The 72,089-nt window shown below is 35.3% G+C and overlaps 1 protein-coding gene across 2 annotated transcripts; it reads right to left on the reverse strand.

Annotated features, from left to right (window-relative positions):
• Window positions 1–23,473: 23,473 nt before the first annotated feature.
• LOC136208639 (ATP-dependent DNA helicase homolog RECG, chloroplastic) lies at window positions 23,474–53,662 on the reverse strand. Of its 2 annotated transcripts, none has more exons than XM_065999721.1 (18): window positions 53,501–53,662; window positions 53,279–53,368; window positions 52,750–52,827; window positions 52,524–52,650; window positions 51,923–52,366; window positions 51,712–51,824; window positions 48,929–49,124; window positions 40,509–40,672; window positions 34,300–34,381; window positions 31,737–31,826; window positions 30,827–31,060; window positions 30,042–30,113; window positions 29,613–29,765; window positions 29,393–29,536; window positions 27,371–27,526; window positions 26,935–27,018; window positions 24,946–25,518; window positions 23,474–23,847 (listed from the first exon to the last, which is right to left on the reverse strand). In XM_065999721.1, exons 3-18 carry the CDS (start codon window positions 52,752–52,754, stop codon window positions 23,755–23,757), a joined length of 2,730 nt encoding a protein of 909 aa, XP_065855793.1. In that variant the 5' UTR covers window positions 52,755–52,827; window positions 53,279–53,368; window positions 53,501–53,662; the 3' UTR covers window positions 23,474–23,754. The 2 variants fall into 2 exon arrangements, with proteins under 2 accessions (XP_065855793.1, XP_065855792.1); XM_065999720.1 differs by having other exon boundaries at window positions 52,750–52,832.
• Between the last annotated feature and the right edge of the window lie 18,427 nt (window positions 53,663–72,089).

The raw sequence follows: 72,089 nt of genomic DNA on the forward strand, positions 1-72,089 counted from the left end.
CTATTTCTAGAAGCATGTCTTTTTTTTTTTTTTTGAAGTAGGATAACAGTATTATTCAAAGTTGGACAAAGTCATTACAAACAGAGCTCCACACGATTTTCGGGCAATCTCCCAAAAAAGAAACCGGTGAGTGTAAATCCTTAGCCCATCTCGCTAAATTATGTGCTACCTTGTTTCCTTCCCGAAACACAAAAAACGGAAGGAACATAACTCAAATGATTGTGATAGGTTAATCACATCTTTAAATAAGAAAAATAACTCTGAAAGAGGGGGGTCGTCGTTTTGTAATATATCAATCACGCTTTTCGCTTCCGATTCAATCCAGATCCGTCTTTCATTAAATTGTTGTGCGAGGCATAAGCTTTCCCAGATGGCCATCAGTTCTGCTGCTGCAACTGAGGAGCATGGTTTCAGTGGGAGTCCGGCAGAGAATCGTACGTTGCCTATAGAATTTCGAGCCACCACTCCGGCCCTAGCAGGTAGGTCATGGCCTTCCCATGCGGCATCACAATTTATTTTTGTAATGTCATCGGGAGGGGGACACCATCCCTTTTTAGGGTCTAGGAGCGGCTTATCGAAATGTGAGATAGGCGTGAGAAGATTCGCACTCTGCCATTCGGATTGAAAGCTTTTAACCTTAAATTACGGGCTCATTGCCAAATATCCAACAAAATAATATTGGTATCAAATGCAAAATATAAATTGTTCTTACTATCAAGTAATAATAAACCTTTATTTATATAAAAAAAAAAGGTCAATATAATATATTCTTTTTGGAGATTCTGACCTAAAATAAAGTTTAGCATTAAAATAGTTCAATTTATATCATCGTCTATTTCCCTGCCTAACACGATTAATTTTTCCTGAAGGTGGTTGATTACATAACATCCCTTTCTGGAAGGCGGCGTATTGGGCTGCAGGGGAGATGACTTTCCTTCCTGTATAGGGAGAAATTTCCCTCAAGATTGGCACATTCACTTTGAAATGATTGGTTAGGAGAGATTGTGCCAATCTTGGTGTGCACCATGGGACACATCTATCCCAAATGGTCTGGACTTCCATTTATCATCCCAAAAAGTCTGGATTTCCTGTAGCTAGGGGGAGAAATTTCCGTCCAGATTAGTCAGGTTCACTTTGAAGTGATTTGTTAGGAGTTTATTATGGCAATCTTGTTGTAAATTTTGATAATATTATGATTTTAATGTTAGAATCCATTGTTGTTTGGCATTTTTTTGTTATTTACCACTTCACGAATTAGCTTAAAAACACATCCAGACTTCGCATATGCTAATTAAATTCATCAAATAAACCAAACATTAGGTTCGCAGGCTTCGCATATGATCGAATCTACGAAGTCAGACGGGAGGGAGACAGACGCGCGTAAATATTGAGGGTATTTTGGGAAAGTCACACAAAAACAGTCTAGATATGTAATAGGTTGAGTAAATGGGTTAAATATGTAAATGGACCTCCCATTTGACCCATTTTTATAATTTACTCTTAATAGAAATAGATAGTAGTTGCAAGGTTAAAGTAATTTTTTATACTTCTTCCCTGTATAAGGTTTTCTTCATTTTCTTCTAATACAGATTCATTCTCCTTCTTGAATCAACTCTTTATAATCTTATTAAATAAAACTATTTTCCTATATATTTTTCCCCAGGTTTTCTTAATTATAATAATCAGGGATTCTATAGAAATGAAATTATAAAAAAAAAAGTCTTTTTTTATAGAAAATTGCATTTGCATTAATACGGGGCTAAATTACATTTATCCTTATAGCAAAAAGTAGCAATTTCATCCGGGACTTCCTCAATGAGGACTACCGATGAACCACTACATCTACCCCATTGAGCTAGCTCGTGTGCCACCACATTTCCAGATCGTCTAGTATGTGAAAACACTACTTTCCAGAATTCTCTCGTCATGTTTTTGGCATCTTCGATCAGCATCGTTCCGGGTCCTGGGCCTGGCTCATTCCCTTTAAGTGCAGCTGCTAAGGAGGCATTATCTGTTTCAACAATTATCCTTTGCCACCCTCCATCTCTTGCTAGTTCCAGGCCCCAAATTACTGCCTCCAGTTCAGCCATTTCTGCGTTTAGCATTGCCGGATCCCGCCTGGCCGCTGCGAGGAGCACTTCACCGTGTTCGTCTCTGATTAGACTCTGGTTCCCCCGCTCAGCCCCTCCAACCATGACGCATCAACGTTTACCTTCACTGATGTACCTTCTGGTGCCTTCTAGTTACCTGTGTTCTCTGTTGTTGTGACCGTACCTTGCATCTGTGCTTCCTCGCTGGGTTCCGATCTCGTTCCCTGCTGCCACTCCTTCCTTAATTCCTCGGCTTTACCTGCGATATTCCACAGCTCCTGGTCTTCACCGTCGTGGACCAATTTGTTGCGGTCAAACCATATCAGCCAAGCAATTACTGTAATTTCCTCCATTTTGTCTCTGGGTACGTCACATCTAGTTCTCCAAATCATTCTCTCATGTCTTGGGCCTGCACTTCCACCTTCTGTCGTCTCCGAAGACCCCTTTCCAGATTTGCCTCACTGCTTGGCATTTTACAAGTGCATGACTCTGTGTTTCCTCTTCGCCTTTGCATCGCGGGCATACCCCTGATGAGTCGATGCCTCTTCCTTTTAGCTTGCTGAAGGTTGGGAGAATATTGTGGCAGCAACGCCATATGAAGTGCCGGATTTTAAGCAGAAACGACATCTTCCAGATCCACTGCCACTCCTCACGTTGTGGGTTCGAGCTTGATGCTTTCCCCTCAGCATCCAGACACATTTATTCAGCAATGTAGTAGGCTGATTTTACTGTGAAGTTTCCATTCCTTGTGGCGGGCCAATAGACTTCATCATTCGGCATTCGTCTGCTCAGCGGTAGCTTCATTATTTCAAGGGCCTCCTCTTGACAAAAAGTCGCCCTTATTACAGGTCTGTTCCATGCTTTTGTCTCTTCATCAATTAAAATGTTTACTTTCGTAAAGTTAGTTGGTTCCATCTTTGTCAATGGCCTTTTCGCGTTAAGTGTTGGAACCTAGTTTGATTGCCATATTTCCGCTTTCTTCCCATCCCCAATCTTCCAGCACATACCTTTCCTAATTAATTCACGTGCTGCAGTTAGGTCTCTCCAAGCATAGCTATCAGTGCGCCCTAACCGAGCTTCCATGAACTCACATTGAGGGAAGTATTTCCCTTTAAAGATTCTGACATAAAGGTTTCGGGGTTGGGTAATCAGTTTCATGCTTGTTTTGCAACCATTGCCGAATTAGATGATTCGAACCACCGGAAGCCCACTCCTTCATCTCTCTTCGATTTACATAGAGCGTCCCAGGTCAGCCAGTGTACCACACGCTTCTCAGGGGTTCCACCCCACCAGAACCTACCAACTAGGCTTTGCACATCCCTGCAAAAAGAATGTGGTACCATGAAGTATGATAGTAGGTATTGGGGGATTGATTGAGCCACAGCCTTAATGAGTACTTCTTTCCCTCCATTGGACAAGAGTCGTGTACCCCATCCCTTTATTTTCTTGTTGAGCCTTTCGAGAAGGAATTGGAACACTGCCTTTTTTTACCTGCCAATAACAGTCGGCATACCCAAATATTTTGGGAAATTACCTACTTCCTGCACTTCTAAGACTTGAATGATTAACTCTTTTCTTTCAGGGGCCACTCCTAGACTAAAAGATATATCTGACTTGTTGAGGTTTACCATTTGTCCGAAAGCTTGTTCATAGTCCTTCAGAATTTTCTGCACAATTCTACTCTCTTCAACTGTTGCTCTTCCAAAAATAATGCAATCATCAGCAAATAGTAGGTGACTGATCTCAGGGCAAGCTCTGTCCGCCTTAATTCCATGTAGATTACCCCTCTGAATTTCCTTGTGTATTCTAGCCGTCGGGCCTTCAGCGCAGACTACAAACAGATAAGGTGATAGGGGGTCCCCCTGCCAGAGCCCCCTACCAGGTTTCACATATCCCTTCGGTTGTCCATTTACTAAGAATGATAGCGTTGTTGAGGTCACACAACTCATAATTAGTCCTACAAATCTCACAGGGTATCCCATTTTGATCAAGCATTTTTGTAAAAAAACCCACTCAATCCTGTCGTAGGCTTTACTCATGTCTAGTTTGAACGCGAATTCCCCTCTCTTGCCCTTTATGTGTTTTCTCATTGAGTGGAACAGCTCGAAGGGTGTTATCTGTAATTGCTCTCCTAGGAACAAAAGCACTTTGATTTTTGCTTATTATACTATTCAAGGTACCTTTAAGCCTGTTGGCGATAGCCTTCGATAAGACCTTGTACAGTACATTACATAAGCTAATTGGTCTTAAGTCTTTCACTGATGTCGGATTATTGACTTTTGGTATCAGGGTAACGTAAGTATGATTCAGTTTATCAGGCATAATTCCATTGTATAGAAACTGCAGAGCCATTTTAGACACATCTAGGCCCACTAAATCCCAATAGGAGTGGTAAAAGAGGGAAGGCATACCATCGGGGCCTGGTGCTTTGTCCGGGTGGATTTGGAACATTGCTGCCTTTACCTCCTCTTCAGTAAAATCCTGATTGAGCATCTCCTGATCATCTTCACATATTGTGCCTTGGATGTCATCCACGAATTCGTCCACTCCATTTACTTGTCCCGTGCTAAATAATTGTCTGAAATGCTCCTCAATTAGGTTGCCGATTCCTTCCTCATCCTCTACCCAATTACCCGCACTGTTTTGTAGCCTTTGTATTTTGTTAGACCTTCTTCTTCCCGATGCTTGGGCATGGAAGAAGCTTGTATTTTTATCTCCACTTCTCAGTCAGCTTGTTCTCGCCCTTTGCCTCCACATTTGTTCCTCGCGTGTTTGTACTTCAGCGAGCTGCTGCTGTAATCATGTCTGTTCCGCTCTATTCTCCTCTGTCTATTCGCCCTGTTGAAGTTAATGTAGTTTGTCTGTCATATTCCGCTGATGGTTCTGAACATTACCAAACTTGGTTCTGTTCCAGCTCTTCAGCGCTTGGGAGCACTTGGTCAACTTCGTATTTACATCGTTATTTGCTGCCTCCCGTGTCTATGCCTCATGTACTATCTCTCTACAACTCCCATCCCGTAGCCACATTCTCTCGAACTGAAACACCCGTGTTTTGCGTTGTCGTCCTCCTCTCCTTTCATCCGTGTTCAGCAAAATCAGACAGTGATCCGAGCCGTACCTTGCTAAGTGATCCACACGGTAGTGCGGGAACAGATTAATCCATTGCTCGTCTCCCGTGAAACGGTCCAGCCTTTCAAGAATTAACTCTTCATTTTGGTGTCCGTTTGTCCATGTGAATTTCGGTCCTTCACAAGTTAAATCTTGGAGATGACAGTCATTCAGGCACTCAGCAAATGCTTCCATCTTCTGTCATTCCTTTTCCCTCCCTCCACTCTTTTCTGAAGGATGCAGAATTTCATTTAGGTCCCCAAACATTAAAAGCGAAAAAACATGGAATTCTGAAAAATGCCTGAGTAACTCCCATGTTCGACATTTATTTCCTTCCTCGGGCCACCCGTAACACCCAATACCTCTCCAGACCACCGTATCTTCAGCATTTCATACAAAGAAATAGATGCAGTGATCTCCATAATTTTTAATCTCGATATTTATCTCCTTCTTCCATGCTAACACCAACCCACCTCTCCTTCCGCACGGGGGCACACTATAGAACTCAAACTATTGATATTGCCTCCTAAACCCTGTCAGTTCATGGTTAAATAATTTCGTCTCCATTAGAAAGAAGACATCCGGGCATGTTTCCCTCAGTTGTTGCTTGAGGGCATTGAATGTACGAGGATTGCCCATGCCTCGTACATTCCAGCTAAAGATTTTCATAATGCAGGGTGGGGCCCTCTTGTGGCCTCCACCCTTTTTTTTTTGGTTCTTCACTGTTTATCCTTTGCTTTTTTCCTTCATCAACTGGGGTCATTTCTATCTCATCATCCAGTGGGCGCTTCTGTCTTTGTTGTTGTTCTTTCTCGTGTGTGACCGCTTGTATTAGCCCTGAGTTTATTCCCCTTGCCAGGTTCTTCATTCGGAATTTCCTTTGTTTCCTTTTCCTGTCCTTATGTACTTCGGTAGATCTGCCCATTGTAAATTTTAGGTTTGATTCATGTTGCTCCTTCCTCCCAGTGTTTTCCATGGTTGGTTCTCGGATTTCTAGCTGTCCTTTGACCTTAGCCCCTCCTTCCCCATAGCTTTCCTGTACCTTGCTTACTGAATCTGCCTTTGTTTGTTCGACTTCTACGTTCGGCTGTTTTTTAAATAGTTGTCGTCTAGTTGTTGAGCTGCTTTCCTCGCCTGTTTCTGTCTGGTTGTACTGTTCCTCGCTTCATTTTTTTTCCTTATAACCGCAGTTAAAGGATTTTAGTTTCACAGGTGTAGCTCGTAGGGTCGGTCCATACGGCCAATCCTCCCCTTCAGCATTCTCATTCTCCTACTCACAATCATCTTTGACATGGCCTATGATTCCGCATAGATAGCAATAGTTTGGAAGCTTCTCGTATTGGCACTTTATTTTCATCGGTTCCCCCTCCCCACTTCGGATTTTGATGAACCTCTTTATTGGTTTTGTAATATCCAAGCAGATTCGCACTCTTATATAGCTTGCCCACTTTTGTAGGCTTTCCTCATCGACCATCAGCACCTTACCCGCTACTGTCGCTATCTTTTCTACTGCTTTTGTTCCCCGGCAGTGGAAAGGCAGTCCACTTAGTCGCATTCAGAATTCACAGCAGTTTAGGTCAATGTGGGATATCTGTGTCGCTCCATCACATGAGGCTAGTATAACTAGATGTCGGTCGTAGTTCCACGGTGATTCCGTAAGGACTCTTGTTTTATCTCTTTCTGATTCGAATTCAACCATAAACATTCCGCTCCCCCATTCATTCACCTTGAAACCCTTGTTTGTCCTCCATATTGATGAGAACGCGTTTTCCATTGATCTTAGGTTCAAAGGTTTTGTTGATACCAGTCTACCTATTAGTTTTAGTTTTGTAGTCGGGTCGTAAACCAGTTCCTCTTCCTCTATTACTACTTCTGTCTCATCCTCTTCGTCTAGCCGCAACCTACGGTATGCTGCTTCTAGCTCTTCACTCATCCTTCTCACTAACGCACCAGATGGTATAAGGTTAGCACGATTGAATACGTACGGGCAGTGGCCAAGGCGATCGGAATACACCTGAGAAGACCTAGGATAACTAGGGCGACCAGGCGGAAAACCTCACAAGGGGCTTGAATCCTTTCTACTAAATATTTTTGAAGAATTAAAAAAAAAAAAGTCTTGATAATGAAAAGAACAGCACTATTTAGCTGCGGTAGCATGCTATCCATAGATGTTAAGTCAATTCATTTTCTGTCACCATATTGCAAAAAAATGTCATAATCAGGGAGGAGTTGACATTTTAAGATTAGGCTATATATATGGAATATCTATTAGGACAAATCATGAGATTAATGTAGTGGAGAAAGTTGATTAATAATGTGGCAACTTGAAATAAAAAGTCACATTCAGATATTCAAGATTTTTTTATTTATTTATAGGGACTCAAAGTTCTCTATTATATATCTCATTATTCATATGAATCGCAAATATACATATATTTTATATATATTGGCTTGCAAGTGTTTATTGCTTTGTAATTCATAACACAAGAAAAACATAAAACGGGAACATGTACCATCAATTTGTTTCCAAAATCCGAACAGTATATCCATCTCCAGATTATCATTCCAATCCAATATGGGACAATAAATATGACTTATTTAAATTAATTGTATAAGTACAGTAGCTTAAAGGAATATCTTATAATTTCAAATAAAATCTTTATGATTTTACATTTTCATAGATCGGTATATGTGAAATTTTTTTTTTTTTTTGAAAAAAAACAAACGATGTGGTTGGTAGAGCCATTTTGAGTTGACTTTATTAAATTTGGTTGATAACGACTTCAAAATGAATATTTTCAAGAATTAAATGATATTATAAACAATTTTAATTTTTCAACTTTTTAGGTTTGAGGTTATTTAGGTGTTGTTTTGTTAGGAGATGGAAAGTTAATGTTTAGACGAATAAAATTCCAAAAAGGGTTAGTTACACTCATAGCCAATAAACTTTACCCATTTTCACATTGTGGCCCCTGAACTTCAATTCTTCATGTTATGGTCATTGAAATTTACATTTTATTATACCGGTGGCCACTGTGAACGTTGACCAATATTTTTTACCTTTGACTCTCACTTTTCACTGGTTCTCCCTCTCATTCTCCCGTTTTAAAACCTAAAATATCAATTTTATCATTTTCCTCTTTCTTCTCTTCCATCTCCATGACTAGTTATCTCTCTAAACCCATTTTATCTCTCTAACTCCACCATGGCTGAAGAATAAACTTCTGCTGAATAAGCAAATGTTTCATATTAAAATGAATTAAACGTATGTACCTTTTCTGAAGAACCGTCTACTGTTGCAAACGAAGTGTCTATCATGTCGTCTTTCACCAACACGAACAACACAAAGAAAACGTTAATTATCAACCAATAATAAGCAACCAAAATAGATTGCCTCTAATGGAATCAACGTTTTCATGCCGTTGATATCTTTGAGACATTATAAATAACCCCTCCCCCTTATACCTGCTGTTGAGCGATTTCTGCAAGTGCACGGTTTCGCTTGTAGTAATAAAAAAATATCGAACCCACAGGGAACGCTTTTTAACGAAAACTTATTTAAATGTAATTTAAATACGACTTAAGGTTTATAAAATAGATAATCGTTATTTGGAATTGGTTTTGAGATTGATTTAATAAGAATTGGATTAGAATATATGAAGAGTGTTAGAAATCAATTCTGTTTTGAGGTTAAATTACAAAACAGTTTAGTGTTTAAAATAAGAGAATAAATGTATTCGTTTGCATTAAGCAAAGAAAACAACTTTAAACTTTGTATAAATTATAAAAGTGTCATAATGTAAACTCCTTCAATTAAAAGGCTTTGAACCGCAGACAATCCTCCTACGGTCGGGTTAGATTGCTACCTTAACCAAATTAATACTTATTTCCGATAAGCCGACTTAACGATCATATCGTCCTTAAGAATGAATTTGCCTAAGTGTTCAACAAAGTTTCCTTGTAAAGATATTGAATAAACTACGTTTTAATGAAAACACCAGAACTCACTTCGGATCCTTTACCAAAGTGCTACATAAAATTATATTGAATTGCATAAACTTTATTAGATGAAATGTGAATTTGATACAAGTTTACAGAGATAAAAATCATGGAAGCATTCAAAACGGCATTGGAGTTCCGGGTCGTCAATCCTTTCCTCAAACATTGTTAGAGTTTGTCAGGCTCCGGGGTCGAATCCGCTACTTAATCTTCTAGCTGAATCTTCGGAATAAAGATGGTTCTTCTACTACCAAAATGTAAACTAGTTTGAACAGATCTTAATCTAAATCTAACTGCTACTGTGTTTGTAATTAATGAATAAACAATGTGTGTACATCAAATTGCTTTTACAGAAATGAAATCTAATCTCTGACTCATTTCTGAGTCAGAGTTTATTCATAAATTCTGCACTCTTCTTAAAAATCTAACTCTCTCCTGAACTCTGAAATCAACTCTTTATTTATAGATGTTGAAGAGTCGTGTCTAAGGGTCGTGTCCGCTGCGAAGAGACGTTTCTATCCACCCGAACAGACGTGTTTCTTTGAATTTAAACATGTGAACATGGTGCTGAAAGACCTGCTGATCCTACCGAGATTAGGGAGCTGTTGATTTGTCTTCGAAATGAAGGAGAGAGGCGCCGGAATTTAGCGTGTCGCGACCGGGATTAGGGAATCTCGGTCGCGACATGGGATTTATTTCCCGGATCCGCCTTCGTTCCCGTCCTTCGTATTGGTGCACTGAATTCCTCGTCTTTTTGGCTCGTAACTTAGGGTTTTTCCTTCGTTTTTGACTTGTTTTCCTTCCTATTTGGATTTTACCAAATATTTAGGTACCTTGCATGAAAGAAACATATTCGGACGTAAAAGTACTCTAAATAGATATAAACAGCACAAATTCGTAGCAAAACTGATGTAAATATTGATGATATTTTAGGTATATTTTGGGCTTAACGCCTACTAATACCTTTGAGACAAAACATGTGACACTAGATAAATTCATCCATCCACTATGCCAAAAACCCCTTCAGATGACGGTTAAAAACCGTCATCCCGCAAGATATAAATCTGTCACGGGGCTCGTTGATATCTGATGGTACTTCAGATGACGGTCACGTTCTGTCATCCGTAATAGCCTCACATGACAGCGATCAAATAGCGATCTCATAACACCATTTTTAAATAATATGTCAAAATATCAAGTTAAAATGAAGCTATTATGTTAATGTTATGACAATTTTTATTTTCCTGACTGTCGTTGTAACGTAATTCACATGACGTAATTTGTATTAAATCATGTTGTTAGAACGTAATTAGTATGACATTTTCTTATAAGAATTTTGTCATTGTTCTTTTTGTTTTACCTCTTTCATGAACGTGTATAAATAACCAAAGTTTCTTGTAAAAAATGTGCAAATAACCTTTATATATAACAATAAACTTATACATATTTGAAGATCACAATCCTAACCAAAGGTTTGTCATTACAAAGCTAACATTTAACTATACAAGAAGCCTAAAAACCTAAACCTTGAATCTTATAGCTTGTTATGCCCATTCTTTGCAGGTTTTCTTCCATCCCTTTGCTCCCAGCAACATAAAATACATAAGTTAATTGAATGTTGTTCTTCAAAGTATAAATATAGAAAATGAAAAGAGAAAATGAGTACATGCATAGATGTTTTCCATTAATCATATTTACCTTGCCTCTCTGATTAGTTTGTCTATGAACTAATCCCCATCCAATCTGGGATGGGGATGAGATTGATTGTATGAATATGTATGATTAGGGACCTAGGGCTTATGTGATTACCTTTGATTGATCAGATTATGCATGCTTAATGCCTTGATATTGTCAGGAATAGGATTATTGCTAGAATGAGACTCGATGACGATAAACTAGCATGTTTTGTATATATGATTGTGCCTTGCCTATAACCTGACAAAGATAGGATTATAGATAGATAAGGAACCTGACCATGGAAATTATCTATGCTGAACTTGTATAATCCCACCTCGCTAGAGACCACTAGGAGTGCGGCTTCGTGACTAGGCTACAACTTTAGTCTTAATTACCAAGGAACCTACTGCTTTGCATGCCCTAAGTTATATGCCTAATCAAGCCGTTAGCTGAATGCATGTGAATAGGTTAGATGAATCTTGATCACATTTGTCTTTCTCATTAGGGTAATTACCATCAATCACTGGTAAAACATAAATCTGAACTCCCTAAGCCCAAACATAGGATTTAAGCAAAGGATTCCTCATCTTAGATTGTGTCTTTCATTAATTCATCTTCTACCCTGTTAATTGTTTACTTTATTTTGTTACGTTATAGTTTTAAGGTCTAATGCTTCCCCAGCCCCCTTAACTTGTCCAAATTGGTCATTTTACCCCCTCAACTCATTGAATGTCCTATTTACCCCCCCCCCCCCCCATTAACTCTATAAAAGTGGTATTTCTCACTCCCTCAACTTGTCCATTTATCCCCCCAACTCATAGAATGTTCTATGTACCCCCTTAACTCCATAAAAGTTGTATTGTTCACCCTTTACAATCCGTTATCGAAGCCTAAATTGATAAAAAAAATTTAAACGTTAAACTTATATTTATGCTATTTTCTAAATGGAACCTAAATTGATACTTCCCCAAAAATCATAGGCCTATTTTGGTACATTATCCCTACATATAATGTATTTAACTTGTTTATATTAATGTTCTTGTTATTTGTATTTTTTATTCGTTCTTTCTCTTTTCAACTTTTTTTACTACTATAAAGGGATAAGAAATACAATTTTTATGGAGTTAAGATGGTAAATAGGATCATAAGTTGTGAGAAATACCATTTTTTTGAAATTAAGGGGTAAATAGGATATTCGATGAGTTGAGAAAGGGTAAAATGATAAATTTGGACAAGTTAAGGGGGTGAGAAATACCATTTTTATGGAGTTAAAGGGGTAATAGGATATTCGATGAGTTGGAGGGGTAAAATGACCAATTTGGACAAGTTAAGGGGGTGGAAAAACATTAAGCCTAGTTTTAATTCATTTAGTTAATTATTCAAAACCCAAACTATTATTCAACCCTCTAAATAATTAGATATTATTCAACCTTCTGAAGCATGAAACTGTAACAATGTGATGGCTGACTAAAGAAATTGTATATTAAGTGCAATAAAAATGGTGACCCGATTGGTAAAGAGTTTGAGTGGTTGCAATCCTATATAGGAGTATTGGCATGCACGAGGATCTCGATCTCATAGGATTAAAGACAGGTGCCAAAAGATGATAAAGACAAAATCTGAGAGTGTGTAACGGTAAATTTGCAGACTTCTAATTATGCTTTGCTACTTTATTTGTTCACTGCTAAATTAATTATATTGTTATTAACAATATGTTGTTATGTAGAAAATATTTGTGCTTCCTAAGAGTAAAAAGAAGGAAGTAATTGTTTTTACGGCTACCAAATAAATAAACTTCAAATGTATATTGACATCCAAATACATCATGCCTAATAAGCATGACTTGGATGTTTTAAAAAATGTCCCTCATGATTATCAATTTTTGAACAAGGGTATTGGCAACAGTTATTTACTACTTCGTCCATTTTAAAATAATTGTCATATTTTATCAAATTTTCTTATTTCATATTATTTGTTAGGTTTAATTTTCAAGACAATTTTTTCTTATTTTACCCTTATTAATGACTTTAATATTAATTACACCTTTTGTCTTGCAATATATAAAGAGTAATTCAATTTAATGATCGGCACAAAAAATGAGAATTATTATTAAAGAGAGATGAAAAAAATATTATAGTGTATGTTCCATAAATTTAATATAAATTAATCATTTCTTTAACATGTGTGATTTTTTTAAAATATGACAATTATTTTAAAATAAAAAGAGTAATAAGGATCTGGTTTGACACTTGTTTTACTTATATAAAACTCTTTAGCTTGATATTTTTAATTATCGAAATATATTTCTATTTCTAGAAGCATGTCTTTTTTTTTTTTTTTGAAGTAGGATAACAGTATTATTCAAAGTTGGACAAAGTCATTACAAACAGAGCTCCACACGATTTTCGGGCAATCTCCCAAAAAAGAAACCGGTGAGTGTAAATCCTTAGCCCATCTCGCTAAATTATGTGCTACCTTGTTTCCTTCCCGAAACACAAAAAACGGAAGGAACATAACTCAAATGATTGTGATAGGTTAATCACATCTTTAAATAAGAAAAATAACTCTGAAAGAGGGGGGTCGTCGTTTTGTAATATATCAATCACGCTTTTCGCTTCCGATTCAATCCAGATCCGTCTTTCATTAAATTGTTGTGCGAGGCATAAGCTTTCCCAGATGGCCATCAGTTCTGCTGCTGCAACTGAGGAGCATGGTTTCAGTGGGAGTCCGGCAGAGAATCGTACGTTGCCTATAGAATTTCGAGCCACCACTCCGGCCCTAGCAGGTAGGTCATGGCCTTCCCATGCGGCATCACAATTTATTTTTGTAATGTCATCGGGAGGGGGACACCATCCCTTTTTAGGGTCTAGGAGCGGCTTATCGAAATGTGAGATAGGCGTGAGAAGATTCGCACTCTGCCATTCGGATTGAAAGCTTTTAACCTTAAATTACGGGCTCATTGCCAAATATCCAACAAAATAATATTGGTATCAAATGCAAAATATAAATTGTTCTTACTATCAAGTAATAATAAACCTTTATTTATAAAAAAAAAAAAGGTCAATATAATATATTCTTTTTGGAGATTCTGACCTAAAATAAAGTTTAGCATTAAAATAGTTCAATTTATATCATTGGTTTCTTCTTTTTTTTCATATATTATTTGAATTTTTAAACTTTTGTATTGAATTTGTTTATTGAACGTTATCCAAATAAGAGTGTCTTGACAATATGTATTAAATTACTACTAATACAAAAGAATAATTATTAACTGTTTTTCAAAATGTTATCGTGATAGTGTTAAAAGTGAAAGAAATGTGAAGCGTGGGGAAATGTGGGTCCCAAAATCGATGGAGCCCACACTGATCATTAGTAGGGGACACAGGTGGGTCCCGCTTGTCTGGTTGTCTTTCCTTCTGTTTGGGCTTCTCATTGGCTCAACTCTATGATTGGCGTTCAATCCCAGTGGCAAGCAACTGGGGGCCTCTGTTTTTACTTCGGTTAACTCTCTTTTTTTTTCTTTTAGATTACATTTTGTTAGTTGTTTTTTTTACTATCCTAATAATTGTTAATAGTTATTTTTTTTTTTATTCTTTTTTTGTAGGAAAAAGTTTAGGTAAGGATAGGTCTATCCACTCCCAAGGTCAGGGCAAATCACAGACTTCAATGAGGGTTTATAATGAAATTTACACATCATCTATCAATGAGGACTAAATAAAATAGTTATTTATATTAAAAGATAAATAAAAATATAATAAAATAGAGTTAAATAGTAGTAATTAGAGATAAGAATTGCAACAATAAGCTAATTGAAAATGTTTCTAAATCAGCTTTTTTTTAATAAATTTTTTGATCCAATAAACTTATTTAAACATCAATTCACCAACTAGTCAAAGTGGTAAAAAAAAATTAAAAAAATAAGATTCAAAAACACTTCTAACATTTACAGTCATGAGTTATTTTATCTTAACGTCTAAAATTATGTAAATTTTTATTTCTAACATTGACAGTAAAGAGAAATTTTATCCCTAGCATTAACAAGTTTGGTCAAATTTAAGAAATAATTCATCAAATTAGCTTCTCGGTCATGAATCTTGTCATCTACACTTCATATATGTATCATTTTATCATCAATTAGTAACAAATTATAAACATATGATTAAAAGTGAACTTTTTGCAAAAAAAATTACTCTATTTTGTACGAGTTGGATAAAATAAATTCAAATATTTCACCGGATTTAAAAATATTTATCTCCAATTCTATCATTAAATCACAAATTTTTTTTAGAACTAATGGATATGCAATTGGTATATAGAATAAAGAATAAAATACATGTGTTTTATAATAATGTCTGAAATTGATCAAACTCACCAACGTTAAAGATAAAATTGCTCTTAATTATTAAGATTAAATGTAAAATTACACCATTTAAAAATATTACGAGTAAAATTATTTCCAACCGTAAATGTAAGGATATTTTTTTACCTTATTCAATTTCAAAAGTTGATTTGATTTTGATTAGGAAATTGTTGGAGGGGTAAAATTGGTTTTATGTATAGTTAGTAGGGACTTGCTATTTTAATCCTAGAAAAAGGGGGAACTTAGCTATTTTTGATTTGTGAAGAAATGAATGATTAATGTTTTGACATATTTATTCATCTGCTTTGCTTGCCGACAGGATGTTCCCAACTATTTCTAATCTTATCCACATCATTGGCTTTGGGGCTCCCAATTATACGAATACATAATTTTAACTCAATTTTATTTTTCAATAATATTATATGATAAGCTAATTATTAAATTAATCTCCTCAACTTCTAATCAATACTCCATTTTCTTGTGTTTACTTTTATGCTTAAATACATATTACTACCTCGCTTCATATTTCATTAAACTACTTTAATAATTAATACTATATCCCTTTTTTTTATATACATATAGATCAGTTTTAATCATTATCAATTTATTCTTTTCTATATATCAATACACTTTATAGTGATATGAAACACGGTTTTGTTAAAATACATTTGTTTTCTCTTACATTTAGCATATGACCTAGTCTCAAAGTGAGAATGTCTCGCTTTTCACGAGTTTCCCTGATCTTTTCTTCGAGAGTTTCTCTACTTGTATGTAATGGAGGAGATATGTGTGATGATCAGGTTAAAAGAAGAAGGGAAGACGAGACTGATTATTAACAACGATGATGTTCAGACTCAAACTCAATCGTATAGCCGGAATTTGCTTGGTCGTTTCCTTACGGACCGTAACTTCAAAGCTCCAATACTGAAGAACACAATGGCACAAGAGGAAGATGAAGATTAGCAAGAGTGGAAGAACTGTTTCGTGGATCCAGTTTAAGTATGAAAGGTTGCCAACCTTTTGTTTTTATTGCGGTAAGATAGGGCACGTAAAAAAAAAATCTATGACGGTCTGATGGAGGTACCCAGTCCAGATAAAGCAGTTCGGCCTTACGGTATTTGGCTCAAGGCACCCTCTCACCGAAATTTTAGTTTTATAATGACAAAATGGCTTCTACCATCGTCGTCTATGATGGTGTCTCCTAGCTCTGTTAAGATGAATGTGGACAGTAATTGTAAACAAATTAATGCGGATTTACAGTCTTTAGTTTTGAACTCATTATTCAAAGCCGTTTTAATCATTTGAATTTCCTGTAAATTACTACATGACATTATTATATTATCAACATAAACTAATAAGATAATAATTAAATGTGAATTATGTTTGACAAATAATGAATGGTTTGACTCACACTGCTCATATCATATAATGATTTCTGTAAGTTACAAACTAATCCAGGCCTAGAAAAAACCAAGCCTTCAAGAGGTTCCATGTAAACCTCTTCCTGCAATTCTCCACGGAGAAAAGCATTATTAACATCACACTGGTATAAAGGCACCCTTGAATGACTGCAATAGTTAACACTAACCTGACAGTGCTTAACTTTACAACAGGAGAAAAGGTGTACATGTAATCTATTCCTTCTACCTGTGTGTAACCTTTAGCTACTATCCTCTCAAGAGTACCACCACTCTTTAATTTTACCTTATAAACCCACCTCCGGCCTATAACAACCTTCCCTGATGGTAGACAAGAGTCCAAGTCTTAGTTAATTTCAAAGCCTTTAATTCCTCTTACATAGCTAGCTTCCAACAATCATGTTGAACAACCTCTCTATAAGACTTCGGTTCTGGAATTATACTAAGATCCAGAACATAATTCTTATATTTTCCAGACAAATTTTGATATCCTATAACACTGGATAAAGGGTGCTTTACATAATCAGAATCAATATCAACTGTTGTTGAACTAAGCTGATTACAGTGATAATCAGTCAAATAAGTTGGTTGTTTCTAATTCTATCTGATTTTCTGATATGAACAATTGACTGATCTAAAGTAGTAGCATGATCAACATTTTGTGTAATAACAGGATTGATAACTTCATTTATAGGCTCATTACTCAATATAGACATATCACTATCAGTTCTCAAGTTAGCATCACTATCATCCACAGTAGGCTCAGACATATTAACCAGATCATGAATAGGTAAAACATTATTTGTCATGACAAGAATAAATGAAACATGAGATTGAGGAATGTCATGTTTTCTTGAAGCCACTATTGTAGTTTGAAATAAATCGTCATCTTCAGGTATCAAACTATCTAAGAAAGTTGCACTCAAAGTTTGATCAATAATATCTACACTAAAAGCACTAACATCTTTATAAGGAAAAACATGCTCAATAAATTTGACATCTTTGGATCCTATGTAAGTATGAGTAGTTAAATTGAAAACTTGATATCCATTAACGTTGGGTTTATAACCAACAAAGATACAAGGTATAGCCTTGGCATCAAATTGTGTTCTTCCTTGTTGAAAATTAATGACACACACAACCAAAAAATCTCAAATTATCATAAACAAGTTCTTTATTAAGCAATATATAATATGGATTCTTATTCTGTAAGACATGTGTGGGAATATAATACTGATTAAATAAGATGCATGAAGAATTCAAGCTGCTCAAAAGGTTAGACGGAAAGAAGATTGAAACCTTAAAGATCTAGCTACAGTTAAAAGATGTTGGTGCTTCCTCTCAACAACACTATTTTGTTAAGGTGTGTATGGACAGAAAAATTGATGAACTATCCATTTTTCTAAACAAAAACTCTCTAACTTAAGTTAGGAGCATTATCACTCTTAATGACCTTAATTTGTTTAGAAAAATGAACTTGTACATAAGCATTAAAACCATGTACGTGTTTAGTAGATTGTGCTTTATTCTTAAGCAAATATATCCATGCATAGCGAGTGAAATCATCAATAACAGTAAGAAAATGTCATATCATGAATGTGATTTAGTGTTAAAAGGTCCCCAAACATCCAACTGCACTAACTCAAATGTAGAAGAAGTCTTTGTTTCAGTTAAAGGAAAAACAAGTCTCTTCAGTTTAGCCAAAAGACAATATTACAGTCATAATGCATGTCTTTATTACAATCTAATGTGATAGGAAAATTACCTATCAAACCTAACTTTCAATAAGGGAAATGTCCTAACCTATGATGCCATAATTCCTTGGCAAAAAAAGTTCTAGGTTTATTAGCAGTACTAGTGGAAAAACACTCTCAAGGCAAGATGTATAGTTCATTGTGCAATTTAGCTGAACCAATCATCAACTGAAGATGAGTGTCTTGTATATGACATACACCATCAACAAAAACACATACAATCTTAGAATGTTGACTCAATATACTAACAGAAACTATATTCAACTTAAAACTTGGTATGAAAGAGAAATTATGAAAAATCAAATTAGAATTGATCCTAACATCTCCTATCTATTTAACAATAATTTGTTGATCATTAGGAAACCTAACAACCACATGTGCTGCTTTATGAAAATTCATGAAATGTGAAATATTATTACTGATATGATATGTAGCACCACTATCCAAAACTCAATCAACAAACAAATTACAATGTTTAGACTGAGAATTGGATATACCTGAATTACCTAAAACAACATTGCCTCTGACATGATAAGAAGGACCTAGAACTGCTTTATTGCCATCCAAATTCTCAGTAGCTTTGCATACTGAGCGTTAGACAAGGTAATTCTTGCTTATTTTCCATCCTCAGAAAATACATTGCCGATAACATTTACTTTCCTTCCTTTTGCAAACTTAAAATTTAGAGGAAAATAACATTTCTTGTAGCATTGATCAATTGTGTGAGCAGGCTTGCCACAGTTCAATTTTGGTCCAATTTTCTTCTTGTCATAATATTGACACTTAGCTAGGTTGATAGATGACTCTAGATTCATATAATTAAACACATTTTGTCTTTCGTGCTGAAGAACCAAAGATAATGCAGTAGTTATGTCAGGTAAAGGCTTCATCAAGAAGATTTGTGACCTTGCTCCATTATATTCAACACTGAGTCCATTAAGAAAATGAATAACAAAATCTTCTTCTTGATAGGGTTTGTCCTAAACTAACAGATTTGCACATTTACAAGCAAGTGAACACTTACAAACAGATAACAATACAAAATTCAGCAATTCTTCCTAAAGTGTCATCTGTTTAATATAGTAATTTATGACTGTTAAAGAACCTTGTGTAAAGGTATAAAGTTGATCCTGCAACTCTAAGGTCTTAATTGGATCCCCTTTTGCAGAGCACTTCTCTAGATTATCCCACACATCACTACAAATTATCGAACTATTGAATCCTTTGAGCTATGGAAGGAATAACTAACCTACTGAACCAAGTGTTACAACAATCCCATGCTACTCGATTCTTTTCTGTGAGAGAAGGAATCTCCAAGCTTCCATTAATGAAAGATAGCTTATTCTTAGCATACAAAGCTCTTGAATTCGTGACTCCATGAGTCATAATTGTTGCATGTAAGCAACTGAGCCATGAGAACCAAACTCATATTTTCTCCTAAGTGAATATAGTAATAACTCACTGGATTTTATGAAGGATCGACTTCTCCAGCAGATTGAGTGTTAACCAAAGGAGTTTCAGTTGTCATTGTTTCAAATTAGGTTGAAATTGCAAGAACACAATAGAAATTTCAAACAAAGATTTGCAATAAGAAATATGTGAGAAATAAATTTTTGTTTCAAATCAAAATAGAAAAACAAAATTCTTCTTGTTAAATTGAATATTTAGACGCATCGTAGGTGCTCTGATACCATAACAATATTGAGATAAAGAACAAGAAGAATGAATCTTATTGAATTGAATTGATGATGATGATGATGAATATGGAAGAGAGAACAGAGGAGCGTATAAGAGAGGAAGAAGAAAGTTAAAAAGTAAAGTAAATCAATCTAACTACCTAGTATATATGCAATAGCTATATTACTAAAATACCAGAACACCCTTGACTATTTTCTATATTACAAAAATACCCTTAACTATACTACGTTTGTAAACTTAACAACAAAATTTATTTGTTTAGCCTTATTGTCTTTCTACCTTCAACCACATAGATAATGCCTCATCAAACCAGATGATATCATATTCACAACTAAACTAGATAAAACTATATTAAATGTTCTTCATCTGAAATAATTGACTGGATTCATCACATCGATAATTAGGAACTATTTTAAGAACTGAAAGTTCATCCCATAGACGTTGCCATCCGGAGAAATAATCTTGTAACTGGAGATTACCTTGTATCACAGATGTGATTTCCTTTTTCAACTTAAATATCAAAGGAATATTGCTTTCGTCGTAAAGTTGTTTAGTCTCCTTTCACAAATTACGTGCAGATTTTGCAAACATGAAATTTTCATATTAATCCTTAGATATCGAATTAATGATTTAGAAAAAAAAGACTATCGATATGCTTCTGATCTTCATAATTGATATATAGTAGAAATTTATGTGATCTATTCTCAAAATCCATTTTAAAAGCCTCGACAAAACCTACAAAATATATGAGTTATCGGCTAGCTCGCATAAGCACTCTGATGTCTAAGTCAATTTCAATCTAAGATCTAGAGAGAAAAAGAAAGAAATATAGGGTTTTTCGGTATACTTGACAGATACACATAAACCTCGTATTTATAGTTGGTTAGACATTCTGTTAGGCATTCTCTTAGTACCTCTGGCGGTGTTGGACTCATATTCCAACAACATAATCTTCTAATGAGAGACTACTATGTGTAAAGCTTCTTTTACATTTCCAGTCACACTTGACGTTTGATTTTCTGATAATGAATGTATCGATTATTTTATATTCTTTTAGATCTTGATTTCCTATTATTTATGACATTCACAGCTTGACGTGTCTTTTCTCTCAGTGTATCTTGTATCCAGGTCTCGAAGAGCCGGCCTAGAGGCCATGTGTCTTTTAATGGATATTGTTTAGCCTGATATTAGAAGCTCCCCCCCCCCCCCCCCCCCCCCCCCCCCCCCCCTCTATGAGGATAAGAATACCTTTTAAGGCTTCTTTTGGCTCTTTTGTTCTTTCAAAATAGATATTTACCCTTTGATCCTAATAGATACACAATCCCCCAAGAGCTTGTTGGGTGATCGGTATATGGTGTAGATGGACCCGTCTCTCAAATTCCTTCCCCTTCTTGACCTTTTGCTATAACTGTGAGATATGTGTTCAAGCAAAAATAAAAAAGAAACCATTTCCTAAAACTGAAAGAAGTACAGAAATATTAGAACTTATTCATTCTGATATTTGTGAATTTAATGGAAATTTAACTAGAGAAAGTAATAGGTATTTCATAATTTTCATTGATGATAGTTCTCATTTTACCTATGTTTATTTGATGAAAACAAAAGATCAAGCATTTGAAATGTTTAAATGTTATAAAGCCATGGTAGAGACACAAAAGAATGTGCTCCTTATATCAACAAAATAGAGTGGCTGGAAGGAAAAATGGTGTTTTAGGGGATATGTTAAATGCAATGCTTATTAATGCAAATTTGCCACTTAATTTATGGGGAGAAACTTTCCCGCTAACAGATTATAATTCTTAATGAAGGGGTTTCTACTTCCACTACTATTATCCGTAAACTATAGAATACGACATACAGGCTCCATTCCAAATTATAGGATGTGATATAGCCCCTACAGATATCCTCATGGTGGTCCTATATCTGTGGAGTACGAATGATAGCATCTCGTGTCATTCTTTGTTATGTTAAAGCCATTTGATGTTTTTGTTAGCAGCTTCCACTGCGCCATTCATCTTTGGTTGATACAGCGTCAAGTTATAACGTTTGATTTTGAATTGGGTGTACAGTTCCTCCATGCCTTCGGTATTGAAATTATTAGCATTGTCTGTGATTATCCGCTATGGTAGCCCGTACCAATAAATAATATTGTTCTTGATAAACTTCTTTACCACTGCAGATGTTACTTTTATATAGGAAGCATCTTCCACCCACTTAGTAAAAGAGTCGATGGCCACCAAAATAAAAGGATGACCATCCAATGCTTTCGGCTCGATAGCTTCAATTACATTCAATCCCCACATTGAGAAAGGCCGCAAAGATACCATTAAATGCAACGGTGAAGTTGGTGCGTTTAAATTATTTGCATAAATCTAACACTTATGGCAGTTTTGCACGTATTTGATGACTATATGCTCAACTAATAATATCTGATGTCTCCTCAACTAACAAAGGCTCACTAATAGATAAATGTACATCATCGTTATTAAGTAATAATCTAGAGAAGTCCTGGTATCGAATCCACAGGATTTATATAAGTGTCGAACTAGATTGTTATTTAAACGATGAAAAGTTGGATTGTCATATTGCTATACTATTTCTAAAGTCTAGCAGCCAATTCTACTCCTATTTCTAACAAATGATTCAAACCAACTATTATTACTATGAATGATAATGAAGATGGCACATTAAAAAAAAAAATTGAATTAGCAATCAAAACTTAATTATTAAATAACCATTGATGCATCAATGGATTAGGGGTTGAAGCAAGGATCAAATACATAAATATCATAATTAAGTACAAAATTACAACTAAATCATATCATTAAACTTAATTTTTAATATGTCATTATTCTCTATATATTATAATTTTACACCATAATTTAAAAATTCTAGACTCCAAATCATAACTCATAAACCCTAAAAAATATATTCTTTTTTTTTTGAGAAATATATATTCTAGACTTCTAATTTATAAATTCTAATCTTTAAAATATATTAAAAGTAGTGATTTTACTAGTTTGATATAATCCAAATTTATGACTTGATGTAGTTGTAAATAGTTTTTAAAAGATGAATTTCTGTGTAATTTTCCCTTGAAGGGCAACTTACCTTGTGATAAAGTCTAAATAAGATGTTAAGTGTTATGAAACCGATTGAACTAAAAGCTCATGCTAATTAATTTGACAAGTAAAGGTTTAATGTGGCAAAAAAAAAATCAGGAGCTTAACGTACCCAAATAACATATGGTGCCATGCCATGGCTACCTATGACTGATCATATCATAGCATGGCAATGTGCAATATAACCTCAGATTTGAAACGCTAATTGGTCTTTTATTCGATACCAAATATTTCGGTAAAGATAATATAAGACAAGTTTAATCACTGCTGGTTGAAGATCAAAAAAGTAGTATCAGAAGAGAAAGCTTTTGAAGATGTACAATGTTACATAGTACTACTGAGGAAAAAGATATACTTACATTTGCAAAATCCAAATGGAGGCAGGCATAAAATACAATTATTCACTAGCTATACTGTACAAAATTGCACAAATATATATGCAATGCAAGGAGAATCCAATCCAAAAGCTCATGCATGCAACAGAGATTTCCTTGAACTGAGATTCGGCTTCTTCTACGAAAATAGGTTTCAGTCACCAAGAAGACAAAGTGGTTGTCTCATGCTAAGCTCTGCCTTGAGTGCTGGAAACTGCTCCATATCATGAGACTTGCCAAGAACTTTCTGCATATCCCACAAACAACTCTTTCAAAATTCTCTTTTACAAGCCCACATGAATAGACTACTAAATAACCAATCTACTTTTCTTACCTGCTAATACATTTAGAATTTACAATTTCTATAAAAGGAGAGAATATTTTTATTCTTCCTGTAAAATATGCTGAGATGCAAGCCAGGCCTCCTTAATTATCTAGGAAACTAATTATGCCAAAGAAAAAGAGGGTATAAGGGGTCATTTTTATTCTGTCTTGTTTCTGGGATGTGTTTGCTGTACAGTGTCCACATCTAGCAAAAGAATCCATGCATATGAGCTAGTATAGTTAAAACATGCATGATTATGCAATTTATGTTAGTTGAAGACCAAGATTCTACAAAGCTTCAGACGATCTCCACCGGGGACCGTGAAAGGCATAACTGGAGTGAATGTGCTTTTCATGGAACATTCTCAAACAAGCAATTTGATCGTCTTGTAGATTGACCATGCTTTAGATATAGTTAAGGATAAAATTAGAAACAAGATGGCCCATAGATGAATCTACACTATCAAATGAACTCCAATCAGAAAAGCCATGGTGAATAAAGTATTTGTTTGAGAAAAACTAAATTCAAATTTCACCATATGGTTCTGCCCCTGTTTTGTGTTAATGAGATGAATAAAGCAACAGGTGGAAGTATAATACTAGGCTACCTCAAAGAGATGTCTTCAATGCATGTGCAGTGCACGTAAAGACCATAAAAATTGTAGGCAGAACACATGTTTTGACCCTAATTATATCGATTTATTCTCTTTAGCTCCATGTTTTGAATGTGTCGTGTCAAGGTTTCAAAAGAAACAATAGATTATTATATTGTCAGCTGATAAATTTCTGATGTTAAGAGAAATTACAATTCCTCAATAAAACACATTAAATGTAGGACTTGAGAGAACAAAATTGATGATGTAAATGATGTGTTTTTCCTATATTGTATACTTGAAAAATTCAAAATACATATATATATATAAATATTATTCGATTACTAATTAGTAATGTAAATGACAGATATAATTAATTTAAAGAAGGTTTAAGAAATTCCAAACAGTTTAAATCACAAGATACTTACCAGTGCGGCAGCATGTGCTTCTTGCAAAATATTCCCATCTATTTCCAACCTAGCAATAGGAAACTCTGGAAGGTGTCCTGATTGCTTTTTGCCAAGTAAGTCCCCAGGTCCACGTAGAACAAGATCAAAATTTGCCAGGTGAAAGCCATCTGATGATTTCTCCAGGACCTTTAAACGGTTAAAGCTACTGGGTGTGCATGCCATTAATATACATTTGGACTTCCTTGTTCCACGTCCAACTCGTCCCCTAAGTTGATGCAATTGAGCTAATCCAAATCTCTCAGCATTCATGACAACCATCATGGATGCATCTGGAACATCAACACCAACCTCAATTACTTGAGTAGAAAGCAGTATGCGTGTTTCTCCATATCGAAATCGTCTCAGTGCTTCATCTTTTTCATCACTTTTCATTTTACCATGTAGAAGCCCACAGTCGTAACCCTTAAACCTGTCTGATATAGATTTAAAATCCGCAGAAGCAGCACGAAGCTGAGGCAGTTGCTCGGACTGTTCAATGACTGGATACACAAGATACACTCTTCCTCCTGTTTCTAGTTCATCTAGCATCATCTGGAAAAATGAACATCCTCAGCATTAAATAATGATGACAGCAAGGGAGAGTACCAACTCCAAGACATGTAATGATGTAATATTAAAAGATCCCACCGATAAGGGCATCAAACCATAAATATGTACATCTGAAAAAGTAAACAATTGTATTATGCGGTAGAAGGAAAAAGGATGAGATAAATATACTGTGGTAGCCTAATGTTGACATCGTAACCTGAAATTGCTTATGAGATTCAATACAGTTTTGGCAAGGTGAATTATCAAGGATAAGTTTTAAGGAAGACAGCTCAGATGGCTAGACAACGTCCAAAACAAACCCAATGAAGCACTGGTTTGGTGAAAATGAGCATTCAAGTGGCAAAGTGCATAGAATATAAAATAAAAAAATGATATGCATTGAACAGGGAAAGTGCTGAAAAGAGAAATTTGTAAATAGGAAGTTCTATGCAGCTTTTTGGGAAGCCAATTTTTTTAGGAATTTCTTGTAACTCATGTTTGTTCCTAATAACAAGGCTAGATAATCTGCTATATGCGTAGGCTATACATATAAATTCTACACATGTAAGTACTACTATAATTTTCTCCTTCACAAATTTCTGTACGGTGTCACAACCAACCTAACTTAATATAACAACTGTTCAAAAAAATATTTAACCCTAAGAGGATAACAATATAAATAATTCATGAAAGTGTACTACAAATATGGCATGCATAAATAAGTCGTAAGTCCCTTGTAAGAATCACATGGCTGTTTTAATTGACGAGAATGAGGTCCAGACAAATCCTTTGTTCGATAATCCGACAAAATGTGCAAACTTTAAGATGAAATGTACAAATTTTGCTCTACTACAGGTCTTACTCTAGGGGCTGGATCAAATTTGGAGATTTGTAGTGAGTGTTTTGTTTCACTCCGGAGCTTAATTTTTTGTTCTTTCCATGGCATGCATAAAGTAAGTGTCAAGTCTCTTATAAAGAATCATATCATATGGCTGTTTTAATTGATGAGAAGTCAAGACAATTCCTTTGTTCGATAATCCAACTAAACGTGCAAAATTTGAGATGAAATGTACAATTTTTTCTCTACTACGGGTCTTACTCCAGGGGCAGGATCAAAGGCCAGATCAAATTTGGAGATTCATAGTAAGTGTTTTGCTTCACTCTGGGGCTTAATTTTTTGTTCTTTCCACATACAATGATGAAGATTAACATTAGCAAACAAAATGATATTAACTGGATTCAAAATTGATTTGCTTTTTTTTGGTGTTAGGTAACTAGAATAAAGGAATGAGGACAAGAAGTTGGAAGGGAAAAGTTTTATTTAACACCTGAAAATAATAACAGAAATAGAATTTAATATTCAAGAATAAACATAAACAGATTGAAGTACCTCAAAGAGGCCACAAGCAAAACCAATACCTTGTAGACATCCTCAAAGCCCTCGTCATTTCCTTCCATAATGTATGTTTCAACTGGAATTCTTCCAGGAGGCAAGTCAGTTATCTGTCAAAACAGAAACAAAGAATGACTAATTAGTCAGACATGCAGCCACTTTTTTCTTTTTTGAAAGAAGACATGCAGCCACTTAGTTGAGAATAAAAGCTGAAAATCCTGTCTTTAAACCTTAATTATTCGGAACTCTTAATCCCACAAATGTCCTTCTCTAACCAAAACTGATCAACTAAGTAGAGAGATTTGGTTAACCAGAAAATGATCTAAGTAACAGAAGCAAGAAATGAAAGACTTAAATCACTTAACATTCGCAATGACAACAGAATCTGGGAGAGCAAAATAATTGATCAAATTGCTTGATGTTACATTGCATGTTCACCATCTAAGAGAACAAATAACTTACTTGTGTTAAGGACATGTCCCCATACAATGCCAAAGCAAGTGTCCTGGGAATGGGAGTGGCTGACATAGCAAGAATATGGGGCGCCATATTGACATCACCTTTTGAAGACCCATCAGTGAAGGCTGCCGCAATTCTACTTAAAGAGCTATGGTATAACTGCAGGGATCAGATGTCCAAGTCACTTATACTTGTGGAAGGATAATGCTGGTACAAATTGTAAGAATCAAAGCAATAGTTATAACCAAAATTAATGGGTTAAGGTGCAAATCGTTCTCAATGTATTTGGAGAAACTAATTTATCTGCAAGGTTATTTTTGTTTTTCTTTTCAATGTTGCTCTTCATGTTACAAAGCATAGTCAAAGTTGCTCTTTTGGATTAACTCTATTATCTTTTAGTGTATCACGTCTTTCAGATGGAGTTAATCCAAAAGGACAACATTGATTAGAGTTTGCAACATGAAGGGCAATATTGAAAAAAAAATGAATACTAGCAGGGGCTAATTAACTTTCCCTAAAAAATTGAGGGTGGAATTGCGAGTTATCCCAAAGTAAAAAAAAAAATCCAGCGTAGATTAACAGAAGGAACAATCTAAATGAAATATCAACAATGTGAACATCACAAAGACTCATGCTTGGTAATTTCCAAATATTGCAACTTCTACAACCTCTTTACCCAACGTCCCCAATTGACAGCAATATTTGTGGTTCCCGCATGAAGGTATTATTCAACATATGCTTATAGTAGACTTCTCTATTCAACTCAACAGCTTGAACTTAGTATCCTTACCATAAAAATTATTTTAAAGGCAACAAATTCCCAGAAATTTAGGAAACGGTGAATCCAAGCTACAAAAATAGGTGAGAATGAGACTAACTTGCAAGACATGAAACACCAATTAATAGCAACCAAATGCTTGCGACATAAAATGTTATAACTCTAAGTTTTCCTTTTTAACTCTGAACTAGATTAAATCCCCCTGGCACCTAATCCTCTCGATCTCTCAAAGACATGCAGCTTATATCACCCACTTGATGTCATCTTATTCAATCAACAAATCTCACTTAAGCTACTTCTCAATTTTACCAAAGATCAACACTGACCAAAAGTACTTCTCCAGTCATTCTTGTCATTTTTACTTCTATAGATTTTCAAGAGAAACATTTTTCAAGTTCACTCTACACGTTTACAGCATTCCAAAGTTGAACAGTTCATATATTCCCATGTGACAACAGGTGGTTGCCATTTCACTATGTAGCGCAGGAATGATGCCAACAACCACATGAAAAGTGCTAGTAACAAAAAAAAAAGTTACAATCAAAACAAACACTGGAGATATTATCATCTCCTATGGAGGATAACAAATCGAAAATTAACCTAAATTCATGTGTCTAGACAGCAATGCTACTTTCCAAGTAAAAGGTGCTCCTCAAAGTTGCTTTTATCTGTCGTTCTTTAGCAAAATCCAAATTCCATTTATCTGTAGCTTTTAGAATTTCAATGAAATTTAATTTTTCTTTTTTAAGTTACCCTTATCTTTGGGATTTAGAAAGTTTCTTGAGATTTAGAAAATGTATTTTAAATCCATTGTTTAGAACCAATTAGATTTAAGTTTATGGATTAAACAATTTTGTTATATAACAAGGGTAATTTAGTCTTAACCACTCAATTTTATCCTAAATTTAATGCTAATTAATTGTTCCTTAATCCCTGTGAACAACAAAAGTGACAGATAAAAAGGAACTAAGGGAGTATTTTGTTGGCACAATTAGACATTTATGATTTAAGCAGTGGAGCACCAAAGGCGCATTATGAATCAATTAATTAATCAAACAAACAACTAGAAGATTTCAAGTTTATGATTTTCGCAGACACATCTGTTAACTTGTGGAGCAATAAACCCATAAATAGATTCTAGGATGCAAAATGAAACCTTGAAACAGCCACTGCACTGGATGATGCCTATATTAGTTAAATAACCCCATAAAATATCATAATACTGAAGCAAGTAGATAACAGACGACCTTACTGTTAAACCTTCCTCTCTGGATTACACCAAAGCGATGCTGCTCATCCACCACTGCTAAACGTAAAGCAGAGAATTCTACATTGTCAGATATTAAACTGTGAGTTCCAATGACCATGGAGATGTCTCCATTTTGGAGATCCTGTAAAATGAGCAAATTGTTTCCTCGTAAAGATCGTTATTTACAATAGAGCAAATCAGTTAATTAAAATGCATGCCTTACGAATCACCCGCGCCTGTTTCGATGGTGTTGAACCTGTTAATAATGCAATAGAAGGTTTTAAATGGTCATCCTTCACGGTCTCTAGCAACTTTAGCAAGTGCTCATAATGTTGGACTGCAAGCAATTCAGTTGGAACCATGAAAGCTGCCTACAGATAAAAATTCAGCCATGATATGCTTAGATACCAATTCCATGCACAGATAAATAAATAAAAATGATTTAGTAACAAGAAGACATAATTGTCAACAAATGTTCTGCATGTAAAAAATAAAAGAAAATTATGATATAATTTCCAACAAATGTTCTCTAAAAATAAAGCAAATTATCAAGCTATATTCACTATCTCAATCCACATAACATTGAAGATATTTCTATGTTAATTGAATCAAACAGATAAATATTATAATATCATTATGAGGCCAACCTGATAACCAGAACCAACAACTTCCATACATGCCAAAAAAGCTACCACTGTTTTTCCACATCCAACATCACCCTGAAAACAAGTATCAAAATATTAGCAAATGAACTCTTTCACAATTTCCATATTCTCATATTCCATCAAGTTCACCAAGGACTAACATCTGTTTAATACTTGACTAATCTTTGTTTTCTTTATTAAGAAGTTTTCTTCACCGGGCAAGGATACACATATAAGAAAGAGTAGTCACCACAATCTCTTCACTTTTCTCAAAAAACCCAATTGACAGTTCTCCACTGCTGCTTCTTTTTCTATCATTAACCACAGAACAGGTATTTAGGAAAATTCCTTCTCATCCCTATATACGCTGGTCAAGCAGAAGATTTCATATGGAAAGAATGTCGCAGAAGTAGATAAGGTAGAATAATATCAAAGCAAATATAACCTGTAACAAGCACTCTGACAAGGGATTTTCAATTTCTATGCAACTGGAATGGTACAACAGTGGAAATGTTGTGCATCTATCGCATCCTCTCTTGCATAGAGAAGAGAGTCAACATACTTCTTCCAAAATTTAGTGCCTTCCCTAGTCTACAACACGCTAAAATTTAACCTAGTGTTATAAAAGAATGAATTCTAATTACTAGAGAACAAATGACATTTAGCACATTGGGAATATAATTTCCATAGTTACAAGTTCAATAAAGAATATGAACCTTAAAACAACTATAAACAGGTCCTTTACTGTTAATCATAAAGCATCAAACAAATTATTTATAATTTTCAACCTGCAAGAGTCGATTCATTGGAACTGGTCGCTTTAGATCCCATAAAATCTCTGAAACAGCAGTCAGCTGACTAGAAGTAAGGGAGTATGGTAGAGCCTCAAGAAATTTCTTGGTGAGACTGGACCAATCCTCCACATAAAGAGAATTTAGTACAGGTTTTCTATATTTGTCCAGTAATCCCTCTTTCTCCATTCCTGTATCAAGACCTTCAAGCATTTGAAACAAGCGTCCTAACTGTACAAGAGCATATACATAAGAACCATAGATGACCATAGATAAATAAAACCTAAAAGACGATCAGCATAGTAACTTACTGTCAAAGAAAAAAAATATGGTAAAGAAAACAATCTTGAAATAAAATCATTTACAAATTTGCAATCTATGGTAATCTGGCAATAGATAGATAGATGATCTCCATCTTCCTTATATTCCCAAGGTTGTATATAATTATCATTGTGGCCATAGTCCCAGTTCTAGTTTCAGGCCTAAGGAAACAGCTCCTAATAATTCTTTTAATTTTTTACAAGAGCAAATACTCAAAATAGTTTGACAGTTAGAATGCCGATACTTCCAAGGAATTTTACTTTCAGCGTCAGCAATAATATGCTGTCACTTACCATGCTAAAACGCACTCCACTTATTTTACACCTTTTTTAAGCAGCAAATTATTTATGTGCAAACAGGGGGAGAATAATATCAATTAAAAGCTGAGTTAAGGTGCAATGATCATTACCCATTACCATCAGGTAATAGATATTATGTGCTTCTAAAATGGACATGGCATAAACTTGATTTAATGCAATTTTTTTAGAAAGAATCAGAGGGCATTAAGGATAGCAAAGTATCTAGTGGAAAAACAAGAATAACATAGGAGAATTTCCTACAGCAATCAAATAGAAGAAATTATCACCTGTAAGTAAAAGAACTCATCGAATATAAACCTTCTACGAGCTGAATCAGCCTCCTCTGCACTCTTGGGTTTGTGAATCCCAGTGTATGCCTACATTTTCAAGCAAATCCACAAATTTTTGTTAATACATGCTTTCAGGACATGAAACAGGGTCATACAAGCACAAAAATCACAAGAATTACCATACGCATAATTAAATAAGGGTGCTTCGGAACTTCAATTGAATGACAACGGTTCACTTAGTCAATGAAAGCAACATCCAAAAGTAGGAAATAATAGAACACAAGCTTCAAATCTAAGCATCTAAACATATTAGAAAAAGGAAAAGTGAAAGTTCTCTTAAAGCTGAAATATAAAGCCCTCTAACCATATTCTTCAAAATCGTCGAACCATTTTAATTGATACGATATAAGCCTATAGAACCAGATCAAACTTGGGCTTTGAGGAGCTTATTTTGATGTTTTTTTCCCACCACTTTTATGTTTCTTCTATTGTTAATAAAAATTCTTGGTGAAATGCAAAAAGATTTTTTCGTCTCCCATAAAATGATGTTATTAACTTTCCCATCAACCATTGCAAAGTGCATTTTCTTCGAATATCTTGGTAATAATCCCGTATTATACTTAAAAGCTTTAGAAGGAGCCCTAACTTGCCACTGATGCATCCTATAAAGACGTAGCTGCATCACAAAGCTTCTCATATAAGGCAAGACTTTGAAAGCTAAATTAATGCAATGACTAGCACGAAATAACCTATTACAGAAAGGCACTTATGAAAAATCTTTCACTGACAACAATTTTTAAGTATGCACGACTTATTGGTTTGATTGCACCCATGGTGCTCCAAATATAAAAAATCATCAAACTTTTCATTTGATTTCTCATGTAGTCCTTTTAACTGGATTCAGGCAATAAAAGTCAATGGACACGTGAATGACATGCCAAACAAAATTTTCAGGTGGATTAAATTTAAAAAAAATGACATGTCACTAAACCCAACTCACTTAAACTGACCCAACCCGTGTTAAAAGGGGAATGGGTCCTGATCTTTTTTTTTTTTTTTACATAAACGTGTTAGGTTGGATTTGGCGAGATATCATTTTGTTTTAGTTTCTAATCCACGTGAAAAAGTATTTTGACGTGCCGCCCACATGTCCATTCTGGTGACTGTTATTGCAAGAATCCGGTCAAAATGACTACAAGAGAAATCAAATGCAAATTTGGATGAGTTTGGTGCTCAGAAACAAAGCTTTGCAGCATTGGCATTCCATTTGGATACTTGAAGGACCATGGATGCAATTAACCCATGACTTATCAGGTTCAAATACAAATTCTCTCTGCTGCCGGTCACAATCCTCACCTGAGATGGTAAATAACAAGTTCACTTCAGAAACAAAATGGCTTAATTATTCTGCAAAATCCCACAAGTCTCACCAGCATCTCTTCAAACACTTTGTAGTTCTCTTCCTCTACAAAATATTTTACATGTTTGAAAATCCCTTATATAATTCTGACCCTCTCCAAAAAGCCAATATCGACATAACCATTTTATGCTCGTATTCAGGGCATATAAAACAATAATAAAAGCTAATGAGTAAATAACTTGCATAGACCAGTGATTATCTGGACCATTTCACTTGTATGATTTGAGAGCCCCCTCATAACAATAGCAGTTGTAATTACATAGAAGGTTATTTTGTAGCCTAAATGTTTAGCAGATCTAATCCACCTGTGAGTGCATGTAGAGGCAGAAAAGGGTTTATAGATTTTGAGTCTTCGGAATTACTTACTGCCATGTTATTATGGGACCCAGTAATAATGCCAGTTGCTATTTCTCGGATACTGCATAGCATGTTCAGTGGTAGCAATCATTCAATCTAGAAAACAATTCTGGTTCATGTTTTAATATGAATTTATTTTTGTAGCGCTTTAAGGTTCTTCTTGCAGATATAGCATGATAGGGTTTCATTTTTTAGATTTTCATAAGAGTTCTAATTATCTTCCCCATAATTTTCTCATATTTTATCCAATTAATAAATTCTTATACCTATTATATAAAACTCGCTGTTGTGGATATGCCTAAGAAACTGAATTTGAAGACAACATATGCAGTTTTCCAATTAGTGCTGTTTAGGCATTGAAAGTGCACCTTGACATTTTCTCAAATACAGTTTACACTGTTGTTCAAACTGTAGCATTGTCTAGTATTCATCCTAATTCCTCAAGAACTTCACCATCCATAACACTTGGAAGAAACACATGATTAAAAAATATTAATAGCACCAACACATTATTTACATCTATAGTCATAAATCACAACTAACAAGATGAATCAATTATCTGGAGCGCTGAATAATAACTGTTAGTCTCATTAAACTTAATTGTAAGAATTGAAAGCCACACTGTGAAGGATTTTTTCTTTTTCTTTTTCTTTTGAAGGTTCAAAAGAGAGCCATTAACTTCTCTAAAAATATAACTAAAGTGCGCCGAGAAAATCTAGGACACAGCAAACAAAACAGAAAATCTAGGACACGGCAAACAAAACGTAAAAACATAGTACTTACATCATGAAGATGTAAAAGTCTGAATTCCTCTCTGATTTCTTTTGGAATAGGATCAATATCGAGAGCCAAGGCTAGTACAGCTCTGAAACATAGAAAAAAATATCACCAGTTTCACTTCAAAAGCCCGTATTAATAAATCATGCAAGGTTAAGTAAATGCAATAATCAAAACCAACACCTCACAAATTATTGTCAGAAATACATACAAATACAGCAACAAAACGTAAACCCAACTAGTTTGGAGCAGCCATGTGGAACCCTCTTTTCTTCTCATTCATGTTAAGAATATGATCTTCAAAGAGATCATATTTAATGTTACAGAATACAGCTATTATAGATTAATTATTGGAATTAGAATAAATGTGTTTTATACTCTCTCTATAGCGTAGCATCATGTGTGTGTGTGTATATATATACACATATATAACTTAGTCATTAGGATTATAGTGAATACAAAGATTGTTCCTTTCTATTTGTTGTATACATGGTACCAGAGCCTCGCCTTGGCTTTTGTTTGGGTTTCTGGGGTTGAGCTTCAGGGAACTTATTATCTTCCATGAAAGGAGCAGACTTCTGTTCCTTGTGTGAAACTTTTTTCAACTTCAACTTTTCTCACCGCCCTCCTCAAATAAATTCCCCAGCAGCAGATCGGTGGTTCTGCAAAGTCCGGTCTCCGTACTCCGTGCGTGTGAGTACACGGATCGCCACTTCCTCCGTTATCGTGTGGTCGACTTCCTCCGTCATCAACGACCACACACCTGAGGGTGTGTGGCACATCCTTTTCTAGCGAAAGCTTTTGCTCCAGCATCACCTCCATTGCTCCTCTCTGCCTGTCCGGTCAGCTTATGTTGATTCTTGCTGTGGTGGTTTGGGCTTTGTTTACAGAAACGTATTTGTGAAGGTTGGCTTCCCGTTTTTTGCTCTATTATTTGGTTTGTGGAGAGTTGACTTTCTTCCATTCTATTTTGTTAGTTTGTGGACTACTGTGGTGTTGATTTACTTTCCCAGTCTTGATCACATGCACCTTAATGAGCATGTAAAATTTGCTCATTCACCGTTAGATCTAGGCTTATTAGAATCCTAAGGTGGAGATCCAAAGCATCCTGAGGCTTAGATTTAATAAGCCTATATCTAACGGTGAATGAGCAAATTCACTTGCTCATTAAGGTGCATGTGAAAATTCCTGAAGGGCTGATTTACTTTTCGTGTGTGAACGTGGTATTCTTTGTGCTCTCGACTAGTTTTGATATTGGGATTCTGCTTTGAATTGAGGTCGACTATCTCCTTGTTCCTTATTCCGTTGGGCTAATATAGAATTTGAACATGATTTCTCTGGTTCTGCGGTGTTGCTATTGGGTGGTATTATTTTCTGTTGGGATTTTCAAATGGCAGAATTCTGTGCACCAGAGGTCGATGTATCTTATTCAACTACATTAGCTAATGCGGGTAATTGTGTTGCTTCCTTATCCATGTCCTCTCATTGTTGGGTTATTGACTCCGGCACCACTGATCACATGACCAACAATTCAAGTATTTTATCAGAATTTAAATCTTCGTCCTCCTTGCCATGTGTTAATTTAGCTAATGCCTTCTGCTTCAGTAATTGGGTGTGGAACAGCTTATCCTACAAAATCCATTAAATTGTCCACTTTTTTATGTGTATCTCAGTTCCCTTTTAATTTGTTATCAGTTGCCAAACTTACCAAAGACTTGAATTGTTGTGTCTCTTTCTTTCCCGACCATTGCATTTTTTCAAGATCTTGAGATAAGGCAGGTTCTTGGTAGGGGGACAATAAAGGATGGATTGTATCTTCTTGATTCTAGCCTTGTGTCTATTTCCAAGATAATGGTATGTGCTAGTACCTCTCCCTCTCTTCTTAAACATCATTATCAGTTTGGATCCTCTTCTTAAAATATTACAACAACTTTGTCCAAGTCTTAAATATGAAAATATGTTAGAATGCGAATCTTGTCAATTAGCAAAACACCATAGAGTCCCTCATCCCCCTCACAAACAACAATAAACGAGTCGATGTTTCCTTTCAGTTGGTCCATTCTGATATATAGTGCCCTTCTCCTGTTTTGTTAAAACTAGATTGTCATTATTTTGTGATCTTTGTTGATAACTATTAATAGGTTACATGGTTATATCCTATGAAAAATCGTTCATAATTATTTTCCATTTTCTGCGCTTTCCATGCTGAAATCCGCACTCAATTTGATAAACTTGTGAGGTGATAATGCTAAAGAATATTTTTCATCTTCTTTTAAAAACTATCTTTTGCAAAATGGCATTACTCATCAGTCTTCTTGTGTTGATGCTGTTTCCACTACTTACTCATCACAAAATGCTAAAGAAATCGTCACTCACAAGTTGCCTAAGCTCTTATGTTTCATATGAAGTTTCCTAAACAATTTTGGTTGATGCTGTTTCCACTACTTGTTCCTTGATTAGTCGTATGCTCCTCTAGTCTTAAAGGTCAGATACCTTATTCTTTGCTTTTCCCTTCGCAAAAGTTGTTCCCGCTCACTACTAGAGCGTTCAGGTGTACTTGTTTTGTTCAGGACGTGAAGCCTCGGGTATCCAAACTCGATAAGTTCTAAGTGTCTGTATGGGTTATTCTTGTCAACAAAAAGGTTATTGTTGTTATCCCTCTTTAGGTCGTTATTTGGTGTCTGTATGCTAACGTTACCTTTTTTGAAGATACTATTTTCTTTAGTTCCACTTTGTCTTCTTCTCCTTCTCCATTCGGTGACTCTAAGGATGATTATCTTGTTTATACTATAAGACGACAAGTGGATTTTGTTCCTTCTCAACATGAAACGAAGGTGGTCTATGTTCCTTCTCGACCTGTTGTTCGTCAAGTTTACTCTCGACGGTGCAGCATGCGACTGAAGCATCCTCTCACCAGCAACACTACTGTTCCTCCTCCAGCTTCGCCTCCGGATCTTAGCCTTGACCTTCCTATAGCTCTCCAAAAAGGTATTCGCACCTACACTTTTTATGTTTCTTCCTTTGTATCTTATAATGCCTTGTCACCCTCCTCCGAGTCTTTTGTAGCCTTCTTAGACTCTGGTGTTGTTCTCTCGTCTCTTACTAAAGCATTGACTCATCCTTGTTGGCAAGAGGCAATGAAGGAAGAAATGACGGAACTTAAACATAATCATACTAGGGATCTTATGGCTCTTCCGCCTGAAAAACGATCGAGAAGTTGTAACTAGGTGTTCACTATGAAAATGAATCATGATGGTTTTGTTGACCAAATTGAAAGCTCACTTGGTTGAAAAGGGTTATGCTCAGACATATGGCATTAACTATTTCGACACATTTTCCACAGTTGCCAAACTCTCTTCGGTCTATTTGTTCATTTCATAGGCCGCTACATACAATTGGGCACTTCATCAACTCAATGTTAAGAAGTCCTTCTTAAATGGTGATTTACACGAGGTTTGGAGCAACCACCTTGGTTTGTTGCTCAAGGGTATGGGAAGGTATGCAAGTTGAAGAAATCATTGTATTTCTTAAAACAATCTCCCTATGATTCGTTTGGAAGATTCAGCGCAGCACTAGTTGAATTTGGCCATGTAGAAGTGCTTATGATCAATTTGTTTTCTTTACGTCGTCAAGTCTAGATGTACTCTATTGGTAGTGTATGTTGATGACATGGTGATCACTGGAAACGATGCAGTTGGAATTACAAAGTTTGGAATAGAAGTTTCCCGTACTAGCAAAGGAATTTGTCAAACTCAGAGAAAATATTGTCTACACTTGTTAAATAATGCCTGATTGAGGCAAAGACTTGTGGTGCGTCTATAATACCAAATGTGAAAGTAAAAAAGCTGAAGACGGTGATTTACTTGAAAAGCCTGGAAAATATAGAAGAACTGTTAGAAAGTTGAACTAACTCACATAACCCGCCCTGATATAGCCTTCCCAGTGAGTGTGCTAAGCCATTCATGTCGTTTCCTAGAACTTAGCATTAGGATGCATTTGGCCGTATTCCGAGATATCTAAAGGGTGCTCCAACATATGGTATGCTATACCAAATCATGGTCATCACACTGTAGAAGGTTTCACAGATGCAGATTATGCTAAAGATCTTACAAATAGACGTTCTACCACCGAAGGCAATCTTGTATCTTGAAAGAGTAAGAAATGCAAAACCCTAATACAAGGTTGTGACACAGACCATGTGTGAACTTGTAGGGCTACATCATCTACTTGTGAGATTGGATTTACTCATACAGAACCCATGAAGTTGTGATGTGATAATAATGCAGCCGTTTATATTGCCAATAACCATGTGTTTAATGAATGAACCAAGCACATAGAAGTTGACTATCATTTTATACGAGAAAAGTTAGAAGATGATAATCACAAATCCACATGTCAAAACAGGGAGTCGATTAGCAGAGTTGTTTACTAAAACTTTACTAGCGACTCTGATCAATTATATTTATACAAAGCTAGATGACCAACATCTATACTCTTTCGTTGCATAGCATAGTATCATATATATGTATATATAGGGATTTATTTGTTGTTCTTCAAACTTCAGAACCTATGGTGACTAAAAGCAAGGGCTCATTAAGAGAGAAACCCTTCAATCTCTTTGTTAGAGCATAAGTCAATGTGATTAATGAATAGCATGCCTAATGTGCTCTAGGGCTGCTGGTAGGGTCAGGTTGTCTCCTTGATTGAAGGAGAACCTTGTATATATATGTGTATTGCTCTTAAATAAAATATATCAATGTAGCCTCTTAATCTACATGGTATCCCATGGATTTCTCTCTATTTCCATGGTCTGTTACATGGTACATGGTATCAGAGCCTTGTTTTGGCTGCTGTTTTGGGTTTCTGGGTTGAGATTCCAGAATTTGTTTTCTGCCTTGTAAGCAGAATTTCTGGGTTTGCATTTTTGGATTGTTGACCAGAGTCTGAGTTCACCTCAACGGATTGTCGTTGTTCCTCTTCCGCGCTGTCGACACTCTATTTCCGACCTGTCTGTCCAGTTAGTTTACCGGTGAAACTCCTTTTGTGCAATGACGTTGCTAGCAGCCTCTTGCGTGTTGCTTCGACTGAGTTTTGCTTGTCCGCTTCCGACAAAGCTTGATGTCCTCTGTCGTCTCTCATGTCCGATTTGTTCTTCTAGGTTGCGTCTCCCGAATTATGTTTTATATTCCAAAGTATCTTGAGTTTCTTGTTTTGATTTGTATTGTATTTAAGACTATATTATAAGCATATCTATAGCAAGCTGAGCATTATTTAAATCCATGCTTCAGCTTGAGGGGGAGTGTTAGAGCATAAGGCAATGTAATTAATGAATAGCATGCCTAAGGCTGTAGGGTTGCTAGAGCTGCTGGTAGGGTCACGTTGTCTCCTTGATTGAAGGAGAACCTTGTATATATGTGTATTGCTCTTAAATAAAATATATCAACGTAGTATCTTAATCTACATGGTATCCCATGGATTTCTCTCTGTTTCCATGGTCTGTTACACTATTCAAGTAACTTTGACTGAAATTCTTTCTCTGACTGCCCCTTATCCATTCCAATAAATATAATACATACAGCCAGTAGAAGAGCTTGCAACTGCTGCACAATTGCTCATTTGTGGAGTTATAAATGTGACAGGAAGTTTAATTACAATAGAGGACATTGAAGACACTTAACACACTTAGTAAGACATCGTACACATCTAGAATACTTAGTAAAAACATGTTGACACTTAGGACACTAGGAAGACAAATTAAATATACAAAAATAATAATATTATTGGCTGTCTACTGTCAGGGCATAACATTAGGAGGAATGAAGAGCGTTGATAGAAGTAAATCCATATACTACAACAGGATAAATCTCAATTCATATGCATTCTTGATTTAAAATTCCTATCAACATTTCATCAAGAAGTTACATAAGCTCACAGGACTCTTATTAATCCAGAAAACTAGGTTGATGAGAAAGGTTTAAGAACCCCTTTTTTTCTTGAAGTACAAAAGCTTTTTTTAATAGTAAAAAAGCCATTCTGAAAACTCTCTAGAAAGTGGCACATCAAGAAATTCAAAAAAATAAATAAATAAATAAAGGAGAGCAACATAATAAGAGGATTAAAAGACTATTTCAGTGTCTGCTAACAATAAAATCTGAAGAAGAGGTGGCATTATAATAACATTGCATAGGAAACACCAAAAGGAATGATGCACAAACCTTGCAATAATGTCCCTAAGAAAATTAGGATTTAGGCCTCCTTTGGATGGGTATATAGGGTATGGCCTCCCTTCTGGATGAAGAGCTGGATTGTTACCATCTTTTAGCACATCGATATTATACTCCCTTATTTCATAGTGATCTTTGGCACCCATAGTTCTAACCTACAATATAAAAACAACAAATAACCACCAAGTCTTGATATGCTAAAAAAAATGAAATCACGCGAAAATCAGATGGTAACATCTGAGAGGAAATTATACACAGAAATTGCACTTGATTGCATATAGAAGAAAAGTAAAGCCTATATGAAAGTTAATTTATGCAAATATCATATCAACTATATCTAAATGGACCACAAAGAGAATAGCATATGTTGAGCAGATGCACCATCTAAACAGTGGCCATAAGTTGGATGGATCCAAGAAAATACCATAATAGTGTCACATATATGCGAAGGAAGAAGGACTAAAGTAGCTATTTTACCATTCCTATCAGCTATTCTGTCATTTTGCATTCTGTTATTGTTATTTTCTGTTTTTTAAATGAAAGATTGGGACGCGATTAAGAGGTTAGACATCCCAACTAGGTTGGCACCCCTAATGCACTTAACCAACCCTGAATATTATTAAAAAAAAAATAGAAAATTACAAAAGAGGGAGAAAATTAAAGGAAGTTATTGTTATTTACTGTTATTCCTTCCCTAAATAGCTCTGTGAGCTGTATACCTTTGGTAAAGGTTAATTAGTTTGTTAGCCAGCTGTCCTTCTAGTACAGCTGTGTAACCGTTTCTTTTGTCTTATTCTCTATTTAAGAGAATCATCCTGTACTAGCTAACCATGCAAAAGACTAATGAAATCACTCTTCTTCTAAATTCTTCTCTTTCCTCTCTCACCTCACTCTTCTATTCTCTTCTATTTCTGATTATTCTCTTGTCAGAATTCTAGATCTGACATTGGTATCAGAGATCCTCTCCTCCAGCCACCCATACCTGAATGGTAAACAACAGTTATAAGAAAACTCGAGCAGCACAAAAGGAACAAACACTAGCTATGGAAGCTATAGAAGAACAAATCCAGGCATTAAATGCAAAGCTGAAGGAACAAGCAGGCTTACAGCCACCAACGTGGAGGCACTAAAATCTCAGTTCAGTGATGTACAAGTTGCCCAAAACCTGCGTTTGGACTCAATCCAATGAGATCAAAACACAGTGCAATACTCCATTGAAGAGGTAGTAAAATCTTTAACCACTATCGCTCAAATGCTTTAAACTAATCAACCTACCTCCCACCCTTCTAAAACACCCCAAGCTCCTAATCATTCTCACAAAGACAAAGGAAATTCTCCTTTCATTCTTGTCAATCTTGAAAGGTATATTAGGAAATTATCGTGAGCATAACAATATTGAATCTTCTAATAGAGCTCTTTATTTCAATAAGATGTTACCCAAATACGCTCATCCTTATTTTCATGGAACTGAAGTGGAAGCTTGGATGAGCAAGTGCGAGAAGTGTTTTCAGCTGTTTGAAATAGGTGCATAGAGGAAGCTGGATTTGGTGGATCAAGAGCCAAGATGTAGTTAACTGGGAGATTTTTGTGGAGGAGATAGGCAAAAGGTTCTAGGAGACCGAGACTACTGAAATGGTGACATTTATACAGCCATTAAACAGGCCAAATATCAAGAAACACACCTTTAAAGAAGTTATGGAGGAACCTCTTGAACAGGTTACACTCTCCATTCATGCCTTGGATGGAGAATTGACATATAACACTTTCAGGTTGAAGGGGGTTATAAACAAGAAGCTTATCATGATCCTTACCGATAGTGGAAGCACACACAGCTTCTTGGATCAAAAACTTGTTGTTGCAAAGAAGCTACCTTTGGTGCAGATTCACAGTAGCAATAACTGTTGCTGAAGACAGCTCTTGGTTAATACCAGGTGTGACGATTGCTCATGGACCATGCAGGGAACGAAGTTTTCCTTTCCACCGAGGACCTTAGAGTTGAAGGATTATGACATAATATTGGGCTCTGACTGGATGAAGCAACACCCACCAGTTACATTTGATTTTGAACTCCACATATTGCTTATTCACAAGGATAAGAAGAAAGTAGCATTGAAAGCAATCAATGAGGAGATCAAATTGAAGGCTATGACTTTGAAACCCATTAATCATATGGTCTCCCAGCAATGGAAAGGAGTGACATCAAGGCTTTTCCTCATGTAGACTTCTGACTCCAATCAAGCCAGAAGTCAACAAAGAAGACAATTTACTTCAGGTACCTCCTAGATTTCAACCCTTAAGTACTCAAGACCAAGCACTATTTCAGCCTCCTACCAAATTATCCCCACATAGGACACATGACCATTCCATACCGCTAGGCCCTATAGGTACTCTCATTACCAAAAAAAATGAAATAGAAAGACTAGTTTCAAAAATGCTAGAAAATGGGGTTATCCAACCTAGTCAAAGTCCTTATGCCTCACCTGTTTTGCTTGTTAAAAAAAAAGGTTCCTGGAGATTCTATGTTGACTAGAGAGAGTTAAATAAGGCCACAATTAAAGATAAATTCTCTATCCCTATCATCCAAGAGTTGATTGATGAATTGTATGGAGCAAAGGTGTTCTCCAAGATAAACTTAGAGCTGGTTATCACCAACTTAGTATGAACCATGTTGATGTACTCAAAACTGCCTTTCGAACTCATTCCGGTAAATATGACTTCCTAGTTATGCCCTTTGGCTTAACCAATGCACCAGCCACATTTCAGTCCTTAATGAACACTATTTTAGCTCCTTATCTAAGAAAATTTTTCCTAGGGTATTTTGATGATATTCTAATATATAGTCCTCACAAGATGATCACTATCAGCACTTGCAACTTGTGTTTCAATTGCTTGCACAACATCAGTTGTTTGCTAACGCATCTGTAATTCTGTATTTGGTATTTCTACAACTTCATGTTACATGAACACATATATATATACACAATCAGTATACTGCAATTACCCCTAAAGTCAATGAGTCAACTCTATCCTAGAGTCAAGGAGAGAACTCTATCCTAAAGTCAATCTAAGTGTGCTGTAGCAGCTCTTCAGCAGTCTACAGCATACCATTCCTTAATTACAGCATCTAAATGTGACTTTGGAGTTCAACACATAGCATATATAGGTCACATCACATCATATCTGCAGATGGTGTGTCTACACACCCTACAAAAGTTTCTGCTATGACCAATTGGCCCATGCCAACATCTATCAAAGAGCTCAAACGATTCCTAGGCTTGACTGAGTATTACAGAAGATTTATCAAGGGTTATGCATAGTTGAGCAGACCTTTAACTTACCTTCTCAAGAAGGATCAATTCTACTGGCAGCACTTTGGTTCAGCTTAAGGAAATCACGTCAACAGCACTTGTTTTGGCACTTCCTGATTTTCAGCAACCTTTTGTTTTGGAATGTGATGTCAATGGGGTGGGAATTGGTGCAGTACTTATGCAGCAAGGGAGACCAATCTATTACTTGTCCAAAGTTTTGAGTACAAGGAATCAAAGACTCCCAGCCTATGAGAGAGAATTCCTAGCCATCTTACAAGCCTGTACTACCTGGCGACACTACTTGGAGAATTCTACATTTATAATCAAAACTGGTCAAAAGTTGCACACATATTTGCAACACAAGGGAGTATTAAAGCTTCTTGGTGTAGACTACACCATTTAATACAAAAAAGGGGTGGAAAACAAAACAAGGTTGCTAATGCCTTGTCAAGGCAACGGGGCAAGGTACCTAATCCTTCTTGTCAACTCTTAGCACTTTCTATGACAATTCCAACTTGGATGCAGGACATACAGCAATCCTATGTGGGTGACAATACAGCTCAGAATCCCATTGAACAACTTATCATTCAACCATCTTCCCATTTGCCATATTCCTATTCTAATAGCTTATTGAGGTACAAGGGAAGACTTTATATTGGTAGTCACACTACCCTATGTAGTCAAATTATTGAAGCCTGATACAATTCTCCAATTGGAGAACATCCTGGAATTAAGGGAAAATTGACAAGACTGCAGCTTCATTTCACGGGCCTCAAATGACACAATCAGTTGCTACTTGGGTGAACTCATGTGATACTTGTCAGAGGTGCAAAGCTTATCCTCGGCTGCTTCAACCACTCCCAATTCCTGAAGGAGCTTGGCAAGATATTGCCATGCATTTCTTAGAAAATTTGTCTAACTCTAGTGGTTTTGACACCAAATTATAGTGGTGGTGGACAGATTTTCCAAGGGAGGGCATTTCATTGCCTTGTCACATCCCTTTAACGCTACAACAGTGGACAAGGTGTTCATGGACAACATTTTTCTTTTACATGGCATGCCAAGAACAATTGTCTCAGATAGGGATCAAATAAACACTGAAATATTCTGGAAGGAGTTATTGAAGCTATTAGGGACACAACTGCACTTCACAAGTGCTTCTTGTTGAAACACCTTTCCACATAATTTTGATTTGACAAAATTGTTTAAGTATAATTAAAAACATATTCTAAACACACTAAGTTTAAATGCTTTGATTTATTCTACTAATGTGTTTGTTCAATGTTGAGTTAAATTGTTTACAAGACATAAGGATTAAAAGGCCCAAGCCTAATACAACAGTCAAAGCCCAAGTCAAACAGTTCAATACAACTCGGCCCGCGTTTATCAAAACGATGTCACTGTGTACCAAAACGCAACTCAGCAAGAGAAGGATCTAGAAGACCTTCAGGGAACAACTTCGGAACGAAGCTGCTGAGTTGGTTCGACAAAGCGTACAAGACAGCAGCTGGCTAAGGAAAACTTCCAGACAAACTATTTCTACTTTGGGTAAAGTTCAGACGACACAGTATGCTGTCCAGTTGACTTTACCATAAAAGGAGAAACATTCTGCCGAGCTGACCAAAAGCTGACCGAGGACAGAAGATACACAAATCTGATTCTGATTGGCCGAGAGCTCTGAGCAAGTCAGGATGACAACGACAGGAAGTCGTTTCCCTCCAACGGTTATTTCGAAATTCGAAATGACCGATGCCTCAAGACGTATTTCTTACCTTAAACTCCTTATATATATTGCTTGCTTAAATAACAAAAAACTGACCAAGTAAAGAGATCAAGCTGAGTTGTGCGCATCGAACATCTGAGCTCAGGAATAGACTTTAAGTGCTATCTCCTGACTCAAGTCAAGAAACTGACCTAGTCACCAGTTGACTAAGCCAGTATCTTACTGATTACTCAGCGCCGCTGTTAAAACCTTTTCTCTTGAGAAAAGAAGTCTGCCCTAAATTATTAAAAAGTTTAAATAGTTCCTAACCCCCCCTTGGAACTATACTTGTAACGTTATAAGGGACCAACACTTCTCACCCTCAATCTGATGGTCAGTCAGAGCGGCTGAATCAATGCTTAGAAAACTACCTACATAGCATGTGTTTCCTACACCCTAACAAGTGGAGTTCCTGGCTAAGCCTCACAGAGCATTGGTATAATTCCCCATACCACAATACCATAAAGATGAGCTCATTCCAAGCCTTGTATGGCACCACTCCTAAATTACCTATCCTACCTCACCATTCAACAAATGTAATTGTTGTTGATTCCTTCCTTCAAGAGCGGCCGAAGTTGAATTCTTATCTGCACAAGTGCCTCTCTGCAGCACAGAATCGAATGAAGCAAATCAAAGACCAAAAATGCACTAATAGGGAATTTCAAACAGGAGATTGGGTATTCTTGAAGTTGCAGCCTTACATGCAGACTTCACTAGCTTTTCTTAGCTTTATGAAGCTCTCTGCGAAGTACTATGGACCATTTCAAATCATTGAACGAGTTCGTAAGGTTGCCTATAAACTGCAATTGCCCCCAATTTGCAGAATTCATAATGTGTTCATATTTCCCTACTTGAGAAAAAGGTGAATCCTTCAAATCCTCCTATCACTACACTCCCACCTATCAAGGATGGCGAATTCTTCCCTGAACCTGCCAAGATTATCAACTCCAGACATGCTTACATAGATGAGTCTCTATAACACAGTTATAGCTGCAATGGGTTGGAAAGTATTGATGCACCTAGGAGTCTGAAGCAATGCTCCAAGCTCAATTTCCTGAGTTCATGCGTTGTTGGGGACAAGAATCTGCTAAAGGAGGGGTCTTGTCACATATGTGCAAAGGAAGGACTAAAGTAGCTATTTTACCATTCCTATCAACTATTCTGTTATTTTGCATTCTTTCTATTATTGTTATTTACTGTTATTCCTTCCCTAAATAGTTCTGTCAGTTGTATACCCTTGGTAAAGGTTAATTAGTTTGTTAGCCATTTGTCCTTCTAGTACAGCTGTGTAACTCTTTCTTTTGTCCTATTCTCTATTTAAGAGAATCATCCTGTACTAGCTAAGAATGCAAAAGATTAATGAAATCACTCTTCTTCTATCTTCCCTTTCCTCTCTTACCTCACTCTTCTCTTCTCTTCTATTTTTTATTATTCTCTTGTCAGGATTCTAGATCTGACAAATAGACACAAAGAAAAATGGATACAGTGGAATAAAATGTGGCAGAATTAGATAATTAGTGAAAATGTATACTTTAGACAAAAGGTTAAATGATATTGCCTTAAGGTATTGTTTATAGAGACAGACAATAAAGGCAGGTTACAATATGTTTTAGCTTAACAACTTCTTGCAATAAATGAATTCAACCAGGAAAAAAAATTCCCACATGACAAAAATTGGAATATAGATAAAATTTATCAAAAACATGTCAAAGATAATATATAAAAGCTATTCATGGGCCTTACTTTCAACTAAAACTTTTAGGTCAATAGGCTCCTTGACATTGTATCAAAGCCTCTTATACCAAGTGGTCGAGGATTCAAATCCTAGCAACCCCGTTTCTTAGTGGAATTTCAACATATAGTAGGATGGGCCTGTATTACACATGCTTCAAGCACAAGGCACATTTGCAGTGCAAGGTGTCTACAAAAATCGTTCCTGGGTCTTATCTATCAGTTTAAACTTTTCGATTGGTTCCTTGACAAAACAAAATGCATATAACAACATATATAAGCATCAAATTCACATGGTTTTTTGTTTTATTAGAATAAATAAAAATGAAGGAAAGGAACATTAGGGAGTTGTATGATTCTATCTCCTTACTCTTCTACAATTTAATTCATAGATTTTGCAATCTTACAACTTGCAAAGTATGGAACAAAATATAAATTACGTGTGCTGCCACTTTGTCAAATTCCAGACCATCAATTAAGTGATCCATTCACCTTAATTGGATGATTAGAAAAACAGACATCCAAATTAGAAATCTATGACTAAAAACATTAACTCTACACCAAGGGGCATTTCAGAAAAAGCGACCTATGTTAGAAGAAAAGTCTTTTTGTCTGGAACCACTTCAATATTTTGTAATCTATCTATTAGGCTTCTCAGAAACAAAAATTATACGAAATCATAGGCTTCTAGGAAAAAAAAATTGAGAACGAGTTGACTTCTATGGGAGACTTGTTTGTTTGTAGTGCTCTGATAGTTCTTTTACATTTTTTATCAACTGCGCAAAACCCTTTTTTCCCTAAAATAATCAGCCAAAAACTCATCCTTTATTAGGCAAATATGCAACCTGGCTTCTGATTCTAGATAATAAATATTTCACTTCATTCAATGTAATTCATATTCAACCTGGAGCATTAATTTTCTAATTTGTAACCCTAGGTCCCTATTTATCATAGCCCATCCACCACAAAGGCAAATCTCAAATGATATAAATACAATGACTTCTAAAACAGAAGGAATTTGAACTTGGCCATACTTTCCCTTGAATAAAGAGGCTTTTAATCCAATATTCTTAGTCTCACATTTCGGAAATGAACACGTCTAGTGTCACCTTGTCAGCAATTGTGAAGATTGACTAGACCACATAATTAGGTCTCTTTTATTCTGCATCAAAAAGTGACCACCCCATGACAATAAAATTATCAATAGTACCCAAGTATTAATACATAAAGTTTCTTCGCATTTATTACAGGACAAATGTCTTTTCTCGGCTTATTGCAGCCTTATGCTCAAGGGGAACTAAGGTTCCAGATTTTACTTGCCGGTGTCAGGATAGCTTCACCGGTGAAGTACTTGTTTCACCAATTCATTTGTAAAGATAACAATACAACACTTTCTTGAGGTTTATTGGTATCCAACAAAACAAGTGTACTTGGCAGATAACAAAGAATGGAAAAAAACAAAAAGGAGAGAAGACGAAAAGCTTGCCTAATGATAACTTATTATGAAAATACTGACCTAGGGCAGCAAACTATCTTCTGAACAATTCATGTTTAAATTAAAACACTTTGGAAAGCAAATAAATCATCCAACCATGGAAAAATTAACTCACCTTACCGCTAACACAAACGATATCTCCGCAATTATGCTTACTTTGAAGACTCATGAGAAAAGGTTGATATGTGAAACGAGAGCCACGAAAGAACTTCTTGAGATGCAAATAAATTGTATGCTTTGATTTATGATGTACAACCTCACAACCCACAACTACCTCAAAAACTGAAAGGGAATAACTAGCTTTAACTGCCCTGCAACAGAAATGGAATCAAGAACCCCTATACTCATAATATAAAAGGTTACAACAACCACAAAAGTATATACCCCATACAGGGACAATAGAGTAAGATGATTACGTACATCATGCCTAATAAGAATGCTACTTACTGTCAAAAGAAGAAAAAAAAAAAAGTAACTAGTAAAAACTGGCCTAAAGATTCTCTAATTCACATATCAAGATCAGTAAAGCACTTGAGAAATAGTTTTAAAATTTTAATTCCAAAGAACTAGAAATAAGAAAATCAGTCAAAGGAATAAAAAGGTTAGTGTGAAGCTAGGAACTGTGCATTCACTTTCACATATCCACAATTATACGTTAACAACACTAAATTCCCACATGACATGGTGGACAAGCTGGGCATGCAATCAGTCAAAGGAAAAAAAAGGATGGGGTGAAGCTAGGAATTGTGCATTGGGTTTCACAATCCACAACTAGACATTTACAGTACTAAATTCCTACACAAGATAATGGATAAGTTACACATGCACACAGAAGCCCCCTCCACTTCAATATCTTAATTTATTTTCTTATTCAGCAATTTTAAACAACTATGACTTAAATTTTACTAAAATTCAAAAGATGAATACGGGTTGCAGGTCCAATTGCGAGCAACCTTTGCAGTATGTATACTCTCACCCTGCAGCTAGTAAAAAGGTCACATTAATCATCATTATAAACTTACGGGTAAAAAAAATTTATGGTCACTAAATTAGGAGTTTTGTGCACCGGAACTAAAGTATTTTTTGACCCAACAAAGTCACCAGTAGCAAACTGGTGTCAATAAAGTCACTATGTCCGGATCCAACGATCTGGACCACCAAAAAGTTGCCGTGGCTACCACGTCAACAACACCTCACGATATGTTTGACACATGTTTCCATGTGGAAATCAAAAAATAAAAATAAAAAAATGAATTGGCTCAATTTGAAATACGGGTTAGGATATTCACAAAATATTTTTTTAATTGCCACGTGTCACCATGTGGCTGCCACATGCCATACATGAGGTTTTGTTGACATGGAAGCCACATCAGCTTTCCAGTGGTCCAAATTGTCGGTCTGGCCATAGTGACTTTATTGACACAAATTTGCTACTTTAGTGATTTTATTGGGTCAAAAACTACTTTGGTGACCATTGTGCACAAAGCCCCCCTAATTTAGTGACCCTAGAAACTTTTTACCATATACTTAACCAAACAATTTACAGTATGTACACTCCCCTCAGGTAGTAAAAAGGTTAAATTAATCATCATATGCTTAACCAAACAACTTGATCAATTATCTTTGCCTCTAAAAGAATACTTTTGTGTCAAATAACAGTGCTACTGATAATTTATATCAGATCAAGTATTCATGATACAAAAATACAGGTTTCTCTGCTAAGTTAATTCTTATGTGTCATGTGTGAAGCCCCCATCTCTAAAGACCATAATAGCATGATCACCATAATTTACATAATTGTAGGAGATATTTTCTGTGGGGTAGTTACAAAAATGTGTTTATAAAAGGTAAATATGACTGAAGTATAAATGTTACAGGTCTTAGAGTCATTGAGATTGTATCTTTGAGCTCAGTTCTCTTGGTACTGCAATCCTCAATAAATAAACATTAGAAATGGCTCAGTCGCGGATGTAGGCAAAAGTTGTGGCTGAATCACACATATCTCTATGTTTCTTAGTCTTTTCTTTAGTATTTGTTTCTGCTGCAGAGTTACCAGTTTCAGTTTGCTGTTACAATTTTACATCAAGAGTCAATGAGTTTACTGAATTAAACTCGTTGCTGTGGGCTTGAACAGATTCCCCATCTCTCATCTTTAGCACATACAACTGTCATAGTTGATGAAAATCTTGGTTATCAACAACTTCCCTTCATAAACATTCTTCAATTTTTTCCAATTGTGTGAATTAGTAATGTTATTAGCTGTAAATTGTGAATCAGTTTCGTAATGTTTACATGGGTATCTGTAGACTATATGTGTGAACATGCTAAGCTGTAATAGAAGAAATTAAGGGATTAATCACAGCAGCAAATTTGGGAGCAATTACAGCTCACGGCTAAGGGGTTAGTATGACTTTAGTAAATGTCACATGCTGTCTTCGAGTCATATTGGATTTGTATTGAAAACCTCAATCAATAAACATTCAATGCCTCTTAATAATGGATGTAGGTCGAACCACATATATCTCTACGTATCTTGTTCTTTACATTTAGTTTAGTTGCTATCCACAAAGTTTCTTGTATCAGCTTGGGCTCATTCTTTCAACTCTATTGGCCATATCAAGGTAATGTTCTTAATCAAACACCAAGAAATAAAGCTTTGGGTTTTTATTAGGTAGAATCAAGTTAGAACCCCATAGGATGGTGAGATTTATGAACATGTGAGAACAACGCCAAGATTATAACTTGGAGATGGACAAAATGGAAAAGATATATCAAAAGCTCTCTCTAATCAAAGGAAAGATAAATAAAGTATCATCAAAGCTTTCAAAAAATAGCATAAGCTCTTATTCAACTAAAAAAGATGGTGATTAAAATTTTCAGGAAGTAATATTTACAGACCTGGAAGATAAAACTCTCCCAACAGATATTAAGTATTGTCCATCATCAACTCCAACTTGTGCATTCTGCAAATCCGCATATGTTCGAGGGAAATGGTGTAGCAATTTTCGTAACTGCACTATGAAACAAGAATAAACCCATAGCAATAGCATTCTTCAAGGATAAAAATTAGAAAAGCATTTACTGTTCAAATAATATTCGTCAAGCCTACCGTGTGAAACCCACAGTTCTCCAATTGATTGCAGAGTCTCTTACTTAATCCTAGTATACAACTGATAGGCGAATCAAGAAATGAATCAACTATAGGTGGTTCAGGTTTAATATTGGTATGAGATTCATTCTCAGTCACTTTATTATGATCTAAGTTTTCCTGTAGCTCCAAAGCCATGTGTTCAACATAGAAAGGTGGAGCATCTGAGGGAAATCCTTTGTGACCTTCAGGTGCTAAAAGGCTCTTTATTTCAGACGCTTGTAAAGTCTCATCATATAACTCCACATGGGGAGAAGTACCCAAAGTAATAGAAGGAAATCTTTTACGAGCCAGGGAGGCATCAAAATGATCAGCAGCATCTTTAAGATCCCAATCGGATTGCTTTTCAGCTTTTCCATTCAGAATAAAATCATGAACACCGCTATTGCCCATTATCACTGATACCTAAAAGAAAGCACATTGCAACTTAAGGAACATCAAGAGTAATGAGAAAAAGAAGATTTTGAAGCGTTCATGTAAAGCAAACATCAAACTCTAAGAGCAACTTGGAACGAAAATAGTAACGCATTCATCAAGTCATCCACACATTAAGTAGATTTACCTTATTAAGCAACCGTGACCTATCAGAGATGCTTTGCACATCCACTAATTCATTCAGCAAGTTATCTGCAAACTTATGCTTGGATCTGGAACAGAGTCTTGATATGTTTAAGAAAAAATTAGTGAACCTGCAATAAACCAACATAACTTAAACTGTAATACAAAGGGAAAAAAAATCTCACTTCCTATCCTTTTTAAGAAAGAAAAGTGGAGAAGACCAAATGTACCTCATTCTTCTGTACAAAGGATTTCGATGTCCACTACCGGATCTCAAGACAGTCAGGATTCTCAATTGTTTCCCACAACTGCACTGAAAAATCATTTCAGTAAACATCATTGTCAGCTAAGGTGTTGAAAAATGAAGAACCCAAACAAAATACATATAACTTTTAACAAGAGAAAACCAAAATAAGGGGATAGTTGCTATGCCAAGACATCTTTCATATTTTCAACCTAAATTCCAATAACAACACCAAACTAGTGAAAACCAAATTAAGAAAATGTTTTCCACATATTTCACGAGAAGATGGGCTTTCGAATTGTCAGTCTCAAAGGTAAAAATTTAATCATAATAATAATAATAATAAAAGAAGTTATGGACAATTCCTCCCAACATAAAGGTGTCGTCAATAGCACAAACTAGAACAAGGAAGAAGAAAATGATCTGATTGGAGAAGTAAACAAAAGTAGAGGAATATTAGGCAGTGAGAAACATGAAACAACACCAACGTACATTTTAAAAAAAATGCGAGGTACCTGCACAGATGACAGTGTAAGCGCCATGTAAAACTGAAAGAAGCTCACGGAATGAGTAGGACATTCCTGACCAGCATATGTCCAAAAGACCTGCAGAAAAACAAAAATGAAAATTTGAATTCTGCGGCGGTGGATAATTTATACAGCAGCTTTGAGCTTGTGACGATTCCATTGAAATTAATAAATTCAATTGAAAGGGTAATAAAGAAACTGGGATAATACCTTAAAAGACCTTAAACTTGGTTGAGAACTCCAAATTTTGATTACTCTTGAAACGAAGTAGAGCGCAAGTAAGGAGAGAGCTCACCTGCAGATTCGACAAGCGGAGGCAACAGAAAAAAGCCCACTTACCAACAGTAGCACTTACTAGTTTGTTAGACATCCCACTGTGGTTAAATGGCGAATCTATACTTAAACATTGTGAGTGCAATTCTTACCCTTGCCTTTTTGGACGGGCTAGACCTTTGTTTACGTGTATCAAAGCCATGATTTAATACGGGTGTTGTTAAATATAGCCTCCATTTTCCACCCCTAGTCCCGTGAAAGGACGAAAATACCTAGCTTTTGGGGTGGAAAATGGAGGATTTTTTTCTCTCCCGGCACGCGGGCATGAGGTAATCACGCCTCACCAGGTGAGGCGTGATAGCCTCACGCCCGCGTGGCTGGGTATTAAAAATTACGAAATTTAACTCGGATTAACCTTTTACAAATAAAAATTAACAACATAAATATTAAAATAAATTAATAACAATAAAATAGTACATATAATCTCAAAAGTGTTAAAATGTGAGGCTATATAATAAGTTCTAGTAAATAAAAACATATATCAGTTCGCTCGGCGTCACGCATTCATAAACTCATCCATCTCGCTCCTAATAAGTGGAGCCTCCTCATCATTTCGCCCGATCGCTGAGTGATACGCCACAACCAGCTAACCCACTGCAAAAAAAAAAATATTAAAAAACAAACACATGTAAACTAATAATAAATAATAATAAACTTACATATTCGTTGTTGGAGCGGGCAAGCTGGACCGGTCCATCCTATGGGGCATGAAGGAGATGAGGATGTGAATATCGCATGTACCAGTCCATGTAAGCAGCATCACAGGCAGTGGGATCGTATCCAACTGGCCGGCATCTCCTCCGATCGATGCCCCGAGCCGATGGAAATCTCCGCCAGGTATCATCAACTGTGACAGAGGAATGCATGAGCCTGTACGATAAAGACTTCCATGGCTGTATTGCTCTATCAAGTCTAATACGCTCAGCCGGGATAGGCTGAGTATATCCGACCTGACGTAAGGCTCGATCCGGCATATACGGCTCGACAATGTCTCTACACCGTATCCAACCGGTGTAGGACACTCGAAGCTGATCATCATCGGGGACAGGACCATAAGGCAACCACGTCACCTGCAAAAAATAATATTCAATAATAAATAATACTTAAATTAAAATTAAAAATATAAGTAATACTAAAATTATAAATAAAACTATAATTAATACTAAAATTTTATAAAATACTTCGGCTGCCGTCATGCGGTCCAGCTGTGCACGTATGGTCTCTAGTCGGGCGGTCGTCCTGCCTGGAACCCTAATCTTCCATCTGCATGCCCGGGGACGGTCAGCTGGGATCCTGAGTGGTAGTCTATGCAGCCAGAACACTAGAAAATACTCATATATCCACGCCTGTAGTAGGGTCAAACATCCGCAAATACCAGAGCAGTCTCCTCTACTCGCTATCCTCAGTTGCCGATATAACGTGGCAAGTGTAGCAGACCCCCATGAAAGTCCAATTGCCCCTCTGACACCGCCGTGAACCTCAGCCAGATGGGAAGGCTTAATCCTATCGCCACTCTTGTCGACAAACAAGGTGGATCCGAGCATAAGCCACATCCACGCCATGGCCCGAGTCACGTCATCCCTACCCTCACTGGTAAGTCTGTGTACAGTATCAACAAATACACCTCCACCACTCCAGTATTTTCGGAGCGGCGACAGCAACTCCTCCTGATCCACCCCGAACATCATCATGCACATGGCATGCAACCGCTCAGTACTGCATGACTCGGAGACCATCGGACCGTCGATCGGGATACGTAGAATCTGTCATACATCATGCAGTAAAATAGTCATCTCCCCGGACGGTATGTGGAAGGAGTTCGTATCGAGCTGTCACCGCTCCACGAACGCAGATAACAGCGGGGCGTCGAGGTTCCTGAACATGGTGGATGGGAGGTAAGACAACTCAGTCCTCTCGACCATATCCCGCAGCTGTAAAATGACACATATACAATTACAAATTTTTTTTTGAGGTTTAGGGTTAAAAATAATAATTAAAATAATTTTGACAAACTAAATTATTCTTACCTTAGGTGTCGCATCACGTAACCATATCCCCAAATTCTGACATGTTAATGATCTGTTGTAGCATGTCAGATACGATCGAAGCTCCCCTCCCATCATTCGTGAGGCAACATTTCCTAGAAAACTAGGAATCACGGAACCATCAATGGGGCCACCATCCACCGGCCTAAAAACAATCCAGTTGTGGTCCTCACTAGCTTTGGGATGTTTGTTGGTCCCTGAAATTTTAAATAATACTAAAATTATAAATACTATACTAAAATTATAAATATTGTACTAAAATTATAAATATTATACTAAAAATTAAAAATATTATACTAAAATTAAAAATACTATACTCAAATTAAAAGTACTTGTACTCGTAAAGCGACCACCTCTGCGTTGTATGTCCTAAGTCGGCTGCTCATCGCCATCCTCACCCTCACCACCAGATACCGGTCGTCATTGTACCTCGGCTACCTCCTGGAAATACTCATCCATAACATCAATATTAGAATCTCGGTCATCAGAATAATCCGCCGCTGCCTTCGCTCCCCAAATCTCGGGCTGATCCAATACAACCTGCTCAATCGAACCCCTCTGTACCTGCTGCGTCGCAGCCCCTCTCCATATACGACATGATACATCAATACCATGTTGTCTCGTATTCCGTGGTGTATCCTCCTCCTTGTCTATATCTAGACGACGAGCTAATGACGGGATAGATTTCCCCATGATAGTAGACCACTCCGTCTACACATAAAATGTCACACTCGACCCTAGACGACATCAATCAGCATCGGGCGTGAAATAGAAAGATCATAATATTTACCAAGGACCTCAACATATATTTACCAACTCCAATATATTACAATTGAAATACCGAAGTTCTAACCATAATTCTAACAATAAGTAGCCAACTTCCAAACCTCGCCTAACCGGTTGGTAACCTTCTCTATATCCTGTACTTTCTCACCTAAAAATATTAAAACATTTAAAAAAAAATGAGACAAAAATCTCAGTAAGAAACTATCAGCTATAAAAACCAACTTTACTTAACATAGCTATATATATATATACATTTATAAAAGGATTTAATCAAAACCTTATAAAATATACTCAAAACTTAAATTCATATAACTTTATATATATAATGCATCTTATCAAAACGAATCAAAATAAATAAACTTTTCATCAAATCAACTTGTAATCAAATAAATGTTTTATCAAACCAACTTGTAATCAAATAAATATTTTATCAAACCAATTCGTAATCAATCAAACGTAAAACCTTATATCAAAATCAATCATAACCGAAAACATAATCCAAATGAACTTAAAACATTGTATCCATCCTCGAGTTTCTCCCCTTAAGTATCAATCCATAACCACATATATAATCGAGACGTCTCTTAACATTGCCTATCCCATATGGTCTTACCCAACACTTCGCTGTCATACCCAATAGGTCTTCAGACTATGTACACAGGTCATGTCACTCACTGAACATGGTCTTCAAATATAAAACCACCGATCTGGATAACTCTCGATGGATATAAAATCATAAAATCATAGCGTGCTCAAATTTCCTTTCACAATCAAATTCCAAACTATTTCATAACCATAAATCATTTGACTTCAATTAGCCCTTTTGTATCATAAAAATCATATTTGGACTTCAATCCAAAATAATAACAACAATAACCGCAACAGATTTCTCAATCCAAGAAATCATCAAATTCATTTGATTCAATATATATATATATACATTGAAACCAAAAACATATATGTATATATGTAAATCAACCAAATTAAGCCTTAAATCAACATAATCAAGTAAAATCTGAAATTCACATAGAAGCATAGTCAATAGCTTCATTTGAACCATAATTTCACAATAAAAAGCAAAATCGTGAAAACCCCCAATTTTACAAAATTCCTACATAACCTTAAAATATCAATTTCTGCAAAATCTTTGATATATATTTATCTATATACATAAAACTCAAAATATAGTTGATAGTTACTTACCTTGGCTAAAATACACCCGTTCAATTATCCTCTAAATCTTGTCTAAGACGTTTCCCTCCAAATATTGTCGAAACTCAAAAACTCTTCGGTTAGGACTTAGATCTATGTATAAGGATGCTATGGTTTCAATTTCAAGTGATTCGGACGGTCGAATCTCAGTAAATCAAAGAAACTGTGGAGAAACGGTTCAGAGAAAACTGATAAATTTATCAGGAATAGAAATAAGAAAAAGAAGATGAGGACGATGAATTTGGATGATATATATCCAAATTTAAAAAATATCATATTTGATCCTCCATCTTTCTATAATCTTTAAAAATTACTCTAAACTTTTATTTTACACATAACACCATCAAATTAAGTTCAAACTTTTCCTATAGCACCAAATTAACTTTACACATCCAATAATTATAATATATATTATTATCAAGATATAAATTCTAGAAATTTAGACACGGACGTGACATAAAAATTTAAACAAAATTAAATTAAAAACAAATATGATTTACAATAACTAAATTTACCTATACAATTTACAACAATTAAATTAGAAAAGAATATAATTTACAACATAAACATTTAACTAAAATTAAATTGAACAAAATTAAATTTACAGCAACTAAATTTAACTATAATTAAACAAAATAAAATTTACATACATGCAAATTGAATTAACAATTATTAAAATAATAACATATAAATTATAATCAAATTAATGTAAACAAATAACAAACAATTATATTTAATTATATTTATTTAAAAAATAAAAAAAGCCCCAAATTGCCTCGGACGTATGAACATCACGTCGCACCTATGGTGAGGGCGTATGAACATCACGCCCGAACCATAGCTCGGGCGTATGAACATCACGCCGCACCTATGGTGCGGGCATGAGGCTATCACGCTTGCACTATAGGTGTGGCGTGATGTTCATACGCTCGACCTATGGTTCAAACGTGATGTTCATACGTCCGAGTGTGATTTCAGCAATTTCTCCCAAACCCTCATTGATTAAAAAATGAAGCACAAATCAACAAAATAAAACCGTAAATCGTACCATTTTTGCTTTCCCTTTACCGCCCCTGTCACAATCATGGTTTGGTTGAGAAATTAGTCCGGATTTGATCCAATAGAGTTTAGGGTGTTTGAGAGGTTTTGGGATTTTTGAAAATTTGGCCAAAGGGTATTTCCATCTATTCACGGGGCTAGAAGTAGGAAATTGTGGCTTGGTTTAGTAATTCACTTTAATATTAGGGCTACGCGTCATGCATCAAATGAATTGGATGTGTTATACGTCCTATATTGCTAAATGAGAAAGTTATATGACTCCTTAAATATGTTAGACAATCCTCACCTTTTGAGATACCTTTTAGGATGAGTTAGACATTTGTTTACATAGTTATTCTACGCCGATCTATGGTACGTATTTTCCCCTTTTACTTTTTTTTCTTTTAATGAGAAAAACATCTTTTATCCAAAATAATTTAGTTCTAGTCTAGGGAACTCTTTTATTTAATGAAAAATATAAAGCGGAATAAAAAGAGAAATTTTATTCTTAAAAAATGATAAAGTACCAAAATAGGTTTATGGTTTTTAGGGAAGTATCGGGGTTCAGATAAATAGTATCAATTTAGGTCTCGATAAGGAACGTAATGCGTCATTCATATTACTCCGTTAAGTTCTGATTTCTCTCTCTAGATACAATTGATATAACTTAATGTGCGTCACGTTCCGTTATCGAGTTCTAAATTGATACTTTTTTAAAACATTCAACCTATATTGGTGTTATTTTGTACGTGGAACCTAAATTGATACTCTCCTGAAAAACATAAACCTATTTTAGTACTTTATCCCTCCCTAAAATGTTAAATCGCCAATTATTTAAAAACTAAATGAAAAATTTTAGACATTTTTAAAATCTATACTTCTATACTATATGTAATAGCGGAAGCATGGATAAATAAGGAGAAGTATTTTAGAGGCCTTTTTGATGAGTTGTCAACGTAGTAAAAAATCAAGATTAAAAAGATTTAATTAATAAAAATAACATATTTATTTTTATAATAAATTAAACAATTACTAGCCCATTAATTAAAACAATAAAAGAAAGTAAGAGTTACGGGAAGATGAAAAAACACAAAGCAAAGGAAATCCAAAAGTCACAAATAAACTTCTATATTAAGCATGATAGATAGTATTCCGTCATTATATTCATTGGTCATGATAGATAGTATTATATTTCTGAAGGTAATTGTTCGATTTTTTATTTTGTAGTTATTTTGTTCTCAATTTGTGTTGTTGTTTTATTTTTATTCAACAATAGTTGTTATAGTTTCATCTTTCAGATTCATTTCTGCCGTTACTCAGGTTCTTTACCTCTCGCTACCTTATCCATGTTTTTTTATTTGTCTTTTTTTCAAACTGATATCTCTAATTGAAGAATTCCGATAGAAATAGAAGATGCATTGATAAATAAAATCGGGAAACACAAAAGTATCAAAAATTATAAGAAATTCTTACGTTTCTCAAGGTAATTATTCGATTTTTTTCATATGTTGTAGTTATTTTTGTTCTCAATTGTGTTATTGTTTTATTTTTATTAAACAATAGTTGTTATAGTTCATCTTTCAGAGATGAAATTCCATTTCTGTCGTTATCCAGGTTCCATACCTCTCGCTATATTATCCATGTTTTCTTTTTTAGTTGTCTTTTTTTTAAATGACTAAAATAAAGATTTTGTATATTTGCATTCTTTTTTAGTATATGTTGTTAGGTGTTATCGTTTTGATTGTTAACTCTAACTAAATTAGATTTTTGGCTTTATATGAACTCAATTTTTAGCTTTAATTGAAGTTAGATTAATTTTTCTAATTCGAAACCTGTTGAAATCCACTCATTTTTTTTAGTTTGAGTTTATCTAACAATATGGATTGTATTTTTATTTTTATGCATTTTGGTACAAATAGATATAAAGTTTCATACAATAGTTGTTCATTGAAGTTTGAGACATATTGAATAAAATATTAAAGAGGTATTGAAATATTATACTTACAATTGAGTTTATTTCAATAATAAATTATGTTATTCTATTATTATTATTGTTATTATTATTATTATCAAGAAGTTATTTTTTCCAGTTCTCTAGACAAGAGATTGTAAGCGTCTAATACATTTGATAAGATGTTTATTCTTGAAGAATTTGGATTATGGTAGATACGAATTCAAAATGAAGGTAAATAAAAATAAATTTTGATGCTCAAAATCCTAAAAATGTACATTAATTATGGGATATTGAGATAATTATTTTTGTAACATTGACTTATATAGTTTTTAACTATTATATTATGGTTTGTACAAAATTGTTAGTATTTTAAGAGTTTTTAATAGATGAAAATAAACAAGGTCATAGGACAAGTTGTTGGAAAATATTAATTAAAAAATATTATTACTTGAATCTCTTCAAATTCTCAAATGTTGAGCATAATGATTCTAATTAATAGAATTAATTTCACATATTAATTATAAAACGTACTTTTGTACCGAGTGAACTTAATACTTCATTAAGAAAAAATAAATTTTTTAATTAATGGGCAAAAAATATTAATGAAATCAAATAAATGATATCTGTGAGCATGAGTGGTATTCTATATAATCAAAGAATGAAGAACAAATTGATTGAATGTCTTGATGAGATATTATGAGATGAAAATATGAGAAATCATCACCTTAAGCGGATTCAATTGGATATATTGGGTTATTGTAGCAGAACGAATTATTAAATTCGAATATTTGGTGATCATGAAATTCCATCAAGCAAGATGATTATTATCAAGATTAATTTGTGACTAATTTTTATGAATTTTAATTTTTTTATATGTAACATATTGAATTGATAAAGTTTCTTCATTTGCAACATTAGAAAAGTATTGATTGTAATAATTTACAACATAATATATTGATGTTGCTTCCATTTTAACATAGATTAAAATTCTTTTGCATCGTAGATATAATATTTAATTTTAATTGTAGTTTAATTCAATTGTTGTTTAACGTATATTATAATTCTTTTGTATCGTAAATATAATATTTAATTTTAATTGTAGTTTAATTCAATTTTTAGTTTTTCATTATATTCTAATATATTTCTTAATTAGTCTTCTATTTTATTATAATTGTTTCATAGAATTCTAAAATATGGATTAAAAAAAAAGAATTCCAAAATAGGAAAATGAATTAAAATTACTAAAAAGTACAAATCATTGAATTTTGTAAAAATAAATAAATCATTCACCTTTAATGAAAATTCTATAAAAAATTAATCAATTATTTTCAAAATTAATTTAATTTTAATTATCAATAAAAAAATATATATTATTACCAAAAAAATATATATATATATATATTACTTTCAAATATATATATATATAATATAAAATTACTTAAAAGTAAATATGTCAATTTATTTATTTATCTAAATTATATAAAACTTTCGTATCCCGTGCATCGCACGGGTTTTCGACTAGTATTAAATAATATCTAAAACGCCTAATAAGATAAACGAATTAAAATTCAATTTACAAAAAAAATCTAAATTAAAAACAAGAAATAAAAATATTCATGTCTCAATAAAATTCAAATCTCTCTAATACGATAACAATAAAAAAAACGAATGTTTCAATTTGAAATACATTCACAATTTAAAAGCATAAAATCTAATTTAAAAAGTGAAAGACATAAACAATAAACTAGACCTGGACATGCGCCCGTCCAGGCCCAAACCCATTTAGTCGGGCTTGGACACATGAAAATGCTGTCAGGTCCGGCCCGGCCTAAGCCTGTATAAGCCTGCTAAAAACTGGGTGGGTTTGGGCTTTACTATTTTTTACATCGGGTCGGGTCGGGTCGGCCCGATATACTATATATATATATATAATATATATTATATAAATTATAATCATAATATATTTTTATAAACATAAATTATATTATGATAAATATAAATACTTCCAGAAAAAAAAATTCATACTTCCAATAAAAGAATTCATACTTGCAGAAAAAAAAACCATGTGATATTATAGTATGTTTTTCTGGTTTTATTGCTTTTTGGATTTAATTAGTAAATTTATGACTTTCATTTTTTTTTTAATATATAAATGAATTTGGACGGGCTGGCTTGGGATTCAGATCTTAGGCCCGAGCCCAGTCCGAGCCCGAACCCGATTAAATATCTTGCGGGCTAGGCTTAGTTTGGGCTCGTCAGACTTTATTAAAAGTCCGACAGGTCCGGTCCGAGCCTGGTCCAATCCGGCCCATACCTAGGTCTACAATAAACCAACATTATCACAATTCTAATCAAAGAAAAAATAAATAAAAAATCATCTAAAAAATGTAAAAATAATTAAAAAAAGGGTTAAGATGCAAAAATACCCCTAACGTTTTGGGTCAGGAGCAATTTTACCCCTAACGTCTAAAATGGTGCAATTTTGCCCCTAACGTTTGTAGCCAAGAGCAATTTTACCCCTAACGTTGGTAATTTGGGTCAATTTCAGATATTATTATAAAACACATATATTTTTATTCATTATTTTGCACCAATTTCATATCAATTCATCCTAAAAAAAGAATTTCATGTTTTTTTGTAATTTAATAATAGAATTGGAGATTAATATTTACAAATTCGGTGAATTTTTTGAATTTTTTTTTTATCTAATTCATACAAAAGACAATATATTTTTTTATTTTTTTCACATCCCAGCATATGTTTATGATTTGTTACTGATAAAATGACGCATATATGAAGTGTAGATGATAAGATTCATGACCGAGAAGACAGTTTGATGAATTATTTCTGAAATTGATCCAATTTATCAACGTTAGGGGTAAAATTGCTCTTGGCTACAAACGTTAAGGGTAAAATTGCACCATTTTAGACGTTAGGGGTAAAATTGCTCCAGACCCAAAACGTTAGGGGTATTTTTGCACCTTAACCCTTAAAAAAAACTACAAAAAAGTGAAATAAATAAAAACAACAAAAACATCTAATTTTATACATTTTAATTTCATTCCAGCATTATGTAAAATTGAAAATGAATCGATAAAACCGGTTCTAAATCAATTTCAATGCATTGAATTTTTTTTAATAAAACATAAAAACAGTGTCTAATACATTTTTTTATTTCAAAGAGAAACATAAAAAAACTCATACAAATTCACGTCTTTTGAAGAAAAAATAAAAGGTGCAAGAAATGGATTACATTTAAATGAAATAAACTAAAAAAAACCTTAAAATGATTAAAACATAATAAAACATTAAGGTGCCATTTGGTAAGATATAATGACCTTCGTAATGAAATGACCATTACATTGAAGGCTAATTACCATGTTTGGTTGCATATTACAGTTTCATTGTAATGGAATGAGAAAACCTAGAGTTAAATTTTTTTGAAGAAATCTTGTAATCCCCATTACATAGAAAAATATCTTGAATTCTCATTACATTGTCATCTAACCTCTCATTTCTCAAATCTCACCTCTCAATCTTGTCAAAAACACAACAAGTAGAAAAACATGAAAATTGAAAACGAGAAAAATGAAAAAAAATGAAAAACCGAAAAAATGCGAAAAATGGAAAAAAAAATGAAAAACTGAAAAAATGAGAAAATAGAAAAACGGTGAAAAATGTTGAAAATGGAAATTAAAAGAAACGAGAAAAATGTAAAAAATATGAAAAAGCGAAAAACTATATACTAATTTATTGATTTCGGTTAATCTAATTTTGTATTTGATTTCGATTCAATTTTTCACATTTTTCGTTGATTTTAATTATGTAAATAAAATTTTATGATTGCATTTAATTAGGAAAATACAAGTATTGTAATGGTTATTACATTACATCATAATTATCAACCAAACATGGTAATAGAATCACTATTCCATTCCATTACAGTACAACTTTGATTATATTACGACCTTGATTACATTACATTGCATTACGGCATACCAAACGGGCCCTAATAAAAAAAAGTATTAAGATAAAAAAAATGAAGTGAATAACTTTCAAAAATGTTCACAAATAGTAAATACAAAACAAATTATGCACAATACCTAAAATATATATTTAATATGAGACGAATATAACTCTACCATGTAACACCTAAAAGACCAGAACCAATTCTCGGAGAAAGGGAGCACATGGCACCTCCTCAGTGAAATATAGTAATATGATTGCATATTAGAAAGCTTTATTCAGGAAGTCTCACTAGACCCGGTCAATGATCCAATCGTTGTCATGATCACACTCGATCTTGAGAATCGCGGGCTTAGTGGCTTGAGGAATATCAAGCCTTGATATTTAGGGACACGTTCACTGGACAACGCTCTCTGACCTTATTTCGATGCAATAGTAGGTTGACAAGTGGACTCTCAGGATTCAACCACATCAAATTGGTTCATCAAGTTTGGGCTGACACAGTGATGGCTTGTTTGACCAGTTCCATTGTAATTCCTTCCACCAATGCACTCCCCACAACGAAGGTCCAGAAAACAACTGAGGAAGAGGCCCGCCAAATTCAACATGTCAATCATGACCTAATTCTAGAAATTGTGGAAGAAGATGAAGCCCTAAAGCCCTAAAAATAAAGGATCTTAGGCGCAATCTCTCGACATCTCGTAGAAAACCTAGGATCTGTTATGGACATCGTCAATTTCAGGAGGTAAGAGCACACCATTCAAATTTCCGACAGTGAAGAAAAAGTTGAGATAGCAAAAGAAACCATTAGGTATGTGAACAAACTCAAGAATACAAATTGCTTGACTGGACACTATATTGTCTGAAGTTGCTATCATCAAAGAGACATATCGCTAAACAACTAAGTAAAGGATCCGGACACCTAGTCAAGAGGGAAAGAAGGCTCATCGATATGATGTTGTCGGTCCTAAACTCCCCATATGCATAACATAAAGGATGATGATCTATCCCTGTTAAGATCAATCTGGGCGAGAGAAGAAAGATGACCCTCCCCGATTGGGAGGACATCAAACTCTAATCACCCAAGGACACAACATGGATCGGTTGAATCTTGATCTGTTAGCAAATAAAGAGCAATCGAGCCTCGGACCTAACAGTGATGGGCAGTGAAGGAAATGAACCTCCCGATCAGGGATGAGGTCACCGAGGTTAAGCTCAGTGCAATGTAGAAAGATCTCGACAAGCTCAATAGCACCATCGTTGAGGCAAGTATGGACGGTGAACACCCTAACATCATAGAGGTAGAAATACCCTTGTGTAAGAGGATCATGCCTAAGCCTATGCCCCGAGGGTTCAAGTACTAGCTGCTAAAAGAGTATGACGGGACAACAGACTCCACTACTCACCACTACACCAAAACCCTCTTTAAACGACGGTTAAAAACCGTCGTCCCGCACGATATAAATCTGTCACAGGGCTCGCTGCCATCTGATAAGGCATCAAACGACGGTCGAGTTCGGTCATCTTTCGCAGCGACAGACGACACACACTTCCTAAGCATCTGTCATCTTTTCCATGTTACAACAACGTTCGACTTAGTTGAAACCGTAGTATTGGATTATTTCTAATGATAGATTTTTTATATATACCATCATTGTAGTATGTGAAACCATAGACCTTTTACTTGTCATACAACATTTTTTATTATTGTTTGTGTCATTGTAGATAAGTTACGATGATAGTTTTCCTCTTTGTTGCTGTCGTTTGAAGGTGTTTTAGATGACGTTGTCCTTAAATTTTTTGTCTTGTGCATGGATTTCACATGACATTTTCATTTAATCAAATGTCATAAAAGTTAATCAAATTTGACTACGTCAATTGTAAGACGACAGTCTTGTTTTTTGTTTATGTCATCTTAGCATTTTAGTCATGACATTATTTCATTAACCTGGTATCGTGTCACACATCATAATATGACAATTTTTTTAATTTTGTGCTCATTCGTTATTGCATTAGACGCCAGATTTTTTCCCCAACTGTGTTGCATAACCTGGTACCCTTTCATGCACATGTACATACTGCAATTGAAATTACATGATAGTACTACTCCAATTACAACAAAGCTATAAACTTCATATATAACTTAACGTATCCATATTTACATAATATATACACCATAGAACCAGTGGGATATCATTGTACCAAAATATGCACCAAAAAAAGATCCAAAATATGCACAACAACAAGTGTACCACTAACCAATAATCATATTGTACGAAAATAGGATTACATACACAATCCATTGTCACTTCAAGTAAAGCACATGCTCTGCCCATTCTGCGCGGAGATGATCCAAATCTGAATGGCTGTAACTCAATCCACACTTGTTTATCCACTACAAAACATAAATGCTACTATTAGGAATTTTCTCTATATCACTGATAACAACTGCATATATCTGAACTCAATATTATGGTACCTTTGCAACAAAGTTTAAGTCCTTATCTATGACGATCTCTCGCATGTACAGCATTACCCAAAAACCACATGTTTTATCATCTCTTTGCTCAGGTATCCCCTGTGGCACGAAATATAATGGTTAGACCCCAAAAAAGACAATATACACTTGCTCGTGTAACTGTAAAACTCACTAGAAGCGGTGTCATCTTTAGCTTGGTCTTCGTCACCTTCTTTGGGTCTTTCTGAGCATAGTAGAACTTTATCGCACTACAACAAGTGTAACAACATGTATGCGTATGCGAGGAACTATTTGAATGCGTACACATTAGAGGCATTTTGTAACTTACTTGCTGACAACATCCGTCCATTCTGTGGAATTTGGCAATCTCCTTTTCAATGGATCTAACCAATATGATTTTTTCTTCTCAATGTCAACAACAGTCAGAGTCCAATGTGATCTGCAAACAATAGCCATTTCAGCTGTATCAATATCAAATAATCAACTGATAAACACACAGTACAAAGGATTCATAGTTACCCTGAGTTGTAAAGAATAAAGAATTAGCACCACCCTGTTTGAACCGATCCATCAACTCCTTCGAGCGGTCCGTTGGAGTTTTCTTAGTTCCAAGAGCAAAAGTGGTACATAGATCAACAAATAACACCTTTTCTTCCATTCTTGCTTTTTTCAGTATATGGTATAGATGATTGGGCAAATACACGTATAAGTGTTGATGAAATAGATATCCAAATTAATACATTTATGTATTGCATTCATGTACCTCATGTAAAATGTAATTGTGCCTGCAGTCATCTCAAGTATGTGTGCCATTGCATATAAATCGCTAGGCATCAATGCTTGCATTCGTTCTGCTCCGAACAACCCAGGTCCAAAAGTTTTGGTTATACATTTGAGTCCATCCATATTGGTTCTCGCCCAGTTGCACAACTTCTGCAATGGGCGTGGTAAATTTGTTGGCAGCTTAACGAAATCAATCGCCTCAGCCTCACTATTAACTTTCTTCAAGGCCTTCGCAAAAACTTTTGCCGCCTTGTTTGCCTCCTGATTGCAATAATTAAACACACATTATACAACCAAAGAAATAATCGAAACACATAATACAACCACCGAAATAAATGAATATTACCTCAACAGATTTGACACTACATAGCACCCTTGGCCATGCTACAATAGATCCCATTGCCTCCCTAACAACTTCTATTTCACCTTTTATCGGGTATGGCAGACATGCAGCTCCATCATCAAATGACACAATATCCACTCTATAATTGTCCTTTCCCAGTGGTCGCCCATGGATTGTTTGCTCTTCTGGGTCAATTTCTGATTGTATCAATCTCCCACGGGCAACAATCTTCCCACTCTCTTCCACTGACAGTGCAACCTCAATGTCGAGTACATTGTCCTGATTCAACAATTTCAAATATAAGTGATAAATTCAACAAACTGACAATCATAATAACCGTTTGCCTCTGAGATCGTTGGAATCTCATATCATGCGCCTTCACCAGTAACTTCCTCTTCTATGGTATTAGAGACCTATAATACCAACTTCTTCTTCGCCACAGCTTCATATTTCCCTAATATCTCCTCTCTATTGACATCATCTCGATTACAACTACCTTCTCCTGATTTTCCATTGTAAGTTGTTGGTGCAGCTGCTGGGGATTCCTCAGTCGTAACCCCCTTGGACACAAGTTCCTCCATTTGATCTAGTTCTTGGACCATTTTCGCTTCAGACTTCTTTAACTCCTCTTGATACATCTCATGTATCTTCTTCAATTCTTCATCATGTTTCCTTGTTGACTCTTCCTCCCACTTTACCCTTTATTTTTCAAGCAATGCTTGCAACTCATCAGCTTGCTTCTTTCTTCCCCTCTTCTGACCCGGTAGCTTGAAGAATACTACCGGCTTCACAACACCCACTCCTCTAACCCTGCCACTGTGTTTTGGATTCCCTAGTACCTGATGCGCCTTCGGTGAAGAAGACTCACTAAGGGATAAGTGTACCCCGTCGTTATCAAGTAATAAATCTGGAAAGTTCAGGTATCGAATCCACAGGACTTATTTACCACAAGTATCAAATTACTTGGTCTCAGGTGTTATCTAGGCTTTGTGGGTTTTGAGTTTGTTTTCTTAAGTTAATCTACTCCTAGGTTGAATTACGCTACTCCTAGCTAAATTATACTAGTTCTAACTGAGTTATTCTACGCCTAGTTAAGTTAAACTACTCCTAATTAAGTTAAACTACTCCTAGGTGATCTTTCACTAATGCAATTACCCGAAGGAACATGGTATGAACGATAATAATGAAGTTAGGTTATTAGGTCTATTGATTAAAAAACCTAATCTAAGTCACTTGTATTCAAGGCGATTAACCCTACTTACCCTCCTGAAGTTCCTAGTGCGTGATTCCCTTGTAAGGCCGAAACTAGGTCTAAGGCTCAGCAATTTGGGCTTAATCAACTAAGAGGTCGTCAATCTCCTAGGCTCTGACTAGGTCAGATTCAGCTCACAATATGTGTCTACTCGATTTTGGGGCTTTTGAATGAGTTAAACCAATTGAATAAAGCGTAAGACAAAGATTAAACAAATAAACATAGAACAAAATAAGAGCTAAAATATTATTAAAGATGAAGAATAATGTCACAGGATACAATTAGCCTAGGATTCATAGATTGTATCAAAGAGTACAAACAAGGAAAGGTAAAAGGAGATACGAAAATCCCTTTCAAGGAACCTGTCTACTCTGCAATCGGCTTCCTAGGTCTTAAGGATGGACCTTGAATATTCCTCGAGAACAGCTTTGTAGGAGCTTCAATGGAGGTCGAAGAAGATGGATGAGATGGAGAGGAAATTCAAGGGGAAAGCTAAAGTAATTTACAATTAATGAAAGATATCTAATTTACATTGGAAAAATCCTATTTATAGACGCGGCTCGGGCCCTTTTTGTTGGTCCCTTATAACGTTACAAGTATAGTTCCAAGGGGGGGTTCGGAACTATTTAAAAATTTTAAGCTAGGGCAGACTTCTTTTTCGTGAGAAAAAGGTTTGGACAGCGGCGCTGAGTGAATAGCAAGATACTGGCTTAGTCAACTAGTGACTAGGTCAGTTTCTTTACTTGAGTCAGGAGATAACACTTAGAGTCTATTCCTGAGCTCAGATATTCAATGCGCACAACTCAGCTTGACCTCTTTACTTGGTCAGTTTTTGTTTAAGCAAGCAATAAATATATAAAGGAGTTAAAGGTTAGAAATATGTTACTCAGCAGATTTATCCAGGTTCGGCCTCCAAGCCTACGTCTTGTCCCCGGAACACGTTCCGAGATTTCGAATTCTCTACTGAGCTCTTTAACGGTAGAGCATAAAACCTTTTACAATCTTAGCAACTGAGTATAACAAGAGTACCTTCCTCTATACCTCTACTCAATCCTAATCTCTCGTTGAGTACTATAACCGAGTACTCAGCCTCTCCTTTCTAATCTCTAGAAATGATAAGTGTTTGTCCTAAACAATGATTGCTAAGACACCTTAGATGATTAAATAATCACTCTAGACTTTTACACAAAAGATATGAAATTTAGTGTAAGATTGCTTTGCTTTTTCTTGCAGAACTTTGCGTAGAGATTTGGTCAGCGTAATGGCTTGATCAAGTTCTGTATTGAATGAAGCAACTGAATGGCTCTATTTATAGAGATGTTTGAGGTGTCGGTCATTTCGAATTTCGAAATAACCGTTGGAGGGAAACGGCTTCCTGTCGTTGTCATCCTATCTTGCTCAGAGCTCTCGGCCAATCAGATTTGAGTATCTTCTGTCCTCGGTCAGCTTTTGGTCAGCTCGGTAGAATGTCTCTCCATTTATGGTAAGGTCAACTGGACAACATTCTGTGTCTTCTGAACTTTACCCAAAGTGGAAACACTTTGTCTGGAAGTTGTTCTTAGCCAGCTGCTGTCTTGTACTCTTTGTCGAATCAACTCAGCAGCTTCCTCCCGAAGTTGTTCCACGAAGGTCTTCTAGATCCTTCTTCCATTGAGCTGCGTTTTGTACATAACGACAGCGTTTTGACATACGCGGGCCGAGTTGCCTTAAACTGTTTGACTTGGGCTTTGACTTCCGTATTGGGCTTTGGGCCTTTTAAACTTTGTGTCTTATAAACAATTTAACTCAACATTGAACAAACACATTAGTAGAATAAATCAAAGCATTTAAACTTAGTGTGTTTAGAATATGTTTTTAATTTATACTTAAACAATTTTGTCAAATCAAAATTATGTGGAAAGGTGTTTCAACAAACTCCCCCATTTTGATGTTGGCAAAACTATTCAGCGAAGAACTCAGTATTGAGCTCCCTCATGATAGTTGACCTAATATAACTTAGCAAACTCCCCCGTCAGGGTTGAGCTACTGACTTAGTTTTACTCTAAACATTTGAAGGTTTAATCGAGTAAGTCTAAGGTCAGTTTTCAGATATAGGTCAGCTCATGGAACATATTCTATTTTACTCAGTGTTTAAGCGGAAGTTATAGCATTCAGAGGGCGCTGAGTAATTTGTTGTTCAATGAGTTTTATAAGACAATGTTATATAAACATACAAGTCAATGTCAAACATATTATCAGCATTGGATGTGATTGAAGATACATAATAACTTAATACTCAACATCATAGATAATAACTCATAACTCAGTTTTTGGATAAAAAGATGCAAGTATTGATATTACTAGAAGTAGTCAGCGTATACAACAAAAGAAAAGCATAAACATAGAGACTACAAACTTAGCATAACTGAGCTAGCCTAATTTCTATTTCTTTTTCTTTTGCTTTGACTGACTATGCTCATGCTGTGTTCTAGCTTGTTCTTTCTCCCTCGTTTTGTCAACATCGGGAGGAGGAATCCTAAAGGCGTCGGTTAAGACGGCTCTGGTCAGTTCCGTGGACAGCGCCTTAAGTCTATCGGCGCTTTTATTGACACCGTCAAAAATAGCAACT

Source organism: Euphorbia lathyris, chromosome 10 (assembly GCF_963576675.1).
Source record: "Euphorbia lathyris chromosome 10, ddEupLath1.1, whole genome shotgun sequence".
Classification (NCBI taxonomy): Eukaryota; Viridiplantae; Streptophyta; class Magnoliopsida; order Malpighiales; family Euphorbiaceae; genus Euphorbia; species Euphorbia lathyris.

Coding starts and splice junctions, on each gene's coding strand:
- LOC136208639 (XM_065999720.1), bottom strand. CDS start 53,305: ATGGCGCTTACACTGTCATCTGTGCAG. Junction 49,125..51,711: donor GGGAGAGTTTTATCTTCCAG/GTCTGTAAATAT, acceptor TTTCTGTTGCAG/GGCAGTTAAAGCTAGTTATT. Junction 29,537..29,612: donor AGGCGCGGGTGATTCGTAAG/GCATGCATTTTA, acceptor CTCATTTTACAG/GATCTCCAAAATGGAGACAT.